We start from the raw sequence: 67,700 nt of genomic DNA, 5'->3' as shown, positions 1-67,700 counted from the left end.
TTTCTTTTTTTTTTTTTTTTAGTTTTTTAAGACAGGGTTTCTCTGTGTAGCTTTGGAGCCTGTCCTGGAACTAACTTTGTAGACCAGGCTAGCTTCTGCCTCCCGAGCGCTGGAAGTAAAGGTGTGTGCCACCACTACCCGGCTCTTTTTTTTTTCTTTGAGACAGGGTCTCATGTATTTCAGGCTGACCTAGAACTCCATATGTAGTCAAGAATGACCTTAAATTAGGCAGGCACTCCACAGCTAAGCCATACCTCCAGCACCCCAGTCCTCTTCTCCTTTTTAGACAGGGTTTCATGTAGCCTAGGATGCCCTTGAACTCCTGATCCTGTTGCCTCCTTTTCTCTAGTGCCTGGATTTTAGCAGGCATGCCACCACTCCTAGCATTAAAGGTGGTTTTTTGGATGTCTAACTTTTTGATATTATGACGTGATATTGTCAGCTAAGTGCACACTCAGGAACTATATAGTCAGGTTCCCAGAGTGGGAATGATGCTTTAAATAAGTTTATGTTTTCTGTTGGGCTGCATCCATAGTTACCATAGGGCGCTAGCAGCCTGTGGACTGTCAGCTGACCGCCTAGAACGTCATGCGCCTGGCACTTCTTACCAGGACCACTTTGAGACAGTAACACCATCATGTTTATTTTCCCAAAGTCATCAGCCCATAGTTATCCCAGGAAGTGCCGTGACGCACATGGTTTCCTGGCTGGTTGCGGCCACCATTCTGGCCTCGCCACTCTCCACGTGGTGAATTCTGTTCTTTGTGCCCTATTGACTTAGGGGCTTATTTTTTGCCTAGTGCCATTTTTGAAGATGTAGGAATCTTAAGTTCCACCGTGGAGGAAGTGGGTCTTGTCCGCGATACTCAGCAGTGCCGGCCAAGTAGAGGCCGGACATGTGAGAGTGGACCTGGACCTGCTGGAGGATTGAGCCTGTGCTGTCTGTCCAGCTGTCCGACCTGCGCAGCCGCGGCAGTGCTCATGATCTTCACGAACTTCTCTAAAGAACGCCCATGCTTCCGAAGACAGTGTATGCTCAGTTTTACTCCCTGGGGCTGCTGTGAAATAGGGTGAAAGGCTGGCACCCTGCTGGGCATCCTCTGACCTAGGGCTCAGAATGACAGGACGCTGGGGCCCTGTTTCCTAGCCTGGAACAGAAACAGAAGGAGCCGCCTTGTTCTCAGGGATGAGGAGAGTGTCCTCAGTCACCTGGAGTCCGTGGCCCCGGTTCTGGGGATACTGAGTAGCCTTAGGCCCCTTGGGTGTGTGAATACGGAAGCAGATCTGTCAGACATGTGCAGTAGCCACTGCGGGTTCAAGCTGTATCTGCTGACAGAACCTCCCACAAGGACCCACGGCCTGGTGCTTTGCTGAAACCTGGCAGGCTAACAAAAGTGTGGATTTGGGAAGATAGCCATGAAGGACAGCTTATGAAGTGGACAGGTGTCCCCACCCTGAGGTCCATAGGTGACTCAGAGAACCTCACATGGTACAAGAAAAGTCTGTCACCCGGATGGACTCCTGGCAGTCCTGTGTGGCCCTGGTGAGTACACAGGAGCCATTACCTCTAGGGTTTGAAGGGAAGGTATGGCCGTGTCCCCTGGTCCTCTTTGTGACTCCACTTGTCTCCAGGGTACCAGAGATTTGGGGAGCAAAATTGGAAGCTCGTCTTCTGAACTCCCCTTAAAAAACTTTGCACTGAGAAAAGTTCAGCCAAGTTATTCCACTGGTACTTGGGATGCTGGGACGTAAGCCAGGAGCACTGGGAGAGAGATCATAGCGCACAGGTAACTGAGGAACCTCACTCTGCCTGAAGCTCCCTCGAGGCTGGCACAGGCTCAACAGTGTCACAATGCAGGCTTCTGTCCTCGCTTCATGTTCTGGGAGCTTTGATTCCAGGAACAGTCTGGGTGAGAGACTCCATTTCTCTCAGCTGAGTCAGTCTTTTTTTTTTTTTTTTTTTTGAGACAGGGCTTCTCTGTGAAACAGTTCTTCTGGCTGTCTTGAAACTCGCTTCTGAGACCAAACTGGCCTCAAACCCACAGAGATCCCCCTGCCTCTGACTTCAGCCCTCTTTTGATGTCCTCATTAGAGACAAACACTCCAGCTTTCTGTTTTGTTTCGGGTGGGACAGCATTTCTTTGTGTGTTCCTGCAGAAATCCACCTGCCTCTGCCTCCCAAATGCTGGAATAAAGGCCTGTGCAGCTTCTTCATTTGAACTGATATAAAATGAATGCAGGGGACTAGAGAGATGGCTCAGTGTTTAAGAGTACTTCTGTTCTTGCAGAAGACCTGGGTTCAATTTCTAGCACCCACGTGATGGCTCACAACAATCCTAACTCCAGTACCAGGGATCTGACACCCTTTTCTGTCCTCTGTGAAAATCAGACATATATGCAGGCAAAACACTCATACACATAAAATAAGAATGATAAATAAATCTTTTTAAAAAGTGAATGTCAGCCGGGTGGTGGTGGCGCACGCCTTTAATCCCAGCACTCGGGAGGTAGAGGCAGGCGGATCTCTGGGATTTCGAGGCCAGCCTGGTCTACAAGAGCTAGTTCCGGGACAGGCACCAAAGCTACAGAGAAACCCTGTCTCAAAAAAAAAAAAAAAAAAGTGAATGTCAAATCAGGCGGTGGTGGCTCGTGCTTTTAATCCCAGTACTTGGGAGGTAGAGGCAGGCAGATCTCTGTGAGTTCGAGGCCAGCCTGATCTCTGTGAGTTCGAGGCCAGCCTGATCTGCAGAACAAGTTCCAGGATAGGCTCAAAAAGCTTCAGAGAAACCCTATCTCAAAACAAACAAATAAACAAAAAAATCCTGAATCCTTACTTCTCATCTTGGCCTCAGAGGGAGCACTAGCAGGGAACTGAAGAAACAGAAGCCGGAGGCCACTCTGACAGTGGTGACTTGTGAAGAGGGTGATTAACTTCTCACCCGTGTCAGCTGAAGAGGGGACTGTTTTGGGCTTTCTTTTCGACTAGGTAACAGTCATAGACTGGGCCGGGCGATGATGGCGCACACCTTTAATCCCAGCACTCAGGAAGGTCCATGTGAATTTGAGGCTAGCCTGCTCTACATATTGAGTTCCAGGATAGCCAGAGCCTCGTAATTCTAACAACAAACACCTGGACACATGAACTTACTCCTGTCTTATTATGCGCATGTCTTTTGTTATCTGAACGATGCCTCACCCTTGACAGCTCACAGCCCCTCACGGTGAAGTCCAGGGCCCATCCACAGGTGATGTGGTGGTCTGGACCACAGTGGGTCCCTGTGGTCCTTCCTGCTAACATGGGTGTCTTTCCTTTCAGGACTGGAAAGACCATCAGCACGTCTGTGGCCAGTCAGCATCTGTCACTGTCCAGGCTGATGAAGTCCATGTTGAAGAAAGTGTAATAGAAAAAGTTGCTGTTTGAGCCAGGCCACTCCCTGCTCTGCTCTGAGGCCATCACAGGCTAAGGCCCTCTGATGACTATGGGGGCTGCTGAGAAGTGGGGCCACGGGAAACTTGCCGGACAAGTTATTAACAAACAGACTGTGCCCTTGGAAATGAACTCCTGCCAGAGACCAAGGAATGCTGGTGACTTTCAGAAGGGGGCACTCCGCCACAGCCCAGGGCCCTTGACCTATCACGGTGCTCTTTCATCCCTGGATCATGAGTGTCCCATTCCCCTTGGGGGTCCCTATGCCACGTGTACATATCTGTCGTATCTGTTAATAAGGTTGTAAATAAAGCTCCCATCCCCCGCCTGGATGGCACTGTTACAAAGCTCACTTTGTATTCAGATGGCCAGAGGATTTCTGCTGTGTCCTGCTGTGGGGATGTGGACCTGCCACTGTCCTCTCGTTGGTCTACCTTTGTGGCCAAGGAGTTTTCAACCTTTCTTTCTCTAGTGGAAGTAGTGTCAGGAGAACCCGAGACTGCTTAGCAGGGTTTGGCTCCGTAGCCTCTCAGCTCTGCTTGTGTCCAGGCAATGCCATGAGCAGCTGAAGGACACTCATGAATCTCCAGGAGTATCCTGTTGGGTGCACACGGAAATGTTTGTTTGGCCTGTGGCCAGGGCTTCTGCATGTGAAGTCCTGGTTGTCCTTGTTTTTCTTCACTCTCCCTTCTCATCACCCAGGTCCATCCCAGAGGCAGGACCTCTGGGGAAAGACTCATACTTAGGTACTGGACTTGGCTGATCAGAGACCTGATATTCCTGCTGACAAGGAACACTGCCAGAGGAGCATATTCCGGATGTTTCTAAATTCTCAGAAATGCCCTTTAGGGTTAAGACTCTGACTTATAAGGGTCAGGGTCCTGAGGCTCCCCTGCTCCCCTGCACTGTATAGGGAACGTGCAGACTCAGCCAGGACCTCAGGGAGCACCTTCAAGTTTAGGGTGAACTTATAGACTTACCAATTCTTTTTTCTTTCTTTTGTTTTGTTTTTTTGGGGTTTTGTTTGTTTGTTTGTTTTTTGAGACAGGGTTTCCCTGTGTACCCCTGGCTGTCCTGGAACTTGCCCCGTAGACCAGGCTGGCCTTGAACTCCCAGAGATCCGCCCGTCTCTCAGACTTATCAATTCTTACACCTGCTTCTAAAATAGTTCCTGCCAGATACACACCAGCTTTACACCTTGGTATGTATAAAAAGATCATCCCGCTACCCTGCCCTGGGCCACAAATAGTTCCTCCTATCAGAAGGTCCTGCACCTTGCAGATCCCTGAGGTCCCTCAATGTGATAGTTGAGGGAGGGGCACGTATGTAAGTCAGGAGATTCTAGTTATGTGGGGCCCCTGGCCTTCTCCCTAAGGCTGATCAGTGAGCCAGGCACCTAGAGGCTCCAGGCCTGAGGCCCTTCCCACTGAATAAGGTCTTCATGACCATCCTGTTTATTTCTGCTGGAATCAAGCCTTTGAGTAGGGACCTTGCCATTCTTCCCAGAAGTGCTTTCTGGTGACTGAGTAGCTCTCAGCTCCAACCAGTCACCCAGGCCATGCAGAGCAGGCCGAAGCTACACAGCATAGCTCAGTTTGCACACTGACAGCAGGAAAAAGACAAGTGCTTGGCAAAGTCATCTGCGTCCAGGAGCTCCTCAGACTGCTAACCACAGGACAGCCTGCAGGAGGCATTCAGGGTGTCTACCCCCAAGAAGTGGCACTGTGTGAAAGCCCCCAGAACACCAAGATGGGTGACCGTCCAAGAGCAGTGGCTGTCACATGCAACTTGGAATAGATTCAATTTTTTCTTTCCTTTTCCTCTAAGGAAGAAACCCAAAGGGTCTCAGGGCATGGCACTTAGGGCTCAGTTCCCCAAGCTGTGTCAAGCCTCCCGTGACTTCTGCTCCACTCACATGAGTTTCGGCCGTACGTTTGGATCTGCAGATTTTTTCCGTGGGAGTCAGCAAAGGCCAGGCACACTTGGTATCCCAGAGTCTCCAGGGGTAAAATTTTTTTCTTTTTGGTTTGTTTGTTTGTTTGTTTTGTCAAGACAGGGTTCCCCTGCAGCTCTGGAGCCTGTCCAGAGGTAAAATTTAAGGGCGTCCCAATTCCACTAACATTAGACAATATGGGGGCAGATATGAACCCATGACTCCATAAACACCTAGCAGCATGCTAGCCCGGGGATGTCAGCAGAGGCTCCGGCGGGAGTTTTGGAGTGTTTGAAGCTCAGTGAGGCCATAGTACCCTCAGTGCTGGGGAATTGCCCCTTATCCAACAGGGACTATTAGCAAGGGAGGATTTGCACACTGCTGTTGGGCTCAGCTCATCATTTCTCAGTACTGAGAGCAGTGTGATGCTTTGTGCCTGTTGATGTGAACCCCAACCTAAAGCCCCCCTCTGCTGTCCTGACTTACATCTCTCCCATGACAGGATGGGGGAGGGGAAAATGTTAGGGTGTGCTGTCCCTGCCAGGAGTCATCTCTTCTTGCTGCACTGGACCTTGGCCAAAGAGCCCGAGCACAGGAGCTACTTGGGTCCCTCGGTCCTGCCTTGAACCCTGCTGCTGGATATCCATGGGGTACACGGCCTGGGTGGACCTGAGTGTAGGGCTCCCTTTCAGAGGAGTACAAAGTACTGACGGCTGGGAATGTGACTCACTGGAACGCCAGTGGAACTTTGCAAATTCAGGATATCTTCTGGAGAGAGGCTGGCAGGAAGCTATAATATATACTGTACTTGAGAAAGCTTCCAAAATGGTACCCATGCCCCCTTTTAATGACAGCAGAGCCCTCCCTACTGAGCTGGCCTGGACAGGAACCCCAGGAAGTTCCTCTAGCTCCTCTCCCAGATAGACACTTGGTCACTTTACCTGTTGAGAGGAAACAAAGCCAGCTGAAGTAGCTCTCCAATTCTTCCTGGGGCAGAAGAGACTTCAGAAGAGGGAGCTGAGCCAGTAGTATCCAGGCCCCATCATACAGGCCAAAATACCTCCTCTTTTGCTTGCTCCTCCCCAACCCCCAGCCTTCATAAATGATTAGGAAATAATTCGTTTAATCAGACGCGCCAGCGCACTCCGCCCACAGGCTTGGATCTCCCTGACCTCAGGACAGCAGTGGCCTTTTCAGCAGCGGAGACGGAGAGACTTGCGGAAGACGCTGCGGAACTCGGCGTTGAATATGGTGTAGATGATGGGGTTGAGGGCACTGTTGACATAGCCTAGCCAGGTGACGGCACTGACCAGGCTAGGGGGCACGAAACAAGCTGGACACAGCGCCCGCGTGATGTGCACCACGAAGAAAGGCGTCCAACACATCAGGAAGGCCCCTGGGGGTGGGCAGCGTGAGCCTGAACTCCTGCACTCGAGTTCACCCCACACACACACACCTTTCACCCTTCCAATCTAGACTCCACCCACCTCCCACCTCGTGGAGCCCGGAACTCTCCACCTGGGACTCCTCTCTACAGATCAGCTCTTGCCCCAGGGCAGGAACCCACCGACGACCACCGGCAAGACTCTCATTGCCTTGCGCTCCCTTCCCGTGATCTTGGCGCCCCTCCTGCAGGAAGGCAGTGCTGGCCGTTGCTGGAGCATTGCATCCGGGAGCGGACACTCAGGGCCACAGGGTCTCTGAGAGAGATCTGGCTCAGGCTGGTTGGAGCCGCTGGGGCTTTGCAGGAGGCTGGGTGAAGGGGGCAGACATTGTGGAAAAAGGGGGCCCTGAGCATTGTCCGACACGGGCGGGCCGGGGCCGCTGGGTCTGCGCGGCGCGCGGCTGTGCAGCTTGGCATGCCGGGCTGCCTCCCAGCGCCGCAGGCCGCGAAAAGTAGCCCAGTAAAGCAGCAGCATGAGTGGACAGGGCAGGAAGAAGGAGCAAACGGACGAGTAGACCACGTAGTCGCGGTCCTCCAGACGGCACACAGCTGGATCGCGGCCGGGCACGTCGTTGAGGCCGCACAGCACCGGCGCAGCCACCGCGGCAGATAGCAGCCATGTGGCAGCGATGAGCAGCTGCTGGCGCTGACCCTGACGGTTGTAGCTTAGCGGCACCGTCACGGCCACGAACCTAGAGGGACACAGGCGTGGTGAGGGTGCAGAGTTGGGCGGATGACTGGGAGGTGGGGGTGGGAGAGGAGTTGTCTGGGGTACCCACCTGTCCACGCTGATGGCGCACAGGTTGAAGATGGAAGCGGTGCATAGCATGACGTCCATGGCCATGAGGGTGTCACAGAGGCGGGGACTCAGCAGCCACACGCCACCCTGAACCTAGCCATGCAGAGGTTGCAGGAAAGAAACACAAAACTTGACATTTCAGACGCTAACTTCCTGACCTCCATTCATGTTGAAGAGAGGCAATGGCTGTGTATTAGACAGGATGGGGGTGTGCACGCCCAATGCAAGTCTGGGGCAATTGGGGACACTTGTGTTATAGGAGACAGAGGGGGCAGACAGATCTACCATTGACTCGGGTCTCCTTTCTTTGGGGAAGACCCAAGGGAGACTGATACCATCTGCTGGAGGGAAGCCCATAGGGACATAGGCCTGACCCTCTGCCCACTGAACACAAACCCTACCACCTCCATGACTCACCTAGAGTTATCCTGCCTGCTTCAACTGTCACTGCTGTGGGACTTTGGATGGGTCCCTTCACTTGCTGGACAGGGTACACGCGACTGTCCTAAGGACAAATGTGGTCTAGGGCTCTCAGCGAGTCTGCAGGGAGTGTTCTCCAAGGGCAAAGGAGCATACAGCCAGCTCAACCCACTCACCCCAAATCCCTTCATACTGATCTGGGACGATTAGGAGCTTAAGAACCATCACAGTGACGTCTGTCCCTGGGGAGGACCTGAGGTCCAGCACGGCTGCTGGCCTCTGCCCTAGCTCCAGAACCCGGTGTCTTCCTTAGAAATCCTATGTAGCCCAACCCCCCAGAGTAAGGCCACTATGTCCCTCCCCATTCCTGTCTGAAGCAGCTCTTCTCTGGCCAAACCTAGGGCAGAGAGAAGTTTCCACCATAGAAGACACACCTAAGAGCCAGACCTGGTCTGGGGTGACTCTGTCCCATAAGTCTCCAGAAGGTTCTGACTCTTAGACACCCCCAGGTTCACTATCCTGCCCAGGCCTCTCTACACTTTTGAATCTCCAAGCTGCTAGCAGTTGAGTCGTGGCAGGCTTTGCTCTCTCTCTCTCTCTCTCTCTCTCTCTCTCTCTCTCTCTCTCTCTCTCTCTCTCTCGTGTGTGTGTGTGTGTGTGTGTGTGTGTGTGTGTGTGTGTATGTGTGTGTGTTCATAGTCCCAACCAAAAGGCAGTGGTCATAGGCAGTAAGGCGTGTCTGCACACTTGCCTGTCGGTCTAGCTGGCTTTTGGCAGGGATTAGGGGTGCAGTATTTCTGGAGTGGGAGCCAGGACTTAAATGGGAAAGACAGTATCTGCGATCCTTGCTTCCAGGGACACAAACCTTCTCTGGGTCAGCAGATCACACACAGAGAATAGGAAAGGATCCGGAAGATGGTAGGGTGACCCGACAGACGCAAAACTGACGCTGGATTCTCAAGAGCAGGAGACGGTAGGCAGTCAGGAGTGAGGAGGCCTGGAGCCCCTTCAGGTACCCTGGCTCAGCCGAACTGCGCCAGGGTCGGGCAAAGGGAGGGGAGGAAGGCGGAAGGGACGGAGGAGAGTGGAGCTGGGGCATGGAGGCTCACCTCGGAGTAGACAAAGAGTGGTAGCACTAGTATTGCAAGGAGTAGGTCGGCGGCCGCCAGGCTAACGATGAAGTAGTTGGTGGGTGTCTGCAGGGTGCGCTCGGAGGCCACGCTCACGCACACGAGCGAGTTCCCCGCCAACACCAAGCCGATGAGCAGCACGCCCCCAACCAGCGCCGCCACACCCGCGCCCCCAAGCCCGGCGCCCGGCCCCAGGGGCTCTGACCCACGCCCGGCCAACAGCCCACCGTCGTCGTCCGTGTTGTTGTTCCCCATGGCTCGACAGCTGAACGCGCTCCTGCAAGTCGCTGAGCCCCGGGATTTGCAGGCAGAGGCTGCCCCGAGCCCCGCCCCCAACACGTCAACCCCGCCCCGTCTAGGCTTGGATTTCTGCACTCTAGGAAACCGGCCGAGGGAGGAATGCTTTATTTCAACAGAAGAGAATTGAGTGAAGTGACTAACATAAACAGGCCCAGCAGCGGCTGGTGTTTTGCTTGATCCGGACTAGTTTGTGCTTCGAAGAACCTACGCGAAGGGCAGGTTGTTGGGACCAGACTCGAGAGAGCCAGCCATTCCGGCCAGGAGACACTGAGGACCTTTCAGGCCACCAAATTACCTGCCAGGAGCTCCTCTCCAAGAAGCCTTGGAGGATGTGGCTGAACTCCTGCATGGGGACAGTGTCTTTACCAAGTAGGAAGACACCTGTTCTGGTTTCTACAACAGGCTGTGTAGAAACAGCCTCACGTCTTTCTCTCATGGTTCTGGGACTGCCTCTTACCCTTAGGCTAAGCAATACTGAACAATCTGGCACAAAGAGTTCACTCTCCATCCTACATGGGCAGACATGAGCAATGCTTCCGACCCAGGCCGTGGCTGACCCTACATTTCTCACCATCTCTCTTCCTAAGTCTATGGTGTTGCCATCTCCATCCGTCACTCTAAACTGGACCACAGTGAAAATGACAGCCCAGCCTTAATTTTTTCTTTTCCTTCTTTCTTTCTTTTTCTTCCTTCCTTCCTTTCTTTCTTTCTTCTTCTTCATTATTATTATTATTATTTTGGTTTGTAAAGACAGGGTTTCTCTGCAGCTTTGGAGCCTGTCTTGGAACTTACTCTGTACACCAGGCTGGCCTTGTAAAAGATCTGCCAGTCTCTGCTTCCCAAGTGCTGGAATTAAAGGCATGAGCCACCGCTGCCTGGCCCGTGTGTGTGTGTGTGTGTGTGTGTGTGTCTTTTTGAGTCAGGATTTCTCTGTGTAGCCCTGGCTGTTCTAGAACTCTCTTTGTAGACCAGGCTATCACCAAACTCAGAGATTCCCAGTCTCTGCTTCTGCCTCCTGAGTCCTGGAATTAAGTGGCCCACCACACCTCGCTCAACCTTAACCCTTAACTATCCTCAGGGGCAGCTGAGTGGTTGTCCCGTTCCTCACCTTTTAGGACCCTCATGACCCTTAGCTTCCTTGTCTTTGAGACTGTGTGGACCACTGGCTACCTGTGACATCTCAAAAAATAAAACAGAACAATATGAAGTCTTTCTAAAACATGCAAAAAACTCTCAAAGTTCAATAGCAATAACACCACAGAAAGAAAACTCTTTTTTAAAAAATCTCCTTTTTCCTCGTTTATATAGTGGAGAGTATCCCCGCCTGTCACGCGGGAGACCGGGGTTCGATTCCCCGACGGGGAGCCCCCCCCAAAAAAAAAGAAGAAAAAAAATCTCCTTTTGAAAATAAAGGCAGAAATTCTCTGCAAAGGCTGGAGGTGGCTCAGTAGTTAAGAGCACTGACTGCTCTTCCAAAGGACCTGGGTTCAATGCCCAGAACCCACATGGTAGCTCACAATTGTCTGTAACTCCAGTTCCAGGGGATCTAACATACTCTTCTGAGCTCTGAAGGCACCTGAACACACATGGTGCACATACACACATATACATTAAATAAAAATAAAAAAGTCATTTAAAAAATTCTCAGCAAGCCGGGCGGTGGTGGCGCACGCCTTTAATCCCAGCACTCGGGAGGCAGAGGCAGGCGGATCTCTGTGAGTTCGAGACCAGCCTGGTCTACAAGAGCTAGTTCCAGGACAGGCTCCAAAACCACAGAGAAACCCTGTCTCGAAAAACCAAAAAAAAAAAAAAATTCTCAGCAAAACCCCACTACAGTTTTTAAGAATTATGCACCATGACCCAGGAAGATTTTTCCCAGGACTGTAAGAATTCTAGAAATGATGCCGGGTGGTGGTGGCGTACGCCTTTAATCCCAGCACTCGGGAGGCGGAGGCAGGCGGATCTCTGTGAGTTTGAGGCCAGCCTGGTCTACAAGAGCTAGTTCCAGGACAGGCTCCAAAGCTACAGAGAAACCCTGTCTCGAAAAATCAAAAAAAAAAAAAAAAGAATTCTAGAAATGAAACCCAACCAATATAACACACCATATTAATAGAACAAAGAAAAACCCACACGACTCAAGTCCCATTTTATTAATTAAACATGGACATGATTTGACTCTTGATCATCTCAACTGAATCAGGAAAAGCAGTTTGCACTCTTACCACACTAAACCAGGTGTGGTGGCACACACCTTTGAGTCCAGCATTCAGGAGGCTACAGCAGGAGGATTACTAGCTTGAGGGCAGCCAGGGCTGCACAGGAAGACCTGTCTCAAAGTCCTAAGGCTGGGAGGATGACTGACTGGTAGAGTTCTTGTCTAGTATCCAGTCCCCTGACCCTGGGTTCCATCCCCAACGTGGGAGATGGAGGGGACAATGTGAAACATTTTCTTACTCATTAGGACAAGATAAACAACGGAAATAAGTGGGGAGGTGGGGAATGGGGGTGGGGGCTGGGAAGAGGCCTGGGATGAAAGGGACTGGGGAGTCAGCTAAGTAGTTAGAGTGAAGCCACACAAATGTGAGGACCAGAACTTTTAACTTCAGAGTCCCAGAATCTGCCTAAATACATGGTGAGTGGCTGTAATTCCAGCCGTGGGGAGCAGAGGCAGAGCAAGCTCGCTAGCGAGGATAGTCATATTGGCAAGCTCTGTCTCAATGAATGGGGCGGAAGTGTGATCAAGGTTAATTCCTGACACCAGTCTTGGGCCTCCGTATGTACAGGCACCCTCACTCACACATGTGTTCAGACACATGGAAAACATGCATGCATACTTGCACACCATACGCACATGCGCATACAGATGGTGTGTAATGCGACAACCCCGTAGAGTTGTAATTTATCCAGACTGGGACAGGCCATGTCAGCAACCTGGTGAGTCCCAGCCACCGTTATCTCACGTCAGAAGACCAAGGACGTTGTAAGTCTAATTGGAGAGACCTTGTAGAGTGATCGATGGGAAGCCGTGTCAGTCACCTTCACATTGGCAGGCCTGGATCAAACAATTTAGTGATTTGTTCTGTGGTGAAATGTTTCCAGAAAAACCAAACCTCAAACAGGACACTGTTGGCCATACGGCCCCAAACAGGGGACCAAGTCCCATTTCACTGCATGCACAGGGGGCACATGACTCGATCTGTCTGCCTCTGGAGCACCTGGGAGAACAAAGGACAGTCATCACCTTTGTCCTGGTGTCCAAGATAAGCAGGTAGAGGAAGACGAAGGCCTTGCAGCTGCCTGTCTACCCTGTTTTGTCCCTAGCATGGTGGGTGAGCATGACAGCAGTGTCAGCCAGGCGGTGGTGGCGCACGCCTTTAATCCCAGCACTTGGGAAGGTAGAGGCAGGCGGATCTCTGAGCTTGAAGACAGCCTGGTCTACAGAGCTAGTTCCAGGACAGTCAATGCTACACAGGAAAATCTTATCTCAAAAAAAAGGAAAAAAGAATGAAAAAAGAATAACACCCGTGTAGCAAAAATTCTAATTGTTCTTAATAATAAAAAACGGAAGCCAGATATAGGGGTTAATGCTGAAAGACCAGAGGAGCAGAGCAGCCAATTACTAGAAAGTTTTTACCTTTACCAATGCTCAGGCAGAAGGGACGATCCTGTCTCTACAAAAACTCAGACTGCATGCTCAGATTGAATCCTCAGACTGCACTGAGCTGTCTCCTTCTGCCTCATATTCCTCTCCCTGCCCAGCCATATCACTCCTGTCTCCACCTCTCTAGTGCTGGGATTAAAGACGTGTGATCCCAACTTCTGGGACCACCTTTGATCTTTGAGCTCTGTTTCTCTTTTAGACAGATTCAATATTGCGCATAGCTCAGGGTGGCCTTGAACTCACAGAGATCCGTCGTCCTCTGTCTCCCAAGTACTGGGATTAAAGGTGTGTGCCAGCACTGCGAGGCCTTTATGGGTTACTAATGCCTTAGCTCTGCACTCTAATCTTCAGGCAAGCTTTATTTGCTAGATTACAAACAAAATATCACCATATATCGGTGTCATCATGCCTGTCCCTAAAGAATGATACACCCATCACAACCCTGAACCAGAGGAAAAGAGGTTTTGGTCAGCCTTGCGTTGTAGCCTGGTGCATCTGAACACTGTGGAAACATCAGGGGAAAACATAGGTGTGGCCTTCCTGACAACGGGGCGTAGGGAAGCAGACGTTCTGTGCACTTTCTGTACAAGGGCTTGGTCCCCCTGCGCTCTGAGCTGCTTTGAAGTGGACAAGAATCAAACTGTAAGCTGCAGACAGGAAGCAAACCTGGGACTGGCCTCAGGAAGGACACTGGGTTGATGCCTGGGAACTGTGAGGCTTCGTAAGCTCACGTGAGAAATTGCCGTCTTTACCTGCAGGAGACACAGGAAGCTAACTTGGTAAGAGTGTCCACTTGAACGCTGTTTTTCGGGTGATGAGCAAGTTTCCGACACCTATGACTGCCACCTATGGACTTCAGCTTCAAGGCTGTTGCGGCCCTTGCACATCGCTAGACACTGCCAGCCAGCGTGAGGGGCTTGTGCCATGGGCACCGCACTGACCATCCCCAGTGCTACTGAACTGGGATAAGTCCAACGACACGGCCCAGAGTGTACCCTGGCTCAGTGTGGGCCGAGGCTGGCATGCTCAAGCAGGACCTGCAGGAGGCTGTGGCCCAATTCAAGACCAGGCCTAGGGCCAAGGGCTCCCTTCCTTGGCTGCACAGAGCCTTGGTAGCTCATTCATAGAAAGTCTCCCTCAAGGTTCCCACCACTGAGCCTGTCCTTTACTCTTTCCCATGAGGTTGGATATGTAGGCCAGGCTGGTCTTGGACTTGCAGAGATCTTTTCCTCTGCCTCTCAGGCTCTGGGTTTATAGGTACTGCGTCACCACACCTGGCCACCTGGTCGCCTGGCCCTTCTTGGGGGGTGCCTTGAGATAGCAGTTATTTTTCTAGGTCTTTGTTCTGCCCCGGGAGGCTAATTCTACAAGCATCTGTGTGCCTTCCTAGGCAAGGGTCTTCGGGAAGCATGGACCTCACCTCTGCTCTTCATCCTTGCAGACTTCAGACTCCAGCGCCTGCCGAGGACTGCTCTGTCATCGGCTGCTGCCAAAAGCCGCCTGGAAACAGAAACATTGGAGAAGGTAATGACTCCCTCTGGTAATTGAGTCAGTCCGTCAAGAACATAGAAGAAAATATCCAAGGCATCCCTTGCCCCTTTTGTTGTTGTTTGTTTTTGTTGAGAAAGTCTCTCTATGTAGCCCTGGCTGACCTGGAGCTCTCTATATAGACCAGACTGGCCTTGATCTCACAGAGAGTCACACACCTGTCTCCTGAATGCTGGGATTAAAATCAAGCACCACTACGCCAGGCCACTGTAGGTTTCTTTCTGGTTTTGTTTGTTTATTTGTTTGCTTGCTTGGTTTTGAAACATGGTCCCACTAGGTAGACTGCCTTCCCCAGGTTGCTGTAAACACCACGACAGAAAACAGCTCGGGGAGGAAATGGTTTATTCAGTTTACAGGTTATAGCTTATTGAGAGAAGCCTGCAGGAACCTGCAGGCAGGAACTTTATAAAATCCAAGTCATTGTAATCCGTTGCTAGCGACTGCCACGCAACTAGAGCACATGAGGTTCGCTTGGCTCCTGGCCTTGAAAGGACATTGACAAAGCAATCTCTCAGGAACCGGCTTTTCCGTTTGTTTGTTTGTTTGTTTGTTTGGCTGGCTGGCTGGTTGGTTAGTTGGCTTTTTGAGAAGGAGTTCCTTCTTGTAGCCCTGGCTGACTCTCTATATAGAGCAGGCTGGCCTCAGACTCACAGAGATCCTTCTGCCTCTGCCTCCCAAGTGCTGGGATTAGAAGCATATGCCACCATGCCTAGCTCTCAGGGTCTTTCTTAAGCCCTTTCTAAACACAGCCTCAGCCAGCTATGTGACCCTCCTCTGACCTCAGTGTGCGGTGGCCCCTGTCACCCGCCTCTGACCTCAGTGTGCGGTGGTCCCTGTCACAGGGTAGTAGCCGTTAGTAACCATTATCCTACACTCTCCCCTGGCCTAACTAACTCCCTGATGAGGCCGTGCGCACATTAGACTGTCTGGCTGGCAGAGGACTACCTCCTGCCCGCCCCCGTTCCTGTAGGTCACTGCTCACTAACCACCTGTCTCCTCCCTTCTGCTTATTTACTCAGGGATTTGATTCTAGCGTAATTTCTATGGTTCCATTGGTCAGGACTGACATATGCTTCTTCCCCCTGCAGTCTTCAGTATTGAACCTAGGCCTCATGCATACAGGTAAGCGCTCTACCACTGAGCTCTGTCTGTGGCTCTAGCACACAACCATGCACACACACACACACCCGCACACATGCACCACACACACGCACACATGCGTACACACGTGCACACACACACACCATTTTACGACAGCTTTATTTATAGTTGCCTGAACTTGGGAACAACACAAACGACCTTCACTGGGTGAGTGGCTAAACACACTGGTCCATTCAGACAGGGGAACATTTGCTAAGCCCTAGGAAGAATTGAGCTGCTGAGCCATGAAAAGACTCAAAGGTGGTGCAGAGGATTACTGCCAAATGACAGAAGCCGGTGTGGAACTAGCAAGGTGGCTCGGTGGGTAAAGGTCCCTGCTGCCAAGCTTGTCCCCCCAGTTTGATCCCTGGATCCCACAGGGAAGAAGGAGAAAGCCAGCTCCAACAAGCTGTGCTCTGACTTCCATGCACCCACTCACCTACCCACCCACACAAATAAGCAAACGCGATCTTTAAAATTCAGAAGCCAGCCTGGACACTCTGGAACAAGCAGTTATTACCAGTGTCAATGACAAGATCGGGGGTCTGGGGGCAGGAGGAAGAAGGCTCCACAGGGAGCTCTCGGGGCTGTGACACTGCTTGCTGTCTTTGATGCTATGGAGCTGGATCCAAGCCAGTTTATGTTGTCTAAACCGACAGGATGTTCGGCCCCCAATGTGGCTCCTGGTGAGAACTGCAGGCCTTGAAGATACTGCTGTGTTGACCATGGTTCAAGCCAGGCGGTGGTGGCAGAGGCAGGTTGAGCTCTGTGAGTTCAAGCCCAGCCCAGTCTACGGAGCTAGTTCCAGGACAGCCAAGGCTACACAGAACCTGTGACAAAGCCACCTCTCCAGTGCCAGGGTGTTTTGTTTACTTTTAAGGGTCTCATCAAGTTGCCCTTGTTGGCTTGAAGCTTGCAATCTTCCTGCCTCTGCCTCCCAAAAGCTAGGCTATAAGTATATGTCACTAGTGTTCCTCCCCCGCATCCCCCACCCTTGTGGTTTATTCCAAACAGTGTTCCTGTGTAGCTCTGGCTGTCCTGTAACTCACTTTGTCAATCAGACTGACCTCAAACTCAAAGATCTGCCGACTTCTGTTTCCTAAGTGCTGGGATCTGGCTGTGTGCCACACCGTCCCCCCTCCCTTTCTTAAAATAGCTGGGCCACCGGTGATGGGGCGCGCCTTTACTCCCAGCACTCAGGAGGCAGAGGCAGGTGGATTTCTGAGATTGAGGCCAGCCTGGTCTACAGAGTGAATTCCAGGACAACCAGGGCTACACAGAGAAACCCTGTCTCTGGAAGAAAAAAAAAGTCTGCTTCTGTTTCTCTGTCCACTCGAGTGTCTGTGGGGAGCAGCAGGACCGCACTGTCCGTAGAGGCTAGAAGGTATCAGATGCCCCCAGCTGGAGTTACAGGCAGTTGAGAGCCACCCTGTGTGCCATCCTGTGTGGGTGTGGGAACTGAACTGAGGTCCTCTGTAAGAGCAGCAGGCTCTCTTAACCACAGAGCCAATAATACCCTCTACTCCCTGCTTCTTAGTAGAAGGGGATTCTGGGTGGAGGGAGTATGTGAGGGCATTAGGGAACTGAATGCCACGCTTTCGGTTCAGTTTTTCTGTAAATGGAAAACTTCTCTAAAATGTGAAGCCCACTAATTGTTTTTAAAGCCCCCTGTGGAGGGCGAGGGGTGGGGAGCTCCTTTACCCAGTGCTACCTTAGCACGTGTGAAGCCTTAAATTCCATTCTTAGCACTGCAAAAGAACAGCCTTGTTCCACCTGCAGTACCAGGGCTCCAGAGATACAGTACCGATATGGCAGGAAGATCTGCAATTCAAAGCTATCCTAAACAATGTAACAAATTCCAGGCCAGCCTGGTGTATATAAACCTTGTCTCAAAGATTCAAAGCAAAGAACTCCAAAGCTCAAAACCTGATCCCCTCCCCCCAAAATGCAAGCAGAGCTGGATTTGGTGACTGGTGACTGCAATCTCTGCTTTTGAGAGGCTAAGGCAAGAAGATTGCTGAGGGTTTCAGGCCAACGTGGGCTAGATGATGAGTTCAAAGGCAGCCTGAGCTATATACTCTGCCTCCAAAACAAAACAAACCATTCCCATAACAAACAAACAAACAAACAAGCAATAAAATAAAGAAAGAACGAAAAGAAAAAAAAAGAAAAGAGAAAAGCTTGGCCGTGGTGTGGTGACTTACACCTTTGAGCAGAGGCAGCTGGATCTCTGTGAGTTTGAGGCCAGCCTGGTCTACAGAGTGAGTTCCAGGACAGGCACCAAAGCTACACAGAGAAACCCTGTCTCAAAAAAACGAACAAATAAACAAAACAACAACAACAACAACAAAAACCATTACATGACTTTTACTCAAGAGCTAGTTCATCACAGTTTGCTAGTTTTGTAATTTGATTCTAGGGATTGTCTTTTGGTTCGGGTTTCTGTGCTGGGTGGAACGGAGGTCCTGGTGCACGCTAGACAAGTGTCCTCCTACCACTTCTCCCGGATGCCAGGGATGGAGATGTTTTGCAAGTCAATTCCCATCCATAGCTCCCCCCTCCTTCCTCCCCTACAACCTCTAAGGCCTGCTTTTCTCTTATTCTAACCCAGTTTTACTTCCTGATTCCAATACGAATAGGATGTTTGCTCCCATCCAAAAATGCAGCCTCAGGGCCTAAGAGGATTCCCATTTTTGTTTCGGGTGCCCGTCTGCCCTTACAGGCGGTTTCTCTGCCTCGGTCCCCAGATCGGACTCTGGTCTCCTTCCCCCTCAGTCATCTACTGCCCCTTCCTAGGCTTCTCAAGACACCTACTGTCCCTTCCTGAGAAGAGTGTTCCAGGGTCTAGGGCTGGCGCCAAGATGAACTGAGGCTGGAGTGGCCTGGCAGTGTGATTCTCTCTGCCTGTCCTGAGCCGCCAAACCCTGTTCCTTGCCCGTGGTCCCAGATGGAGGTGTCTATTTCGCTACCTGGTAGCACTAACCCCTCTACTCCCCCTCCCAGTCAGCTGAGGGGCGCCAACGGGACGGGAGGTGGCCGGACGACAGCTGTGGGGGTGGCCCTGACCTTCCCGCAATCGATGGGGCGCGGCCGGCCTCGCGGAGCCGGGGCGGTGCTGGAGCCCCCCACCTGCCGCCGGGGCAGCTATAAAGCAGGGGCGCGGAGCTCAGGCTGCAGCTGCACAGCTCAGCACACACGGAGCAGGACCATGGAGCATCCACTGCCCAGGCCTCCGCTGTTGCTGTTGCTGCTGCTGCTCGCTGGTTCCACCGCGCTCCCGGCGCTCCCCAGGTGAGCGGGGAGTGTGTGTGTGTGTGTGTGTGTGTGTGTGTGTGTGTGTGTGTTGGGGGGGGGTCACTTAACCACGGCCACGCCCACATGCCCGCACCGGCGAACTCTGACCCTCCTCGCCCCTCCCTTCCCCAGGATCTCAAGACATTCAGACGGGACGTTCACTAGCGAGCTCAGCCGCCTGCAGGACAGCGCCAGGCTGCAGCGCCTGCTGCAGGGTCTGGTGGGGAAGCGCAGGTGAGCAGGTGTAGTTAGAACTCTCCAGACTTTTCCTGGTATGGAGCAGGCCTGGTATATCAGCAACCTGCCACATTCCAGTACTACCACTAATTCTAATTTGGGGTCGGGGGTCGGGGCAGTGAGCAGGATGCAGAAAATATCCCAGAGAACAGCCTGACCGGGTCCAAGCCCTCAGAGGACCAGCTCTGCTTGCTGTGGTCGAACACTCAGGCCCTACAGGACTGGTGAGAGGTCCACCCTCAGCTGGACTCCTAAAGCATCCTTCCTATTCCCTAGCCATGTGGGTGTGAGCACTCTAATGGTCAGTCCCAGTACCCTAACCACCTATCCCCCTCCACAGGCTCCTCCCTAGGCTTTCCCTGGATGGGTCCCAGTCTCCGTGGCTGCCTCCTGGACCAAAGCCAGCTGTCGAAGTCTCAGAGTGGACTGAAGCAACCAGGCGGCCCCGATGAGGGAGGAAGGGGAGTCTCCAGGAGCCTGGCTGGAGCTAGGGTTTGGTTGTCACTGGCATCAATAAAGAAGGAATTTAGACCCTGGTCTGTAGCTCACAGTGTGTGATGTCTGATAAAATCAAGGCAGTCCCTGCTCAGTAAGACTGAGTGTGGACAGGTCCAGCCACCTCATTCAATGACTAGGACCACACCCAGTTCCCCTTTGTACCTGGGAGGTCAGCTCGGACATTTCTTCCTTATCTCTGGTATCAACTGGATTCCTCTTTTCCCAGTTGAACTCCCCAGTGTTCCACCCTGTCCTGTGGTCCACTTAGGAAAATTTCCAGGGATCAGAGATCCCAGCCCTTGTCCAGCCTTGTGGTCAAGGTGCATGGAGCGGTGAGGAGGCACAGGCAGGACAGATAGGGGTCCCTCATGAGTGAAAGGGCCTATGTACATCTTGGTTCTGGTTCTACATGTCTACGTGGTCTTGGCACAGCCCTGAAGCCTGGATAGTGATGTCATCTCCCAGCAGACAGCTGTGGGACCACAGCTGTCATGAGACAAATCGCTCAGTTGTGACAGTGGCCTGGAGCTGCAGGAAGGTTTCCATGCATCCAGAGCAGCAAAGGCCCAGATGGTGAGGGCTCTGTGAGCCCTTTCAACACAGCACCCCCTACCACCCTCCTGGCTCCACCTAGAGGCCTCTCCCCATTTCTGAGGGCTTGTAGGGAAGACAGGAGGAAGCAAGAAAGACTGGAGCAAGTCTTATGGAGGCCAGGATTTCTGTCTTCCACAGATACTGGTTCCCCACCTAGTCCCGCTCCCAGCTATGGCTGGAAGGTTTCATTTGCATCCTATTACCAAGGCCCTGCCAAGCCCTGCCAGGCCCTGCCAGGCCCAGCCCTGGGGAAACTGCTGTGCTTCCCACACAGGCAGGAGCATGCTGGGACACTCCTGCTCTGAGAGTGGAACAGGAGAGGGAGGTGACATAATGTGGCTTCGGGAATTTTGCTAAGGACATTGAAGAGAAAGAGACAAGATGAGGGCTATCCTGTTGCGGGTTACAGTAGACCCAAGGCCAATGGCTCAGCCCATGTCCCTGTCCTTGTCCCCAGCCGGCCCCCCCAGGCTCCCCAGGCCTACCTTACTCCTTTTTGCCTCCCCCAGCCCTGCCCCAGCTCCCCCCAGCCTTGTCCCAGCTCCCCAGACCTATTGTTCCACCCCCAGAGGGCTGCTTCAGCCCCCAGTCCTGTCTCAGCCCCCCAAATCTATGAATGATTTCAGCTCCCAGACCTGCTTCAGCTCCTCAGCCCTGACTCAGCCTCCTTAGACCGATGGCCCCAGCCTTGTCTTAACTTTACCAGGCCTATTCCCCACTCCCAGTGCTTCTCACGCTTTTTACACCTGGTGTAATGTCTGTGGGTTGAATCCCCGCCTAACTTCCTAGAAGTCCAGGCTGAAACATGACCTCATGTCCCCTCTAAGCGCCGGCCAGCGGGAGCCCCCTTGGTAGAGGCCATCGGTAAAGGGTCATAAAATGAGGCGGTACCTGGCAGGGGCGAAGGTCGCCCAGGCAGGAACTGTACCAGCCCTAGAACAAGAAGGCAGCTGGACCCTTCTTCCAGCTGACAGCTGCCACCATGGGGGCTCCGGCCCTCCTGTGGCCTCCGCTGCTGCTGCCATTGCTCTTAGTGTTGTTTGGCCAACCTCCGGGGACCTCGGCCCAGGACCCAGGTATGTGCTGGACAAGGGCAGGAAGGGTAGACAGCAGAGTGGGTGGATTGTACCAACTTCTCCTTTGTAACTTTCCAGTCTGCTCTGTGGACCAGTCTGTTGTTCAAATCAAGGAGAACAGTAGTATTTCCGAGCCGCTGTTGAACATTTCGGTCTCAGATGGCCTGCATGTGATCCTGGGGTCCGGGTCCACTCCTTCTACATTTAAAATTGTGGGCAACCAGCTGTTTCTCACCGTGACTCCAGATTATGAGGTACAGTCTGTAGGGTGGAATGTGCCCCCATGGGGACACACATGAGCATCCATTCCCCTAGCCTGAAAAAGACACCCTAGGAGGAGGGGTTAATGGTTCTGTCCCCCAGGTAGTGAGTGAGGTTGGTTGGTACTGGGGGGTAGGACCCTTGGGGGACACAGTTGCCAGAAGCTCCCTACACGCAGGATTTGCCACCGATGACAGGGGCCCTGGAGAAGTACCGGCCTTCCTAGTCGCACTCCCCTAGCCTAGGGCACTGTACTTCCTATGGGCCCGGTGACTCATAGGGTACTGGCTTCATTATCCTCAGGAAAACTCTATGCTGGAGGCAGTCCTGGAGTGCAAGAGAGGAAATGAAGTGGTAAGACAACCCCATTATCTGACCACCCCTGACCTGTCAGAATACCCCAAGACCATTCCTCCATGACCTCACCTCAGGGAGTCTGAGTATAAGCGTTCTATTGGCCACTCCCACACTTCGCTTAGCCCAGACTCTGCCCTGAGCTCTAGACTCAAATGCTGCTAACTTAGAGCCATGTATGCGTCAGCACCCTGAGACCCCAAGTCTGCCCCTCACCCCTCACCTGGGAGACACCCTCACCGGCCAGCCCCTTACCCCACTTTTGTTGTCACCCCCACACACACCCCCAGGGACTCTGTTGGCTGGGCCTCCTTTAAAGTCAGCCCTGCTCTTCCTACCTGAGTCCCCCAGGGGCTTTGGTTGATAGAGCGCCTCTCTGACCTGTCTAGTGGATCCCCTTGCTACTTTCTTGTCCCTGGTCCCCCTCCATCCCTTCTCCGTGCAATGAGTCCCCAGAGAGTCATAACCAGACCCTGCCTAGCCTCACACAGAAACTTCCACATTTTCTTACTGGGACTCAAAGTTAATTTCCCATCTGGGCGGGCAAGGCTAGGCTGTGCAGACACTGGCCTAGTGTAGACACTCCTTAAGCCTGCTCACACCAGCATTGACACATCATCTCAGGAGACGTCTCGCCCTCCTAGTCCACACCGTCCACCTGCCCCACCCCAGGCATCTTCGCCCTCGGCCCTCAGCCTACACCACATTTTCAGCCTTTTGCTAAAGGATGCTTACAGATATGACAGGCTCCAGACACTTCCTGCCCCACCAAAAACAACTCTCACACCCTGCACTCTGACCCTGTACCGTGACATGTTACCACACATATCTCAGCCCATGTCTCTAATAGATAATAATTTTTTTACAAGTTCATTTTTAAGTATAGTTTAGTGGTAGAGCACCTGCCTAGTGTATGGTTGAGACCCTGGGCTCCACTCTCAACACACAAATACACTTCACACTCACACACACACACACACACACACACACACACACACACGGAATGATCATGGCCTTGACATCTGTCACTGGAGAAGAACACCTTTTCCTCCTCTCTGTCTTCAACCTCTCTCTCCTCCTGGGTCCCAGGAAGGTCTCTTTCTGGGGGGGAGGGGGAAGACACAGCCAGTGAGTTTAACCTGAAGGCTCCTTTCTCTGCTATTCTTTTGAAGACTTGTTTTTGGGCGATGAGACTGCTGCTTTCTTCCTTTGACATTTTGCTGGTTGTGTCCCCAGGATTGCCCTTATGTCTCTTCAGCACACTCCCCGTACACTGGCTGCCACACTCTGAAATGTTGTTTAGTTTTGTTTTTCTAGTCTGAGTTCCTCCTGGAACAGGAGCCCATAGGCCACTACATTGTGGATGCCACCAATGTCAGTTGAGTGAAAGAGCGAAAGACTGAACGAATGAACTGATAAAGAAGAAAGGACCGAATGCTGGCACCCGAGCATCCCTCCTCGGCAGGGGTTGACTTTAGTGACTTTCTTGCAGGTGACATCGTTGTTTGTGGTTGTGAGTATCCTGGATATTAATGACAATCCCCCAAAGTTTCCCTTTATAACCAAGGAATACAATGTATCGGAGGTGAGTCCAGTGGCTTCACAGCAGGTGCCTTCTGAGTGTGGAGAAGGAAGAGGAACAGAGGGGTGTCTGAGGGCTGCCTTCAGGGAGATAGATATATACAGAAACCACAGCATGGCTGGATCAACTTCTTCTCTATCCCCAGGACACCAGAGTGGGTACAGTTGTCATCCCTGGGACAGAACTGGCGGCCGATGATGTTGACAAAGCTGACACGCTCTATTACACTCTGCAGGAAGTGACCCCTGTCAGTGCTTCCCCTGTCCCCACATATTACTGACCCCTTCCTTCTGATGCCTCCAGGCCTCAGAGGCTCAGGTTGTGACCTCTTCTGCCTTCTCAGAATGCCAGCAGCTTCTTCTCTCTGGCGGGGTTAACCAACCCTGCTCTGACTCTGAGCCGGACCCTGGATTTCTATAAGAATCAGAAAATGACCTTCATGCTGTTGGCACAGGTAAACAGATCACAGCTACCTGAGTCCTGGATGTTTTAGGCCCTGTCCAAGTCCTTGTGGGCCTGACCTGTCATGGCTGGCTGTGATTACAGGATACTTGGAATGCAGACAGCACAGAGCCCAGCCACACGGCCACTGCCACCCTGATCGTAAACGTGCTTCCGGCTGACCTACGGACCCCCTGGTTCCTGCCTTGCTCCTTCTCAGATGGCTACTTCTGCATCCAGGCCCAGTACCGTGGAGTGGTCCCCACGGGGACACTACTGGTAATAGGGAGTAAGAAAGCCCAGGGTCTAACTTGAATCCAGAGCCAAGTCAGGGTAGGGACCCAGCGGTGGTCCTGTGCTCCCCAAGAGGTTTAGGCAATTTTGTAATTTTTTTTGGAAACTAATATGGATGAATAATCATTCATTAACTATCCCAGCCTCAGGTCGGGGACATACAGACAAAAATCAGTGACGAGCACAGACCCTGTGATGTCAGCTGGGGTGTGAAAACTTCAGGGGCTGGGCTGATGCTAATAAGGGACTGCTATGTCCTTGCCCAGCAGACAGTCTCCTCTGGGGCCAGAGGGCCAGCTGGGCAGGTGGGGGCCAGCTAAGGCTACCGTAACCTCCATGGTGCAGAGGACACACGGAGGCTGCAAGTCTTCCTTCTTAAGTTCTTGCTGCCCCTGAATCCTGCTGTGGTTGCAGGTCTGTCTCAAGCAGGAACTGTCCCCTGCCCCCATGCTCCAATTCATGTTCCAGGCTTTGAGGGACAACAAAAGAGTAAGAACTGGGGTCCCTCAACCTCAGGCTATCCCTATCCCCACAGTCATCCCCCCTCATCTTGAGTCCTGGTCCCATCTATGCTGTGGACGGAGATCAGGGGATTAACCAGCCCATCATCTACAGCATTAGGGCGGGTGAGTAAGGGCTAGCCCTATAGCACCTGGGCCCTACAACAGAGGGACCAGACACCGAACCCCACCCCGAATTCTCCCAGGAAACACGGATGACACATTCATCATCGACGAGAAGTCTGGCAACCTCACGATGAGCAAAAGTATCCCCAGCCCCATGACCTTCACCCTGCTGGTCAGAGTGAGTACAACAGATGGGTCTCCTGTGTTCCCTTGAGCCCCAGCTGCAGCCCAGCTCCAACAAGTCCCATTGCTTACTCCTGTTTCCCCTGACTCCCCAGGCTGATCAGGATGATAGGGCCCGCTACTCAATTACCCAGGCCATTGTGGAGGCTCGTGATGTCTCTGGGAACCCACTCCAGTTCTCTCAGAGCCTGTACCATGGTACAGTGGTGCTTGGCTCTGAGGCTGGCACAGCAGTGAAGGACAGGACCTCCCCTTCTGAGACCCTGAGGATCCAAGCTCAGTACTCAGACTTCCCGGTATGCAGTCCCTTCCTGATCGCCTACGAACTCTCTAAGTGTGCCCAGACTCTGGCAGCTTGGGATGGACAGTAGGACACCCAGGCCCAGGCCTCATTGCATTCTCACCCAGGACCTCAACTCGGACATCACGTATCAAATCATCAACTCCTCAGATTTCAGGATGGACAAGGATGTCATGCTGACCACTAAGGCTATGAAAGAAACAGCCGTCTTCTATGTACAGGTGGAGTGGGGAATACGGGGACCAAAGGTGTGGGGTAAAGAGGGACCTGAGAGGAACAAGCCCCTTTCCTGCCCCAGGTAGAAGCTACGAGTACTGTAACTAACGATACAGCCACCACTGTCGTTGAGATCCAAGTGTCAGAGCAAGAGGCCCCCTCCACAGGTGAGCCTGAGGGCCCCCAAGCAAGGTGGCTCCTCCTTTGGAACAGGCATATTTGGGGACAGAGGCAAACCCAAGTTCTGTCCATGCCACCCCTAGAGTCCCCCAAGCCCCCAGAAGCTGGAGGAACAACTGGGTCTTCAAGTAGCACCACTTTGGAAGCCCCCACGACCTCTGGGACCTCTCAAGGACCGGCCACAACCAGCTCTGGGGGAAGTGCTGGCCCAGTCCCACCCTCAGGCACAACTCCAAGCCCACCTGCCTCTACCTCATCCACACCTGGGGGGATCCCTACTCTTGGGACCAGCACCTCCCCCAAGACAGTCACTCCTGGTGGGGGCTCCACACAGACCCCCAAGCCAGGAACCCCTCAGCCAGTGATCCCCATTACAGGTACAAGTACCACTTCTCAGCCAGTCACTCCTGGTGGGGGCTCCACACAGACCCCCAAGCCAGGAACCCCTCAGCCAGTGATCCCCATTACAGGTACAAGTACCACTTCTCAGCCAGTCACACCCAGTGGGGGCTCCACACAGACCCCCAAGCCAGGAACCTCTCAGCCAACAGCCCCTACTTCAAGAACAAGTACCTCCCTCATTCCAAGCACATCCAGAGGGGGCTCCACACAGACCCCCAAGCCAGGAGCCTCTCAGCCGACAGCCACCACGCCCAGCAGGAGCCCATCATCCTCAGGTAGTCCACACATGTTTGCTCTGGAGTCATCATCACTGCCCTCCTAACTCAGACAGGGGTTCAAGGGCTGTGCTACCACAGGATCCACCCAGGCTAGCCTGGCCTGGCCACACTGACCACCTCCAAGGAGTCTGTCTAGTTCCAGACAGATGGTCCCAGTAGGGCACATGGGGTGAGCTGAAGAAGGTATGGGGATACAGAGGCAGATTTTGGAGCCAGTGTGTCGCATAAATTCCAGGACAATCTGTATTTAGGGTCTTAAGGTGGGGGCACTATTAGGAAGGTGCAAGATAAAAGTGACGGTTTTATGGCTGTCAGGGTATGCTAATGTATGCCTTTAATTCCAGCGCTACACAGGTAGTGAAAGGCTGTAGGTTCAAGGCCAGCCTGGTCTATATAGTGAGTTCCAGTCCGGCCACAGTTATACACAGAGAACCTGTCTTTAAAAGAACTATGAGCCAGTGGTAGTGGTGCACACCTTTAATCCCAGCACTTGGGAGGCAGAGACTGGCAGATCTCTGAGTTCGAGGCCAGCCTGATCTACAGAGGGAGTCCAAGGATAGCCAGAGCTATATAGAGAAATCCTGTCTCAATAATAATAATAATAATTATGGATAATTATAACTGGATATAGTGATGCATGCCTGTGATCCCAGCTAATGGAAAGACTGAGGCAGGTGGATTACTTGAGCTTAGGAATTCAGAGCTAGCCCGGGCAACACAGTAAGGCAATACTGCTAAAAACCAAAACAAAACAATAATCACACACACACACACACACACACACACACACACACACACACACACACAAAGTCAGGTTTGGGGAGATGACTCATTCATAACATATTTACCTTCCAAGCATGAGGACATGAATTCAGTTCCAGAACACACACAAAACAGCTGAGTGCCTAGTGGTGGTGACCCACGCCTTTAATCCCAGCACTCGGGAGGCAGAGGCAGGTGGATCTCAGTGAGTTTGAGACCAGCCTGGTCTACAGAGTGAGTTCCAGGACAGGCGCCAAAGCTACAGAGAAACTCTGTCCAGGAAAACAAAAAAAAAAAAAAAAAAAAGATGGGGCCTGGCAAGATGGTCAGCAGCCTGACAAGTTGAGCGGGCCCCTGGGGCCTGACTGACAGACAAGCTGAGTGGACCCCTGGGTCCTACACAGCTGGTGGCACGATACTGACTTCTGCAAGTTGTCCTCTGACCACAGCATGCACCATGATGTGCAGCACCAACACACACACACTGCATAAATTTAAAACATGCACACACACACACACACATGCACACACCACACACACGTGCGCGCACACACGCGCACACACACATGAGGTTTCCACTGAAAGGTTTTCATACTGGTCATTGAGCTGTACGCACACAGCCCTTCAGTGTTCAGGATCACAAGGGACCAGACATGGTTAGTGTCCCACAGGAATGGTCCCCAGAGGCAGTTTTACAAGGCAGACTTCTTGAGTGTTCTTGAAAAACTGTCAAGTGTCATACATTCAAAACTGGAGCCGAAGCCACACAAGGCAAAGTTCACATTCAACTGTGCACAGGGTGGCCTTGAAGGCCATCCTGGTGTGTCAGAAGCTGGCAGTCATGCCCCCAGGAGCCTTCCTGCCTGGTGGGGTTAGTAGCACCCATTCTCAGAACCTCAGCTCTAGAGGGTGGGCCAAGCCATGCCTGTTTTGTTTTTGTGGTACTTCATTCTGGCCCGGGTTAGAAAGGGATGCTTGGGAGTGTCCCCAAAGTAAGTGGCCTTGGTTTCTTTGGCAGGAGAAGGTGCGACGGGTGACCACAAATTTTCCACGGTGGACATGGCAGTGCTGGGCGGGGTGCTAGGTGCACTCTTGTTGCTAGCCCTCATCGGCCTGGTCATCCTCATCCATAAGCACTACCGTCACCGGTTCAACTGCTGCTGTAAAGGCAAAGCTAAGGTAAGGGCCTCGGTGCGGTGTTGGGCTAGGCAGAGCAGAAAGGGGACTAACCCAGGATTGAAGAGTCACAGAAAAGGGACATGGAGGGATGAATGGGAACCGCTGGGAAAGGAGCAGAGGTAGGCTGGGTTGGATGTGTTGATACCAGGTGGGGGGGGTGGGCAGGAGAAGGGTGGGAGCCAAGTAGTGGGAGGAGGGTTAGGAAGGCACTGGTGGGAGTAACGCCTCTGCTCTTCTGCTCTTGCTGCACCGCGCCCGCCCATAGGTGCCTCCTCCTCAGAATACCTATGACAACCTGACCTTCCTCCCGGACCACAAGACCAGCTGGTCGTCCACCTCCAACCCGCAGCCACAGCCAGACCCTGAGCCCTCCCAGCCGCCCTCTGGGTCCCATAGCCCCATGTCTTCCAGCCCCACGCCCCCCAGCTCTGCACCTCCTAGCCCAGAGCTCAGAGCTTCCGGCTCTCCTAAAACCGTCCAGGCTGGGGATAGTCCTTCAGCCGTAAAGTCTATTCTGACTAAGGAGCGGCGGCCGGAGGGGGAGGGTGGCTACAAGGCCGTGTGGTTCGGCAAGGACATCAGAGAGGATGCTGACGTGGTGGTCCTCAACGAGCCCACAGCAGACATGGACAGCGCCAGCGCCACGGAAAGTGAGGGCAGCGATGATGACGAGCCTGACCAGAAAAAGGGCCTTCACCTTGGCGCTGATATCGACCACACTTATATCTAGTGCAGCACCCCCAACCTCCACTCCAAGACATTCCCTTTTCCTCAGCAAATTAAAGCAGCACTTTCGAATTCCGGAGTCGTAAGGCGGGTGTGCGGGAGCGAGTGCCAGGGAAGGTCGTTCAACAAAGCCCAAGCGTTCATGTCTCCTCTTCTGGAGCCGGGTTATCCCTCCTAATCGCCCCCACCCCAACTCCGTTCTAAGTGCGGCAAGGAGGGAGGGAGTGCTGGGGTAAAACACCTGCTGTGAGCACCCAGCTGCCGGCTTCCGGATGTTCCCTCCCCCGCCCCCAAACTCCTCTCCCACGGTAACCAGCGGGGAAGAGGGAAGTCCTCGCTGGAGACTTCAGCGTTTAGCCCGATGTGGACAGCTTCGTTTGAGCGAGTGAAAGAACCAGAACGGGGCTCCCGCCACATTGTACATACATTTGGCAGAGGGTGGCCTCTGGGACCTTTCTGAGGGTCACAGCCTGGTTCAAAAGTCTGGCTGCGAATGGTGGCATCCATGTTTAATCCCAGCAGAGACAGGCGGATCTCTGTGAGTCTGAGGCCAACACCGTCTACAGAGTGAGTTCCAGGACAGCCAAGGCTATGTAGAGAAACCCCTTTTCAAAACAAAACAACAAACCCAAACAAATAAAAAGACTGCTCTGGCAATGAACACCGCACTCTGCCCCATACAGAAACCCTGGGATACAGGGGCCTACAGATCATGTCAGTAGGCTATGGAGGTTACACACAGCTCTCTGGTCTGCCTGGGGGAGGGTACATTACAATCTGGGCTTCTTCCTGCAAAGCAGCCATGAAAGGTCGTCCCCAATTCCTTTTATTTATTTATTCCAGTAGTTGAATGCTTTTTAGAAAGTGGGCAGCTTTACCCGTTTATACAATGCATTTTTTTGGTTTTATTTCAACTGCTGCCTTCCTTCCTTCCTTTCTAATTTATTTTATTTTACGTGCATTGGTGTTTTGCCTACATGTATGTCTGTGTGAAGGTGTCAGATCTTGGAGTTACAGTCAGTTGTTACCTGCCATGTGGGTTCTGGGATTTGAACATGGAAGGGAGCTGTTCCCTGGGCCTTGGAGGGGGTGATAGAGACGGCTCATTCTGGATACACACCCTACCGTCCCTCATTCTCCGTTCTCGGGCCACTTACAGGATTCTGCTCATTGCAGCTGGAAGCTTTTCTTTCCTTCTTTCTTCCTTTCTTTCTTAAAAAAGACTTATTTATCTATCATGTATACAATGTTCTGCCTGAATATATGTGTGCCTGCAGACCAGAACACGGCACCAGATCTCATGAGCCACCATGTGGGTGCTGGGAATTGAACCCAGGACCTCTGGAAGAGCAGCCAGTGATCTTAACCGAGGAGCCATCTCTTCAGCCCCAGCTGGAAGCTTCTCTAATGAAGGCTGGATGCAACACAGTGGTTAAATTGTACATTTGAGACAGGGTCTTAGTCTTGAAGCCTCAACCTCTCCTGAGATGGTATTACAAGTAGTGGCTTTGGGATATTCTTCGTGTGTGTGTGTGTGTGTGTGTGTGTGTGTGTGTGTGTGTGTGTTGATACAGGGTTTCACTGTGTAGCCTTGGCTGTACTGGAACTCCTGTGCAGATCAGGCTGGCCTCAGACTCAGAGATTAGCCTGCCTCTGCCTCCTGAGTACTGTGATTAAAGGCGTGCGCCACCACTGCCTGTTGGAGTTTTCTTATCTGTACCATTCTCAACGTGTAGTCTCTCTTTAGAGTACACTTCCTGATACTTTCCTGCCAGTTAAACAGAGCAAAACGAAACAAAACAAAAAGCTGCTGACTTTGTTTGGGATTGTTGTAGGTACCCCTGCCTTCTCCCGCCATATTTTCCGGAGGAGGTGTGGAGGGAAACACTTTTCCCACACTCCCACTTGGGGAGCTGTTCCTCTGAGACTTTCCGGCGCTGTCCAAAACAGGGTCAGCCTCTCACTGAATCTACAAAGGGCCTGTGAGAGTGGAGTGGAGTGCCACAGCATGGGACACCCAATGGCTCGGGAGCCCTTAGGCCACACCCTGCTGCGCTCCGCCCCGCCCCTGACCCGGGTCCCATATAAAAGAACTGGCCGCCTCCTTCTCACCGAGATAAAACCGTCCCGGCGGCTCCGGCACCAGGTATGTAGAAGGAACCCTTATCCCACGCGGGGAGGGAGCGAGCTAGTGCCACGGGAGGAAATTCTTGTCCCCTCCACGGAGTAGCGAGCGGTCGGGGGAATGGTAGTACAGAGAGGCTTGGGAACACATGAGGGCAGAGGGACGGCAGGATCTGCGACCGGAAGATCTGTAGGTGAGGTTGGCGTCTGTGTGAGGGTAGGATGGAGGTCAAGGACTGCGCCCGTAGCCACTGAGACAAGAGGGAAACCCGCAGCTGCCCACACGCTGTTTCGGCTATTTAGGTTTCATTTTCCCGGATGCAGTTTCGCTTTACTGGCCCGGGCCCGCCCCCTTTTACCGCCGTGTCTTTGCAGGGTCCGGCCTGCGACAGCCCATGCAGGCTTGGACGCTGGATCAACACCTGTGACTTCACGTGTGCGCTCCCGCTACATCTGTTGTCATATCCATAGCCACCTTGGCCGAGGAATCCACACTCAGTTTCGGAACCTAGGTGGCTACAAGTTCTCAAACCGCATTTGTGACCCTTAACACCCTACACCTGGGTCACACTTGGCGATACTTAAATTCCCGCTTGTGACCAACGCATATAAGCACACTTGTGACACTTGGCCACACTATCCGTGGCTACAACCTCAAACCTTAGTGATACCCAAGGGACTCTTACCTCATCTGTTATACCTGACTGCTGCAGTGACTGCAGCCCATCCCAGAGTAGGACCTACTTTGATTCTCCCAGACTGCCTTTGTAGGAGCAATGGCCACAGAGAGGTGAGAACATGGCCACCCTGGTTGTGTTGGGTCGTCCTGTTTGCCTTGCTCTTGGCCCTGATCCTAGCGTTGCTGCCCTGCTTGCAGGGGGTCCCAGCGCATACTGTTTGGAGAGTGGCTACTGGGTGAGGTCAGTAGCGGCCAGTATGAGGGCCTTCGGTGGCTGGATGAGGCTCACACAGTCTTCCGTGTGCCCTGGAAGCACTTCGGGCGCAGGGATCTGGATGAAGCTGACGCCCGGATCTTCAAGGTGGTGCTAGTCCTGCCCTCGGTATAATCTCTCAGAATTCGCAGGGAGTCTCTCCTCAACCCACGTTCTCTGTCCTCTCCTTCAGGCCTGGGCTGTGGCCAGAGGGAGGTGGCCACCTAGTGGAGGTAACCTACCACGCCCAGAGGCTGAGGCTGCTGAGCGAGCAGGCTGGAAAACCAACTTCCGTTGTGCACTTAATAGCACACGTCGCTTTATCATGCGTAAAGACAATTCGGGGGACCCTGCTGACCCACACAAAGTGTATGAACTTAGCCCGGAGCTTGGTTCTACTGGTGAGGACTGCCACAAATAGGGACGGACTAGGGAGGAAGGGACTTGGACTACTTTGTCTTGGTGGCTTCATGGTTGGATTTGTAGTTTTTAAAGCTGGTTGGAAAAAGGCTGATTGTAGGCCTAGTTGTTTTCCTTCCAAGGTGTGGGTGGATGGGTGGGTGGGCACATTTCCTCCTAAGTCAGAGCCTTGGGCTGAGTGAGATGTCTGGTGGTCTGAGGACAAAGGGTATGGGGAAGAGAACTTTTTAAAACTACTCAAGCATCCTAACTAGTCAATCTTAGCTCCAAATCCCCCCCTTTCTTCAGAAGGCCCAGCCATGGAAAATGGGGAAGAAGTGGTCCTCCGCAATGCCTTACCTGTGCAGGTACAGTCCAGTCCGCTCCTTCTAGGTGTGGGGGATGGGCAGCTGCCTACCACTAAGCATTCTCTTGCAGGCTATGTCCCTAGGACCCTTCCTGGCAAGAGAAAATGCTGAGCTTCAGACTCCAAGCCCTCTGTTTTCTGCTGATGCTGGGGACCTCTTGCTTCAGGTTCTACAGCACAGCCTCCTGGAGGACCACCCACTAGAACCTGAGCCTGGGGCAGACTCAGGCCCATCACAGGATCCTGGTGAGAGGCAGGAAGAACTGTTACTGAGCTGGGGCTGGACTAGAGAACTCCATCTGCCTGAGGCTATATGAGGGAGAGGAGGAAAGCTAAGGTTGCTCGAAGGACAGGGGTGGGAAGCTAGGGCACCATGAGGGGCAAGATGGACAGGCAGCTTCACCTTATCCTCAGGCCGGGAGCCAGAACATGCTTCTGAGAAGCTTCATGCAGCGTGGCCGGTGGAAGCTGTCCCCAGCCCCAGGCTTCAACACCCAACTCTGATGACTGGTGAGGACCTGGGGACCTGTTGGTGTGGGCTAGAGCTGTGGTGCTTGCACAGGTCTCCCCCCGTACACACCTGTTCTCCCAGGCGGAACACTGCACCACTCAGCCCTCACATCTACCTCAGGGGGAGGGGAAAGGGTCCCGGGGTGTAGGGCAATGTGCCCCACCCACCACTCATAGCTTGGTCTGCACACAGAGCGCAATCTAGGGTCCCTGGATGTGACCATCATGTACAAGGGTCGCACAGTGCTCCAGGCAATGGTGGGATACCCCAGCTGCGTGTTCCTGTACAGCCCCATGAGCTCAGCAATAAGGAACTCAGAGCCCCAGCAGGTGATTTTTCCCAGCCCTGCTGAGCTCCCGGATCGGAAGCAGTTGCATTACACAGAGACACTTCTGCAGCATGTGTCACCAGGCCTTCAGCTGGAGCTGCAGGGGCCGTCACTGTATGCCCTGCGCATGGGCAAATGCAAGGTGTACTGGGAGGTGGGCAGCCCCATGGGCTCCACCAACCCCTCCACCCCAGCCCAGCTGTTGGAACGCAACTGCCACACCCCAATCTTCAACTTCAGCACTTTCTTCCGAGGTCAGTGAGGTCTGGGGTGCTGTCCTTGTGGGTCTCTGGAGTCTTTCTTAACGTGCTCACCAGAGCTACCTCCTAGCAGAGTTGGAAGAGTTCCGGGCCCGGAGGCGGCAAGGATCACCACACTACACCATCTATCTAGGTTTTGGGCAAGACTTGTCAGCAGGGAGGCCCAAGGAGAAGAGCCTGATTCTGGTGAAGGTAGAGACTGGGTTGGCAAGTACAGGTGGGTGTGGGCTGCTGGGTGGGAGCCCTAACAGATGTCCCTCCCACAGCTGGAGCCATGGCTATGCAAAGCACACCTGGAAGGTGTGCAGCGTGAGGGTGTGTCCTCCCTGGACAGCAGCAGTCTTGGCCTGTGCCTGTCTAGCACCAACAGCCTCTATGATGATATCGAACACTTCCTCATGGACCTGGAACAGTGAGCCTAGCCCAGAACTGCAAATCCCAATAAAAAGAGTCTAAAACCAGTGCCGCCCCGAGTCAGACTGATTCCCTGGATGTACGCTATCTTTACTGGACCTGGTGGGGTTCCACGAAGGAAAGGTGACACCTCACATCCCTGCACCCTAAGCCTCCTTTGCAGCACTCATCTTTATAACGAGCCCCTTATTGGATCCAAATGTTCTAAGACAAGCATGGGGAGCATGCTAACACTGCCAGGTGTACTGGGAATGGTGGGAACATGTCCCTGAAACCCACAGCCCCATGTCCTGTCTCCTGGCAGAAGCAAAAAAGCAACTAGAATAAGAAAACTGCTATAGCAGAGAGGTTCATGAGTGAGTGTTAGCAGGTGGTTCCCACTGGCCAGCAGGGTTTCTGAAACCAAAAGCTTCACCTTCCAAACACTGAGTACACAGAAAAGTTTCTAAAGATAAGCCATTTTTGATAAATTAGAACACAATGGAAACAGTGTATCTATAATATACATATAAAAAAAGTCCAGTTTTCAATTGTAAGCAAGACAGGTGCAGACAGGTGTCATGGGAAGCTCAGAGGCAGGAGTGCTGGTAGCCATTTCTTTCCTACTGGGGTCACCTCCCCACAGTGGCCAGTCTCAGGTCTCAGCACCCTGAGTGGGTGGCTCTTCCCCCGCCCCAGTCTTCTTGTGCCTGCGCATGTGCCTGTATTTGTCCACATAGGCCTTCACCAGGTTGGCCACCTTCACAGGGTTGATTTCGCCACTCTTGCTGTGGCAGATCTGAAGAAATAACACAATCATCCAAATGCTCTCAGCCTATCAGAGACTAACCCAGCCAAGGGTCCTTGCCCTGGCCCTCTCCACCAGGGCCGTTGGTCTTGTTAAGGGCACATGCATCCCCCGCCCCCTATGCACACACCTGTAACTAAACAGAGCTGATGCTGTTTCTCTACATGTGTCAAAGGTCAGTAGGAAGCTGAGACTTGTTCCTACAGAAAAATCTGCCCAGCACTTAGGGACTTAGTTCCTCCAAAGAAACTGGTTGGATTGGGGAATTTTAAATTCATCATCTGTTATTTTAGTTTTGGCAAACACTGTGTGAGGAAGCACTTACTAGGAAACAGGGCTGATCTAAGGCTTCAGCCACTTGGCCCAGCTGGCTGACTCCACACTTAGACCCAGGAGTCCATGCAAACAACAAACGGCAACTTTCTGTCACAGGCAGATCTAGCTATCCCATGTCAACTTCAAGGCTGTCCAAGAGGCAGGTGTCTGTCTACTTGCAGAGCCTACCTTCTGCACAGCTTTGCGCAGGATATCCTTGTATTCCTCCTTGGTCACTTCTCTCTTCTGGTAGAAGGGCTTAATAGCCAGCTTCACCTCCTCCACAGCCCGCTCCTGCATGTGCAGCTTCTTCATGTACTAGGAGTGAGGACATGTGTGACCCTGCGGCAAGATGGCCAAAACCGGCCTCGGGGCCCTTGGTGGGAAGTCAACACTTGTGGGAAGTCCCTTTCCCCAAGAACACTAAAGGTAATGGGCTTGCTGCTCTCCTACCACCCTGGCCAAGCCCCCAAGGCCTGGATATTATAGCTAAAATCAGACCCGATGGAGACATGCTGCGGAAGGACAGGCAGCACTCACCTCCTCCTTTTTGGTCTTCTCAGCAGCTGACTTGGGAGTAGCAGTCTTTTCTTCTAAGTTGTTGTTGGTGGTTGGAATAACTAGCTGTGAGGTTGTGGCTGGCATAGTGGGCACTGGGGCCATGCTCTGTGCTGCACCGCAGCCTGCTAGGGGGAGGGTCCCCTGCAGGATCATCTGGACTGAGGGCTGGCTGACCAGTGAGGGCAGGATGCTTGAGGGCTGAGCCAGGGGTGGTGGCATGTTGGGGCTGTAAACCTGGGCAAGAATACCCCCTGCTGAGTGTAGAGTCCCAGCAGCTGGCAGCCCTTCTGCCCTGGAAGCACCAGGGGGCTGTATAGAAAGGAAACAGTGCCATGAGTTCTTAGCTCTAACCAGGGCAGCCCAAAATACCCAGCACAAGGACCATGCTCCTCTAGCCCAGCACCCACCTGAGAGGGATCTGCATCAGGTAACCCAGACTCCTGGAGCACGTGGATGGGAGGGGGCAGGTCGGAGAATGGTGCCTGCTGAACGCCTAGGAGGGCCCTGTCCTCTGCATCCCAGTCTCCTTCCTGGGGCCTCTGTGGCCTCTCAAGTGGCATCCCTGAGGACCCAACAGACAAGGAAGGTGGGTGCCTTGTGGTCAACTCTGGCCAAAACACTTTCAGAGAATCAGCAGTGGGAACCAAGGCCAAACTGCAGATCTATCTCTAAGAGGCTGGACACACTTGGGGGCCCCAAAGAGTCAGAAGAGGCTCTTGGGGTGGCTGTCTCCCTGCCTGCTCCACACCCCTGACCCACAAGGACAACCACCACTAGGAGCTCAGCCACTGGCAGGGCCAACTCACTTGGAACTCTGTCCAGGGCTGGGGTGCTGTCCTCTGCTTCCTGCAGGTTCCAGGTGACTCTCTTCACCAGGTTTCTGGACCGCAGCAGGGGCACCTGGGCCACAGGATCCTTGGGCCTGACTGCTTCACATCCTCTCCCACTTAGCAAAGGACTGTCCTTTCCCAGGGGCACCACACCTGAGGTGCTAAGAGCTGTAGTAATGGTCTCTACAGTGTCCTGCCTGAGCAGGCACTGGTCTGAAGGGATCAATACCTGGGGTGCAGGCTTTGAGATATCTTCACTGTGAACCAGTAACACCTCCCTCTGGCTGGTAGGTAAAGTAGTGTCCTGTGGAAGGCTAACTGGGGGCACTGTGGGATTTGCTGGGAAGTCTCGCTCAGGGGAGGAGTCTGTACTCTCAGGGGAAGGAGGTGAGCTCATATCATCAAGTTGAATGAAGATGGCTTCATTTGAAAAATCCTCAAACACGTGGCCTGCCTCCACAGAATCACCATAGTCTAGGTCCTCAGGTACACACTCAACCGGCTCTGCCAGGACAGGAGGGACTTCTGGAGGGTTCGGGTCAGCCACAACCACCTCTGGCAGGACACTTATTTCAGAGACTGGAGGCTTGGCAGGGTGGTTTCCATCTTGCCTTGGTTCCTCCTGTGGAGTGGGGACTGGGGAAACCTCCCTCACAGCCCCCTTCTTCTCTGGGGAATGGGGCCGCTTCTCATGGGAACGTGGCCTCCGTGGCCTATGCTCCAGGCTGGGTGACCGAGACCTCCGCCTCCTTCTCTCCCGAGACCGAGTCACACTCTCCTTCTTATCCATCCGCTCTCGGCTCCGCTCCCGATGCCTGTGTTTCCGGTCCCTCTCCAGGCTGCTGTGGGGTGAACAGTCCCTGCCTCGAGACCGAGACCCTGAATGACGCCTCTTCCGTCTCCGACTCTCATGGCGCTCACAGGAAGAACTGCCAGGACTCCCTGAGCGAGACCTGGACTTCCTCCAGCACCTGCCATGACCCCAGGGACCATGCCTCCGCTCCCTGTCCCTTTCCCTCCTCCTCCTCTTTGCTCTGTCCTGGCTGCTGGCACGGTCACTGGAAGACCTCCGGCTCTTAGCCTTGGCTCTGTGCCTCTTGGTGTGTTCCTCAGCCACTGGAGATGCTGAGCGTGAGGTCCTGTCCCTGGAACCAGAACGAGTGCTGGAACGTGTCCTCTGGTGCTCTCTGGAAACCTTCTTCTTTTTAGTTTTCTTCCTGCTGCGGGAGCTGGATGTGGAGCGGGAACGGGATGGGGCCCTGAGCTCCACAATCCTGTGCGTGGTCATCTGTGGAACACCTGGTTCCACGACAGTCACACATGTCACTGTCCGTTCCTCAGAGCCAAAGAAGGGTGTACAAGACACTCCGTCCTCATCGTCCCAAGGGGCTGGTGGGGATGGCCGCTGAGAATGGGCTGTGGAGCCCTGGATCTCTGTATGCTCCGTCTCCCTGAGTCCTTCTTGCTCCATATCAGAGGTTCCCTCAGCAAGTTCCTTGCCCAGGAACTCCAGCATGCCAGACACAGGCTCACCAGTGGGCTGGGGCTCAGGTTCTGTGTCAGTCTCAAAGATGTTTTCTACCCTGTAGGAGGTAACACAGCGCACAGTCTGGGAGGCTGGGGCCTTTGGGCTGTTGATGGAGATAGTTCTGGTGATCTCAGAGGGCAAGAGGCCTTGGCCAAGGCTCTCAGGGCTGCTGCTAGGAGGGCTGGAGTCTGAGCCAGTGGGGTCAAAGGGGTCATAGATTTCACTCTTGAGTTGTTTTGGCTTCTTGATAGAGAAGAGAGGTGAAGGGTTCTCCTTCCTTTGCACCTTGCTATCTACTGGCCGGAATGTGTTACAGAAGCCAGGACTGGACATCTGGCTACAATGTGCTGTGTTCCCAGGGATGTTGATCCTGAAGCTTTCAAAGGTAGACCCAATGCCCTTTCCTCTTGAGGGCCCTAGCGTGGCTACGCTGACATGGGAGCTGGGGGCGGAAGGACGAGAACTACCTGTGTGTGAGCCAGTCTCCTGGGGACCCCTGCTGCTGGGCTCATTCTCAGCTCGGCCTCGCCCTGGCTGCCCAGGGCCTTCCCTGCCAGTCAGGCGGCTAATGCAAGTGCTAGGGAGCTCCACAGTCTGCCCACTGGTGGGGGCCTGGTCCTGTGTGCTGTCACTGCGGTCTCTGTGGATCTTTGGTATCCTGGGTAGCTTTGAGAAATCAGGTCTCCTGGGATCTGTTTTCTGGGGATGCCCAAGAGCTATATTTCTAGATGGAAAGTTAGAACGGACAGTCATCTTAGATGAGGCAGAACTAAGAGGCAATGCCTGTGTGTTGGAACCATTAAGCCTGGGACTGTTATTCTGTTTCAATGTAGGCCTGCTCTCTTTTGAAAGGTTCCCAGCCTGACTTGAACGTGGGGTCACTGATGAGTCCAACTTTACAGGTGTCTCCACTGTGCGGCCAGGGATACAGTGTAGGGCTGCTCTGTCTCCACAGCTCAGCCCTGAGCTCTGTCGCCTGGCTCCCATGAGTCCACTGGATGCCCTCCCTGAGGGTAGTGCCCCAGGCTGTAGGTTGTCTCTGGGCCTGGACTCTTCTCTGGATTGAGTCACAGAATTTCGCTGAAGAGAAACAGGAGCTAAAAAACAAAAGTCAGATAGCAACCCTTCCCACCTCCTGTACGCAGTTCAATGCTTTGTCATGCCTGACCAGAAGTGACACTGAAATTGCTGTTTACAGAGTGACACTTCTTGCTACACCACAACGGGAGTGTCATGGGCTCAGCTGTACCACTGCCCAACCTGTGGGATCATAAATGCCCTCACTGCCATGTAGTTTTTCTCTTTTCAGACACAACTATAGTTTAGATGTGTCCCATCTAGTGTGACCCAGACAAGAAGCAGCAGATGGAGGCTCTGCCCATTCTTGACCATACTGCTTCATGGGTACTGTACTCAGACATGGAAGGACCCTGACAGAAACTCACACTGGTTATGCTGTTAGCAGTGTCTCACCCAACTCAGGGCAAAGCGCCTGAGAGAGAGCCTGTCCAACTCATCCATTTCTAGGAAACCCATAAGGAAGGCCAGCAGTTCATGGGTGCTCACCTGCCCTCTTGGCACTGAGAGAGCCATCTCGGTGGATGACAACATCAGCACTGCTCATCATCAGAAGGCTCTGGTCAGACAAGATGCTCCCCAACAGGTCAGGAACAGGGGCCTCCTCCACGCTGGGCTCTGGGGCCACGGCCGGGAGCTGCCTCCTGCAAACACAGACCAGAGAGTGGTCTGCAAGATTGGTTCCTCTGTACTCTTCTGGCCTGAACCCCCACCCATCAGCCCCAACTTGAGGTGACCAGGAATATGGGGACGTCATCTACAATGTATGTCTGCCCATTCGGCCACTAAGTAAGAGCTGGGAAGAGATTATTTCTACCTGTTGTGACTGTGGACCACGACTCTGCCCTGCCCAAGGTCCCTTTTTCTCTCAGAGACTGAGGTCATTGTAGCCAGGATCTGAGCTGCTTGCTTAGAGACAACTAGTTTTGACGCAGCACTCAGAGACAACCTTAAGCACATCACAGCAAGGAGTTGCTTAGCCACACAGAAAGGATAAGCAACTCAGTGTCCTTATCTATCCCAGATGCTCTTGCTGTCCCATACCTAGAAAGTCCCATGGCAACAGGTCTGGCCACAGGCTGGTGCGACTGCAGGGCCGAGCGGGACAGCACTCTCCTCTTGGCACTCAGAGGGGAAGGAGGATCTGCAGATGGTTCTTCATTGCTGGAGGGGACACTAACAAAGCAGACCACTCCGTAAGTTCACAAGCAGTCTAACCAAATCTGAGGGTGAGCTGGGGCACCGGGACAGTCACCACTGTAGTCACCTGTCAAAAGGGTCCAGCTCATATGGATCTCCAAACAGAGACAGAGAAGCTGCTCCAATATCTGCTCTCATCAGCCCCAGAGAGGGATCCACTGGCTTGTACACTGATGGCATGCTGGTGCCATGGACAGGCCTGCGGAGGCCTAGAGTTCGTGCAATGCGAGAACGAGCTGTGATCTCATTCTAAACCAGAGTGACAGAAAAAATTTCAGTGAATGACTGGCATCGTGCATGTGAACAGCGTTAACAGCCATGTAAGGAAAGGTTGTGGACTTTTAACATTATCACAATTGTAAATTATTCCTAAGACAATCAAGGGGCCACATGCCACTTCCTCTAGATTCTGAGTATGGGTGGGACAGAACACACTCAGCTAGGATCTCTCCCCAAGGAGTGAATCTCTCCATACCTCCGCCACGGGCCATGACCCCAGATGTTCTCTTAGGGGGAAAAGGAATCACAGTAATTGCAAATGAAGAAAGTGAGCTTAGAATGGAATCTAGCATTCTCTAAAAATCAGAAAGGAGAAACTGACATTGCCATGCCCTCAGGACACAAACTGAGTGCTAGTGACCAGCATTATCTACATAAATTGCTCATACTTAGTCACAGCGACAAGAATCTGTTCTGACTCTCCAGAAGGATGTTCAAACTACTGGCTATACACATCTTCATATACAAGCATACACTATAGAACATTTATCAGGCTACGGGTAACAAGCATAAATTCATAAAAAAACACAGGAGACACATGGCAAGGTGTATGTTTGTCTGTGTGAGCTTCTTGTGTCTTTAAGTACCAAATTTGTCTTATGGCGGCAGGGCTGAGTGACAACACAGGACCCGAGATGGATCTACTGGAGACTGGCTTCTCATACATAGGAGACTCTCCAGGACAAAGACAGTGACTATGTAAGGTTAACAACTGTATATACCTCCCCAGGCTATCTACACCTGCTCCTAGCACAGGACTGAAAGCCTTTTTATCTGACCAGCCATTGACCACAAGAAAGTGATTTGGCCCTGAGCTCTGCTAGTCCTCCTCTATGTTTCAGGGGGAACCATACTAACTCTTAACATACCCACCCACCTCTGAGCACAGAACAACCTCAGAGCAGCCATTTGGTGCTTCTTGCTGCAGAGCCATATAGGGCAGCAAGACTGGCTAAGCTGGACACTACTGAAGCCTCACCTTCAGCTTCCTCCCTTTTGTCTTCCTCACACGGTGCTGCCGTTTCTTGGCTCTTGTACCTCCACTCTTACTTTTTACAGATGACCGGGACCGGGTTTTCTTTCTTCCCAGCACTTTCTTCCGTCTCCCTAAAAAGACAACATTCAGTGTCTATGATTCAGGATCCACAGGGCCCTTCCTGACCAGGGTGACCAGGTCCTCCCTCTGAGTTCTGTTGGAACAGAGCCCAAGAAGCTAGGGAGAGGGTAGGCACCTCAGGACTGTGTGCTGGCTTAAGCTTTAAACACAACACACAGTTTATTTTTTTATTTATGTGTGCTTGCATGTGTGTGACCTTGAAGGACTAAAGTGGGCATCAGAACCCCTGGAATTAGAGTTATAGGTAGCTGCTGTGGGTTGCTCAATGTGGGTCCTGGGAACTGAACTCAGGTCCACAGCTGAGCCAACTCTTCAGCCAATTTAACTTTCTTATTTTTTGAGACAATCTCCAGTCTTATGTAACCCAGGCTGGCACAGAACTCAGTATGTAGTTACAGATGACAAACTATTTTTTTGAATAATTTATTTAACTTTATTTTATGTGAAGGTGTCAGAACCCCTGGAATTGGGAGTTACAGACAGTTGTGAGCCATTATGTAAGTGTTGGGATTTGAACCCTGAGTCCTCTGAAGAGCAGGCAGTGCTCTTAACTGCTGAGCCACCTCTCCAGCCCGACCCTGAACTCTTAATCTTCCTACTGCTGTTCCACATGTACTATATGCCTGGCTTGCTACTTTTTAACTTAAATTTATTTTCTTTTTTAAAAGACTTTTTTCTTTCTTGCAGGATTTTTAATTAATTTATTGTTCTAAGTGCATTGTTGTTTTATCTGTATGTATGTCTGTGTGAGGGTGCTAGGGTCCCTGGAAGTGGGGTTATGGATAGTTGTGAGAGCTGGGAATTGCATCCAAGTTCTCTGGAGGAACAGTCAGTGATCTTGACTGCAAAGCTATCTTTCCAGCTCCTATTTACTTTTGTCTTATTGCTCGTCTCAGTCTGCAGCTGGTTTAGAACTCATGGCAATTCTTCTATCTAGCATGTGGGCACATGCATTGCTTAAAAATCTTTTTAAGATTTTTATTTTATGTGTGTATCTACTTGGTCTACGTGTGCACATACGGGTGCAACACCCAGGCATTCAGAAGAGGGTGTTGAACCACTGGAACTGGAGTAACAGGCAGTGAGCAGCCCTGTGGGTTCTGGGACCCAATCCCAGGTCTCCTGTAAGAGCAACAAGTGCCCTTTCTTAACCTTACTCATCCATCTCCCAGCACCCATTTTAGTTAAGGTTTTTATTGCTGTGAAGAGACATTATAACCATAGCAACTTTTACAAAGGAAAATATTTGAAGTGGCAGTTTACTGTTTCAGAGGCTTTGTCCAATATCATCATGGCGGGGAGCATGGCGGTATGTAGGCAGACATCATGTTGGCTACAGCTTGATTAGAAAGCAACAGGAAGTGGACTGTTTTACTGGGAGTAGCTTGAGCATAGGAGACCTCAAAGCTCATCCCCCACAGTGACACACTTCCTCCAACAAGGCCACACCTACTCCAACAAGGCCACACCTCCTAATAATGTCACTCCTTTTGGGAGCCATTTTTCTTCAAACCACAACCCCACCCCTTTAATTGCACGTGTATGTGTTATAGAAATCAGAGGACAACTTGCAAGAATTGGTTCTTTCTTTCCACCACATGGGATCTGGAAATTGAAATCAAGCTTGTTAGCTAGCATCTCTATCTGCTAAGATATCTCACCCACCATTTTTTGAGGCATGTTCTTACTGTGTAGTGGAAAATAACCTTGAACACTTGAACCTCCTGCCTTCACCTGCAGAACACTGGAATTAGACATGTGCCAATTTGTGTGTACCCTGGGCTACAACTACTGGCTTTTCTTTGATTATCATCATTACCATTATCATTTTTGTTTGTGTTTGTTTTCTTTTTTTGAGACAGCGTTTCTCTGAGTAACAGCCTTGGCTGTCCTGGAACTTGATCTGTAGACCAGGCTGGCCTTAAACCCAGAGATCTACCTCCAGAGTGATGGGATTAAAGGTGTGTGCCCCTGGCTAGGCTTGTTTAACCAGAAAAATAAACCTGTGACATTTTAAAGTAATGTGTTCCTGGAGGGGAAGGAGGAGGATCCAAAAAGCAAGCAAGGCTGGGCTTTCACTACTGAGTAGATCAGACTTGAAGAACCATCATATAAACTACATAAATCCAAAAAAAAGGGAACAAAAACAAAAAAAAACCCAAAAAGCCCACATGATAACCAAGTGCTGAAGACAACAACGAGTATAACATGACCATTCAAGGTCCAAACAGAGGCAGCTCTCCCCAGAGACTGGAAGACAAGTGCTCTGAACACTTCTGGAGACACACACTCTAAAAACAGAAGTCAACTGCAAAAAGGATTTAAACCCACCCTCGAAGGTGCTGCTATGACTCTTCATTCTCTGACTCTGATAAGCTAGGAATGAACTCACCAGGATGCAGCAGGGTATGAAGGGAACACCAGGCAATTAGAAGCCCCTTCATTGTTGAGGTGATCATTAAGGAAAGGCTGCTTGGTGCTGCTGCCCCTGCAAGCTACACTGCTACATATAAGAGCAGAACCAGGGCAGTTAGTTATCTTCTGCAGAAAGCCCCAGTAGCAGAAAATACAGCACCCTCTCTCCCCTGGTTGCTCTTTATGTGGCTCCCATAACCCACGGTCAACGGTAAATAAAACGATAAATAAAAATACCAAGTGGGAACTTCAAGAAGAAAGAAATCCATAAATTTTAAGCTGTACTATTTGGAATAATGTGATGAAATCTCAGGCAATCCTAACCTACACTGTCCAGGTCAGGAATCAATCTTTTCCTGAAGTGTATATGTGGTATGGATGAACCCCTATTTCTCACTTTGTGTTATTAAGTTATTTAGTTCATGTGACCCTTATGAAGTAGCCTAGACACTTGGGCCATACACTGTCTCTCTTCTTATAGGACTGCACTATCTCCCAGCATCACAGTGGAAGGGACACCAGCACTACAGGAAGACACTTGGAAGGAGAATGGGCTCACCTAACTTATATTACAGGGCACTGCTATGACTGTTAAATACATAACCCTGACTAGCATGAAACTATATAGATCAGGTTGGTCTCAAACTCAAGAGATATGCCTGGCTCTGCCTCCCACATACTGGGATTAAAGGCACAGACCCAGAATGCTCTTGCAACACAAAAATATAAAACCTCCTACCCAGGCCTGACAGGTGTCTAAGCTCAAGCACACAGTCTGCAGACAGGAGACAGTGAAGAGCAAAGAGAAGGAGCTAACAAACACAGCCCAACACAAATCTGACTTGGTCTTAATTCAAATAAGCACTTTCATTTTTAGTTAGAGACAGAATTTCATTTGTAGGGTAGGCTAGACTCAAATTCACAATGTAGCTGAGGATGACCTTGAGCTCCTGCCTCTTAGCCCTCCCACCCCCAAGTGCCCTAAATAAACTATCCTAGCACTCAAGAAGCTAAGGCAGGAAGACTATGCTGTGAGTTTCAAGGCCAGCTTGAGCTATAAAGACAGAATCTGTTTTACAAAAAGAAAGGGAGGGGGATATGGAAACAAGTTCACAGAAATAAAACTACAACCAAGGCTGAAGAGGTGGTTCATTGTTAAAAGCACTGGTTGTTTTTGCAGAGGACCCATGTTAAGTTCCCAGTACCTACATAGGACTCACAACTGTAACTCCAGTTCAGGGCTCACAACTGTAACTCCAGTTCCAAGAGACTTAACACCTTTTTCTGGCCTTTGTAGGCAATAGCCATGCATGTGGTGCACAGAGATAAAACACTCAAACACATAGAAAGTAAAAAACCTTAAGGAGGGGTGCCTGACTGTCCTCATTGGGACTGAAGAGGAAACAAACTCCTACCTTTAATCAAATGTTGGTCACAATCTACATAATTTGATGAAACAAATGAGTTAGCAATCAGGGCCGAGAAGCAGGATGTGATATGACAAGCAGGAGACACAGATGTGCAACACAGAAGTGAAAGCCTGACCATCAACCTCAGCTGCAGGTGGGAGACCTTAAGAAGAGCCATGTCACTGACCTAGACAATGACCAGCTGCTTGCTCAGAACACAGAGACGACTCCGGATTCTAAGCTCTGCTCTTGATGAAAGGAGGGCTTCCTGAAGAAGATTCTAAAGACAGACAGGCACACACGCAAACACACACACACGCAAACACACACACATGCAAACACACACACACGCAAACACACGCAAACACACACACACACACACACACACACACACACACACACACACATACACACACACACACACACACACACACACCCTCTGGTGAGCAAAACTGAAACCAAACTTGAATGCTGCTGAGAATGCATTCATAATATGCAGAGTAACTAGGTCTTTCAAATATACATAAGAGATACTATTTTGAGTTGGAAAGTTTGGTATTTTTTTTTCTAAAGTTAAACATAGGATCAAGCAGGTGATCTAATCTCTTCACTCTTCCATACTACCAGGAAAAAAATGAAAACATCTGTTCGCAAAATTACCTGCATGCATGAAGTTTCCAGCAACTTTATTCTTTTTAAATGTATATATTGTTCTTTGAGAACTTCATATGTCTATAATAATTTTGATAAAATTCACACCTCCTCCTCCTCCCAGATCCAATCCATATCTCCCAACCCCTCTCAACTTCATGAGAAACTTTTTTTTAAAAATAAACCACCAAGTCCAACTGGAGTTGCATGGGTGTGGGGTCATCCACTAGAGCAGTTATCTCTCAGAGGCCACCTGTGCATCCTGATCTTACCTTACTGACCTGACCCTCTGTCCGACTCTCTTCTGCCAGAAGCCACCTGATAATTCCTAAGCTAAGGGTATGGGATTGTGAATCGCTTACTTTTCTGCAGTTTTATTGTTTTTTTAATTTACTTTATTTATTTATTTATTTTTTGAGACAGTGTCTCACTATGTAACGATAGCTAGCCTGAAATTCACTACGTAGATCAGGCAGTCCTCAAATTCCTAGAGACCCACTTGCCTCTTATCTCCTACGTGCTAGGACCAAAGGCATGGTACCCAGATATTGGTTTCTCCTTAGGTCGCCTAAATTAGATATAACCAAAATAAGACCAGCAACAAGTTAGAAGGAAACAAACTGAGCCAGGTATGGTGGGGCACACTTTTAATTCCAGCACTAGGGAGGCAGAGGCAGTCAGATCTGTGTGAGTCTGAGGTCAGCCTGGTTTAAAATGCAAGCTCCAGGGCTGGAGAGGTGGCTCAGAGGATAAGAGCACTGACTGCTCTTCCAGAGGTCCTGAGTTCAATTCCTACCCAGCAACCACATGGTGGCTCACAACCATCTGTAATGAATGAGATGCAGGCAGAATATTGTATATATAAATAAATAAATCTTTAAAAAAAATATTTGCAAGCTCCAAGACAGGTAGGGTTGTTACACAGAGAAAGCCTGTCTTGAAAAACAAAACAAAAAAGTAAACAAACTAGCACATTTAACAGACTCTCTGGTAATGAAAAGACACACACACTGCATATGTTCTAAAGGCTCTGTGCAAGCAAACAAAACAAGCCCAGAGACTTCGGCTGAATCCTGTGTGAACGCAGACTGATGGCCAATGATGAGAATGACACCATAAGCGCTGGGTGGAGTGGGAGGGCATGTTCTTTTCCAAGTGTCCTATACTCTGGCAAGGACATCATTTGTCAAACCTGTAACCATGCACTTAAGAGTGGGAGTGGGTGCATTCACTTTCCTGTGCACAGATGTCAAGGAAGTAAATTTAATTAAAATTTATTTATGTGTGTGTGTGTACCATACACATAGCCTATCAAGAACAACTTGTACGTTCCAGTTCTCTTTCCATGAGGTAGATTCCAGGAACCTGCTTGTGTCGTTGGGCTTGGCAGCAAGCACCTTTACCTACTGAGCCATTTTGCCAACCCAATAAAGTATAATTTTAGGAGGCTACAAGATTAATTATGGCCCACCTAGTGAGGCAGAAATCCCTAAGTACACACTGAGTTGCACCTACTAGGAGCATCAAACAATATACAGAAACAGAGGGTCAGGTCAGTACGGTAAGATCAGGATGCAGAGGTTGGTGTCGGGGTTTTAGGTCTCCTCTGTAATGTGTCACAATGTTTGCTTACAGTTTATACTAGTTCCAGATACATGTAGGTTTAGGAAAATGCAAAAGCCATGTCAACACTAAATATAACTTCAATCAGGGATTAACATTCGCACATCTGTCCCCATCAGTCCAGATGTGCTTCTTCTTCCCTAGTGTTCTCTAGCTAAGTCTAGATGGTCTTGTCAGCATGGAACCCACATATGTGACAGGTGTGCTGTACTTTTGGTTGAGAAAGTTACAGAAATGACCACACAACTGGACCCCAGAACAGAGCTGATGGTGGGAGGCAAGCCCATCATGCCAGCTTACCTGCCTTCCTTTTCCGTTTTGCAGGCACACGAGGTGTCAAGGGACGCTGGTATACAGCAGTGCTCAGACCAGTGGCGACAGCCTCGATAGTTTCATCCAGCAGAGAAGACATGAGGTACCTTGGCACATGCTGCATACAAGGGACAGTGCCACTCAGTGGATGACCACCCTTTCCATGGATGGGACACTGAGCCGGGCCATGTGAGTCGACAGGGTCAGTGCAGACTCCCTCTCAGTCCCTGAATGTGGCTCAAATTGAGCAGAGAGGCAGAACAGATTGGCACTGAAACCACCTCCCTCCACTCCTGCCAAGAATGGACAGCATGGTCACAATGACAGTAGTTCTTAGAAGAGTTTCTAGGAGGGAAAAAGTCAGGGCAAGAATGGACTAGGGCATTCAGCCACTATCAAGGAACAAATGGAGATCTAAGCAGGAAGAAGAAAGGAGGCAGGTATGATCTAAGGAGAGCCCCAAGTGAGGCAGGTTTATGGTGATGAGCGCCTAGCAGGGAACAGGCAAAGCGCCAGCAGATAGAAAAAAAAGAGTTGAGTGAGAAATAGCAGCCCCCAACACTGCCCTGCATCTAGAGCACAAAGCAAAAGAGGAACAGCAAGCATGAGCTGAGACTTAAGTGCAAAAGTAGAGATTACAGAGTCAGGGCATGGGACAGGAGATAGTTCCCAGTCCTGCAACCCATTTAGAACTTGGACCATGATGTCACTATACTGACCACGGGAATATGACTTCATAAAGAGAACTTTTTTTTTTTTTTCGAGACAGGGTTTCCCTAGCTGTCCTGGAACTAGCTCTTGTAGACCAGGCTGGCCTCGAACTCACAGGGATTCACCTGCCTTTGCCTCCCGAGTGCTGGGATTAAAGGCGTGCGCTTTAATCTGGCCCATAGAAATAACTTCTAAGCTTCCTCAGTACACAGAAATGAGGCCACAGACATCTAACATTGAGTGCCAGGAGCCAGACATGAGGAAGAGCCAGTGACTGGCCTTTTTCACACTACAATAAATTTCCCCAAATCATCATCGCATCCATCAAAGCCTCTAATAAGGCAGTTCCTGGTCCTGCTGGCACATAGGTGAAGTACAGTGTCTTCAATACACTCACCTGCTTTCTTGGCAGACTGAGTGCATGCATGCTAGGCCTGGAATATGAGAATGCTATGGGCTCTTTGCCAGCGGAACCTCTTCAGTCCAGTTCCCAAGTCCAGAGACCACCCTGCATTGCCCCAGCCTAGTGCCAGCCACCTACCTGGACCCTTCTGGCAGAGGAGATCCGGTTCCGGTTCACAGTTGCCCTCACTCTCTCACTCTGCCGTGTCCTAGCGATGGCCCGGGTCCTGATTACTCGAGGCCGAAGCCTGCTGGTAGTAGGCACTACGTCAGCCAGTAGCAGGGAGACCTCCTCATCACTCACAGGAGCTGCATCTTGGAAGAGAGTCACAGGCTTCTGGGTCATGTGTAGGCTTTCCCTCACAGACCTTTAGAACTGAAAGCCCCCAGTTAACAATCTGTTAATCCCAGCACTTAGGAGGCAGAAGCAGGAGGATCTTTGAGAGTTCAAGGCCAGCCTGGTCTACAGAATAAAGTTCCAGGGCAGTCACAGCTATACAGAGAGACTCTGTCTTAAAACTAAACTAAACCAAATAACAACAAAACAAACAAATAATACTTTAAAATACAAAGAAAAAAATTAAACAAAACAAAAACAAAACAAACCCCCACAAAATCAGTAAAAAATAAAATAAAAAGACAATCTGCCATGGCCTCCAAAGCTCCTACCTACGGGTCCACAGAAAGCCCTCTCCCTGATGGAGGTTCTCTTTATAACAAGTCCAGATTTTCTCCACGGTCCTTCTCTAAAACTGACAGTAAGAGAGACCCAAATAAAGGATAGCACATTACCATGAGTAGGAGCAACACCAGGGGCCGCACACTCTGGGCAGAACCATTCATCCACAGGTACCTCCTGGAGAGGAGGGTCCAAACACTCCATGTGGTACCTATGGGAACAAGAGGTACAGTGCTGGGGTTGGAGAGGTGGCTCAGAGGTTAAGAGCACTGGCTGCTCTTTCAGAGGTCCTGAGTTCAATTCCCAGCAACCACATGGTGGCTCACAAACATCTATAATGTGATCTGGTGCCCTCTTCTGGCCTGCAGGCATACATGCAGGCAGAACATTGTACACATAATAAATAAATAAATCTTTGGGGGGGGGGAACCCTCAAGGACAAGGCATGGAGGGCTTCCAAGAGCTAAGCTACAGGCTTTTCAAGACGGCACCCTAAGAAGCCCTCCTACCTCTACCTCATCCTATGCTTTTCTCTGTCCCTGTCCTTTGATTTTTTTTCAGACAGGATCATACTATGTATGCCCTGGCTGTTCTAGAACTCAGAGTGTGTGATTAAAGGTGTGAGCCACCACGCCTGGCTTCAGGTCTTTTTCTTAAATTGTTTCCATCAAGTTTCTATAAATAAATTTTGGGGAGTGCTGTGCTAGCACCTTCTATCTTTCTTTCCTTTTAAAAAAATGTTTTCTTTTTTTTAAGATTTATATTATGTACAAAATGCCTGGGAGTTATGGGTGGTTATAAACTACACAGGTGGTTATAAACTACACAGGTGGTTATAAACCTGGGAACCAAACGCAGGTCCTCTGCAAGAGGAATAAGCACTCTTAAGGCCTAAACCAACTCTTAGTCATAACCTTTTACTTTTCTACATAGAATACACAAGTGGCCCTGAAGTAAGCACGGATACACAAGCCAATCAAAGCTGTTTTCTGAAATTCCAACCATGAATTCAATTTGACGTAACTACCCTGTCATGACCACAGGACTGAACCAGAGAAAACCCAACTCCACAAGGAATAGTCACGCATGTGACACTCACTGGGGTATCACACATAAGAGAGGTGGCCTACTTCTCCAGAATACATCATATAAAAAACACAAAGCCTGAAAAGTCATAAGGAAACCCAGTAAGTTCTATCCTAAGATCTTCCCCCACTTTCTCCTGTCTCCCTGTGAACATGGACCTTTAAAGTGAGCCATAATTCTTTAAACTCAAAAATAATCTTTATGGGGCTGGAGAGATGGCTCAGCAGTTAAGAGCATTGCCTGCTCTTCCAAAGGTCCTGAGTTCGATTCCCACCAACCACATGGTGGCTTACAACCATCTGTAATGAGATCTGGTGCCCTCTTCTGGCCTGCAGGCATACACATAGAAAGGATATTGTATACATAATAAATAAATATTTAAAAAAAAAAAGACTACCAGATGTTTAGGTAGATATTTAGATCTCTGAGTTCGAGTTCAACCTGGTCTTCAGAATGACTTTCAGGACAGGCAGGGCTACACAAAGAAACCCTGCCTCAAAAAACAACAACAAAAAAATCTTTATTTTGCAAAGTATCAAAGAATATACACATGCTCATAAACCAAAGCATCTGTAGAAAGCCTTGTGATTCCATGTCAAAATGAATGAGAAATTTTAGACTTGTGAACTGAAACTCAACTATTAAGATACAGAGAACTCAGAGGCAGGCGGATCTCTGTGAGTTCAAGAACAACCTGGTGTACAAGAGCTAGTTCCAGGACAGGCTCCAAAGCTACAGAGAAACCCTGTCTTGAAAAACAAAACAAACAAACAAAAAAAAAAGTCAATAGTACTTAGGTGCTTCAAAGTATGAGAATTACTAATGTGTGTTAATTTTAGATCTAACACGACTTTAATGCTGTACTGTTGTATATGTTAAGTGAAATATATAAATCAATGAGATTTACAAGGATAACTCTTGTTAAAAAAAAGATTCTTAATGAAGATAAAAAAAATCCCCAGAAACTCCTGATCAAAGTTACCGTGACTAGAAACAAACAGATTTACAGAATGAACAGACTCAGGCATAGTACTTCACATTTACTGTTCCTGCAGCAGAGAAGAGAACTGTTGCACAATCTGGCCTGCAGTTTATGGCCAGTTTAAATTCCTATCTCAAAAAAAAAGTTAATAGAGCTAGGTGTGGAAGTGCACACTTGTAATCTCAGCACTAGAGCTGGTGTGGGCCAAGCGGTGGTGGCGCATGCCTTTAATCCCAGCACTCAGGAGGCAGAGGCAGGTGGATCTCCTGTGAGGCCAGCCCAGTCTACAAGAGCTAGTTCTAGGACAGGCTCCAAAGCTACAGAGAAACCCAGTCTCAAAAAACCAGGGGGGAAAAAAAAAGTCAGTGTGGAAGGTTCTAGCTTAGTATAGTAGTTGGAACCTGATCTGGGCAACAAGAAGAGTATTCTCATAAATAAAATAAGCCAGTCAAGAGGCTTTTAATTCCAGGACTCAAAGGCAGAGGCAGGCAAACCCGGTTTACATAGCCAATTCCAGGTCAGCCACAGCTATATAGTCAGACCTTGTCTCAAACTAAATAAATAAATACAAAAACTAAGAGGGAAGAGGCTGTGGATGCTTGCAGGACTCTCGAAGAGTTACACTCAGTAAGGCAGAGACATTCAGGAACATGCATTCAAACAATTCCAGAAGGAGGGACATCAAGTGCATGGAGCACCAGCACTGAAGGAGGGAGACCAAGTCCACGGTGTATCAGCAATGTAGGGCAGGAAGGCCCAAGTACTGCTGTGAAGTATCCAGTGCACCATCCACATTTCCACAGGCATGGGAGGGAGCAGGAGTTCCCTGTGCCTTCATGCTTTGAGATGCTGTAACTCAGTTCCTGTGGTAAACACCACACATGCAGGCACAGCCAGTGGAGTCAGTGCAAATGGCAGCACAGAACTCCCATGAAAGCAGAGTGAAGGCAAGCTCAGAAAACAGCCCCCAGCTTCCAGCCTGGATGGTAGAAAGCCTCTTGCACAAACCTTGGCACTGCTATTTCCTGCCCTAGGGAACATTCAGATTGACCAGCCTCATCATTGGGGAAGAGTATTCTTTCTATTAACTCTTGGTCACGATTTTATAGCAGAAAACCCTTTTTAACCAACAGCCAAAGATCCAGCAAGATCTGAGGAGGCCAGTTCCATCTTAACTCAAAGAGATCAAATAGCGAGCAAAGAACACCAGCAGGGCCCCAGAAGACAGGGTCAGAAGCACATAGTAGAGGAGGGTCCAAACACTCCATGTGGTACCTATGGGAACAAGAGGTACAGTGCTGGGGCTGGAGAGGTGGCTCAGTAGATATTCTTGACTCTCTTACTGTGCTGTGAATGACAGAGCAACTTCAAGTATACAGAAAAGGAGGATGGAGAGAGAACTCAGCAGTTAAAACCATATATTGCTCTTGCAGGGTACAAGACTCTAACTTTAGGCAACTTACACCCATCTATAATTCCAGCTCCAGGGTGATCCAATACCTGTGGCTTCCACAGATACCTGCACTCACATGCACACATCCACATGCAGACCACACACACACTGAAAATAATAATAATAGTAAAAAAAAGATGCAAGATGAGGCAGTCCCCAAAGCAACCCTTTAGCCTGCCTGCCCTCTCTCCTAAGGCACGCCCACTCTCCTGTCTTTCTTTTCTTTGGTTTTGATATCCTGTATGGCCTTTGAGCAGCCTCAAGGAGGTATAGACACAAGAGTCATGAGAGGTATCAGGGTCACCACTGAAGAGCCAGTGACCTACTAGAACTCTACACCACAGTGGAACCCTAAGTACTTTCCACCCTGCTCTTCTGACCAATTTAACAGCCTGCAAGGCAGGTAGAAGGAACCATCGCCCTTACCCAGCATCACAGCCATCACAGAGCAGAAGTCGGTCCTCACGGTCACTCCTGCCACACACCTCACAAAAGGTGGGGTCTTCCTCATCAGCCTCTTCATCCTCACAGGCTCTAGTGTTCTCCACTGGAATCTGAAGACAGAACTGCTGGTCACTGAATGTTGTACCCTCAGAATCTGAGTGGTCAATTCAAAGGACAACATGTTCCTAATCTAGAGTAAAACCACTGGTCCAAGATCTACTTGGGCTCTAGGCTGGCTAGTTTTATGGCAACTTAAGATAGCATCATTTTAGAAAAGAAAATCTCAACTGAGAAAATACCCCTACCAGATAGGCCTATGAGCAAAGACGGGATGGCATCTTCTTGCCAACCCACTGTAGTAGGTAGTGTGCCACCCCTGGGTTAGTGGTCCTGGGTTCTATAAGAAAACAGTCTGAGCAAGCCATGAAAAACAAGTCAGTAGGCAGCACTCCTCCATGGCCTCTGCATCAGTTTCTGCTTCCAGGTTTCCACCTGTTTGAGTTCCTGTCCTGACCTCCTTCAATAATGAACAGTGATGTGGAAGTATAAGCCAAAGAAAGCTTTTCTTCCCCAACTTGTGTTTTGGTCACATTTTGTTGCAGCAACAGAAACCCTAACTAAGACATATGGTGACTTGTTTTCTCTCCAATGCAGGGCAGGTAAAAGAGCTCCACGAAGGACCAGACACACATCTTTGACTCCAGCACTTGGGAGAGAGGCAAGAGAATCTGAGTTTGAAGTCAGTTTGGTCTACATAATGAATTCCAGGACAGCCAGGGTTACAGAGATCCACGTAAAGGATGAAAGGAAGAAGAGAGGGAAGAAGAAAGAAGAGAGAAAAAAAGGGGAGGGACAGAAAGGAAAGAGAAAGAGAGACAAGAAAAAGAAAGGGAAGGAAAGAAGAAAGAAAGAAGAAAAGGATAGAGAAGGGGGGATAGAAGAAAACAATAAATAATAAATATGCCAAGGCCTTCTGTGAGAGAAGAGGAAACACCTCTCTATCAGTACAGTACTTTCTACATTTTAGCTCCCATGGTTCTTTGACCTATCCTAGTACAATACCACGACTTTAACTCATAAGGAGACAGGCCAACAGAAGCTCTGTAATAAGAGGGGGTGAGAAATAGAAGCCCAGAAACTTTAACATCTTCACCATGACGCCTGTGCACCAGAAAATATGGACAGCCCTACTAGCCTTGAGCAAAGCTCAGGGCCAAAATGTGTGCTTCAATTACTCCTTTAAAGCTTAATCAAACTGACAGCCTCCCCACTGAGAAAAGCAAATCACCACTTAAGGATCATGTTCCTTCCTACGAGGACACAAGCAGGAGTAGGCAGTAACAACACTTACCTTCTTTAAAATTTTACCATTAAACTGGGCTCGAATACAAATACATTTAAATATTGTTCGATCAACCGGACAGGAGTTGGCATTCTGTAAGAAATAAAGATCACATCAGAACATTGCAGAATCACCTTCACTTATCATTACTATCTCCAAATAAAGAATTTAGGGGCTGGAGAGATGGCTCAGAGGTTAAGAGCACTGACTGCTCTTCCAGAGGTCCTGAGTTCAATTCCCAGCAACCCACATGGTGGCTCACAGCCATCTGTAATGAGATCCGGCGCCCTCTTCTGGCCTGTAGGCATACATGGAGGCTGCACACTGTGTACATAATAAATAAATAAATCTTTAAAAAAAAAAGAATTTAACAATCAGCAATTTCAAGCTAAATGTTAGAGTACCTACCCATTATCCAGCATATGGGAGGCAGGAGGATTGTGAATTTGAGACCAGCCTGATCTACAGAGAGTATGTCTCAGAAAAATTTAAAAATTCCTCTTATTGGTTCCATGGAGTATGAGAGAACTTCTGGGGCTTGCTGGCTGCTGATCTAGCTCTAACTTCAGTAATACATCCTTTCTCAAAAGGAATAAGATAAGCTGGGCGGTGGTGGCAGCGCACACCTTTATTCCCAGCACTAGGGAGGCAGAGGCAGGCGGATCTCTATGAGTTCAAGGCCAGCCTGACAGAGCAGAATACATGGCATCCTTTAGCAACTACATGTAAGTACAGGCACACACCACATACCTATGCATACATATAGCTCTTTGCCAGTGGGAGAAGAGTCAGGCAATGTTCCTGAAAGTTCATGGGGGAGATAGGCAACCGACACAATTTTGTCTCTTCATTACTGACTGTCAGAACTGAGTAATCACATGTAGTATTTTAGTATCTAAAGAGGTTGTTTCACACTATGTGAGGTGGCCTCAGGATTTGTATCCTGATCCTCAGAAAATTCAGAGTCCTCCTCTCAGGAGCCCCGTCATCCATAGACATACCCCAAGAGTAAGCCTTCCCAGACAGCGCTGAGGGCCCAGGACTCAGTCCTATGTTCAGCTTTACTATAGAGAATCAGGCCTAGTCATTACAGGTAGGAGTAGCCCAGGCCTACTTATTATAGGTAGTAGTAGCACAGTGTAAAGCTAGCTCACCCTGGACCACTCAATGATGCAGTCCAAGCAGAAATAGTGGGCACATGTCTCTGGGGTGCCCACAGCCTGGTCTCTGAATGCATTGAGGCAAATGGGGCAGCTCTCTGCATCATCATCAGAATTGGGTGCACTGCTAGCTTCGAGCTTCCTTTGAGTCTCCACTGCTGCCGCTGCCATTTCTACACCATCTTCTGAATCTTCAGAACCTTGGGTGAAGAGAAATATTAAACTTTTAGTAAGTATAGGTACGAGTGCATACTTAAGGACTGGCCTTGAGCAGACCCAAGATGTGCTCAGGAAACCAGCCTCTCGTCAGAATCCCAGCTCCTCTCAGGACATGCCTCCCATCTACCTGCAAGGCCACACTCTACAAAGTGCCCACTCTGAATAGTTAAGCTAACCATGTCTCCTCACCCAAAGCCTCTTTGACCAAAGCTGCTCTGAGCTAAGGGAACAGGGATACTGGCTAAGTAATTACACTAAGTTCTAACACCTGAGCCTCATAATAAAGACAGAGCATCCAAGAAGTTAGGTGTCAGGACTTAGCACAGGATTCAGAGAAGATGGAGCTAGCAACTAAGCCACCAGGGGATGGGGATTTAACTCAGCATTAGAGCACTTGCTTAGCAAGTGCAAGGTCCTGGGTTTAGTCCTCAGTTCTTAGCTTTGGGGAACTTGGGGTGAACACACCACATGACAAACTACTGACTAAACCTTTAAGAATGCCACCTTGGAACAATAACCCTTGCATGGCTGCACAAGTCTTTCAACACAAGGACAACAAATATCTGCAATCAGATGAGACCTCCTTTTTGGGCCTCTCCTCCTTCCTTGTAGAATACTGCCAGAAGATCCTAACTGGGTCAATGGCTATAAAAGATGTGGTCAATTTTACAGCAGTATGAGGCAGAGGCCTAGCCAGTGGAACATTGAAGATGCATTCAATACAAAGCTAGCAACATCCCTCTATGAACTACTAAACACATAAATCACAGGGACCAGAGAAGCAGATTCTCACTAGGCCTCAGAATTTGGTTCCTTTTGTTTGTTGTGTTTTGTTTTTGAGACAGGGTTTCTCTGTGTTTCTTTGACTGTCTTGGCTGTAGACCAGGCTGGCCTCAAACTCACTGAGATCTGCCCACCTCTGCCATCCAAGTGCTGCGATTAAGGGCGTGAGCTTCAGTTCTTTGTGAGTAGGTGGGTGGGTTAGCAAAGGTACTAGGCTGCCCTTCTCCATGCCCTGCTGCCAATCCACAAAAAAGAACTATCTTTGGCTGGTTGAAATCCCACCAGGTGAGCTGGGCAGTGGTGGCGCACGCCTTTAATCCCAGCACACGGGAGGCAGAGGCAGGCGGATCTCTGTGAGTTCGAGACCAGCCTGGTCTACAAGAGCTAGTTCCAGGACAGGCTCCAAAGCTACAGAGAAACCCTGTCTCGAAAAACCAAAAAAAAAAAACCAAAAAAAAAAAAGAAAGAAATCCCACCAGGTGAGCTCTTTTAAAAGGATTTTAGGAAGGAAGGAAGGAGGGAGGGAGGGAGGGAGGGAGGGAAGGAGGGAGGGAGGGAGGGAGGGAGGGAGGGAGGGAGGGAGGGAGGGAAGGAAGGAAGGAAGGAAGGAAGGAAGGAAGGAAGGAAGAAAGGAAGGAGAAACTGTTTACTTATTGGGCAAGATGAGGGTAAGTTATAGGAATTGCTTCTCTCCTACCATGTGAATTTCAGGGATTGAACTCAAGCTATCAGGCTTGGTGGCAAGCACTCTAATCCACCAGCTCCTATTGTTCTTTTTTTTTTTTTTTTTTGAGAAAGTGAGAAAGGGTCTCATGTATCCCAAACCGACTATCTAGATGAAGATGACTCCAAACTTGTGATCCTTCTGTCTCTACCTGGTAGGACACAGGTAAGCATTTTCATGCACTCCCAAGGGAGGGGCTAACACCAGTAGCTAAGAATGATCTGTCAACAATCAGCTAGTAAACAGGGCTTCATGCAGGCAGAGATGGGGCTTGGAAGAGGATTGAAGTTCAGAAAGAATGCATAGCCTGTCTGACACCGTGAAACTACTTAGTGATACCTGAATAAGAGAAGCCAGTTGAAGCCAGGTGGTGGTGGAGCACACCTTTAATCATAGTACTTGGAAAGCAGAGCAGAAGGACCTCTGAGTTCAAGACTAGCCTGGCATACAAAACAAGTTCCAGAACAGCCAGGGCTACACAGAGAAACCCTGTCTTGAAAAACCAGGAGAGAGAGAGAGGAGAGGATAGAGAGAGAAAAGAAAAGAGAGAGAGGAGAGGAGAGAGAGAGGAAAGAGAAGAGAGAAAAGAGAAAGACCCAGTTGATCCATGGAAACATACAAACAATAAACATTCTGTTCCTAGCTAAGTTAGTGTCCATTTGTTATGCCACAGAGGAAAATCGATGAAAGACATATCCGTAACATTTTGAAATATTAAGTACAAAGCAGAATGACATATATAACTTCAGCTTTCCTGTGTAATTAAAAGCTCATGGCAGCAGAATCCAAACAGGTAATTTGATTCTTCTTATGCAATTTGAATGTAAGGAGCTGGCCATCTTGTTTTGACCAATTTCCATAGTCTACAAAGCAATGTTTTGTGCACTGAGAACTATAGACCTTACTGACTTGAAGGTAAAGAAAAAAAGGGTACAAACTGCCAAGGACCTGAGCAGCTTCCCTCACAGAACTCTCATTTGGGTTGTCAAGTAACGCCCTGAAAATATGTTGTTGAGGGGGCTGGAGAGATGGCTCAGCGGTTAAGAGCATTGCCTGCTCTTCCAAAGGTCCTGAGTTCAATTCCCAGCAACCACGTGGTGGCTCACAACCATCTGAAATGAGGTCTGGTGCCCTCTTCTGGCCTTCAGGCATACACGCAGAAAGAATATTGTATAAAAAATAAATAAATAAATCTTTAAAAAAAAAACATGTTGTTGAAAGAGAATGGATCATATATTTGAATACTTGTTCTCCAGTTGGTGGAACTGTTAGGGAAGGATTAGGAGGTGTGTCCTCAGTGGAAGAAATGCGTTACTGGGAGCAGGCTTTGAAATTTCTTTTTTTTTTTTCTGTTTTCTATTTATTTATTTATTTATTTATTTATTTATTTATTTATTTATTTATTTATTTATTTATTTATTTATTTATTTATTTATTATGTGTCTGTGTGTATGCCTGCAGGCCTGAAGAGGGCACCAGACCTCATTACAGATGGTTGTCAGCCACCATGTGGTTGCTGGGAATTGAACTCAGGACCTTTGGAAGAGCAGGCAATGCTCTTAACCTCTGAGCCATCTCTCCAGCCCCAGGCTTTGTAATTTCAAAAGACGTCCATCATTACCCAGTGTCTTTCTCTGCTTCATGGTTATATTTCAAAAGGTGAGCTCTCAGCTACTGCTCCAGTCCCATGCCTACCTGCCTACTACCCTGTTCCCCACTTTGGGCTCTAACCCTCTGAACTGTAAGCCCCAACTTCTATTAATATTAATGAAGTCTTCTATTAATTGCCTTGAGAAAAATAATTAAAACAATATCCGTGGGAAGTGCTAAAGCGTGTTAGTATCAACAGTGCAGTAGGCAGCTAGCCTGGACAGAGTCTCCAAGAATGCCAGGGCCCAAACAGTGTCCATTCTGAAAAGAGACAGGATTGGTGAGCAGAGGAACTGTGGAAGGCTCTGTTCACTCAAAATAATCCACACATGCTGCAATAACTGACACCGTTGGGAGAGCTAGAAAACATGAGTACTGAGTATGAGGAATCAGTCATCCACATTTCTCAGAACAAGATATTAAGAGATTAATACTATGCAAATTGGGAAAGACGCCAACAGAAGCAAAGCAGGTCCACCTTAGCAGCAGGACACAGTGTGGGAACCAGAGACGGGCACTAGGAACACATAGGCCTTTTCCTACCCTTCACAATGCTCAGCTGAGGCTTCAGGCTCTACATCATCTGTTCCTCACCAATCAATACTCTGCTCCCACCTCCACAATGGTGGGACATTTTTCTCAACTGAGATTCTCTCTATTCTTTTTTGGTTTTTTGAGACAGGGTTTCTCTGTAGCTTTGGAGCCTGTCCTGGCACTAGCTCTAATAGACCGGGTTGACCTTGAACTCACAGAGATCCGCCTGCCTCCCAAGTGCTGGGATTAAAGGCGTGTGCCACTACCAACCAGCCCAAAGATTCTATTCTAAGACAGCCCTTCTGTTCTCTGCTCACCAATCCTATCTCTTTCCAGAATGGACTCTGGCATTTGCGCCCTGGCGTTCTTGGAGATGCTATCTTTAGAAGCACCTGGTTTCCAGGCTAACTGCCTACTACACAGTTGGTACTAGCACTTGTTGGCACCTCCCTTGGATACTGTTTTAGCTACTTTTCTGTTTCTGTGAGAAAGGCATATGGTTAGCTCCTGCCCATTATGCTGTGGCTTAGATATGTCTTTCTCTAAAACCTTTTTACGTCCAACTGTTGAAGTTCCTCACATCCCCAGTATCACACTCTGGGCATCTATCCCTGATTGCTGCTCTACAGCTGGTCTCTACCACTAGATGATGAGCTCTGGAATACCAGGAATCCTGGCTCAGTGAGTCCCGCCTCCAATCTCGTCTATAATCAGTTTCTGGTGCAGCCTGCTCTGACAGTCCAGCTGAGAATAGGACAAGCCTACCTCAGTGCTGGAAACAGGTACATCTGTGACTTTAACCAAGGACAGACATACTCTCTAGTCTACACTCAGAATTAGAACAGCACACACACACCCCTCTGGCCAGGCATAGTAGTAACATGCCTCTAATTCTAGTTGTTTAGGAGGCTAATGCAGAAAAATTGCCAAGAATTTGAGGCCAGCTTTGGCTATAGAGTGAGGCAGTCAGTATAATTACAAAGTTACCAATCAGTTCTACTCCTTTATGATGAGTACTGTCCCACTTATAATGGTTACCTTTCTGGAACATTCTAACATTGACAGCTTTAGGCATCTAATCAAAGGCTGATATCCAGGTGATAGTAGGTACTTTGGGATTGTGACCTCCTGGCTTCAGGACCACGTCAGAAGGAAACCTGAAGAGACCAGAATTCTGATCCAATTGAGCCCTTTGCTTGTGTGCTGGTTAGTTTTATGTCAACTTGACACAAGCCAGATTCATTTGGGAAGAGAGAACCTCAGTTGAGAAAATGTCTGACCAGACTGTCCTATGGACAAGACTGTGGGGCATTTTCTTTATTGATGATGTGGAAGGGCTCAGTTCACTGTGGGGAGTGTCACCTCTGGGCTGGTTGTCCTGCCTGCTATAAGAAAGCAGACTGAACCAACTCTAGCGAACAAGCCAGTAAACAGCATTCCTCCATATCCTTTTATAAATAAGTTACTGACTTGAGTTTCTGGCCTGACATCCTTAGATGATAGATTACAAACCATAAGATGAAATTAAACCGTTTCCTCCCCAGGTTGCTTTAGGACATGGTATTTTATTTCAGCAATAGAAACCCTAACTAAGACACTTTGAAAAAGGTGGCCATAGGTGGGTGGGGCCAAACCAACCACATAGAGTCCTCATAGGCTACCCTTAGCCAGGGTGGCCATGAAGGCTTTTCAGAGGTGTGCCATTCAAGCACTGTTCTTTGCAGAAGTTTAAAGTTACAAACTTTCACCAGTGTACATAAGCCTGGGATTTCTTAATAATGCTACACAATGAGCTTGTTGAATGAGCAGAGAACAAGCCACAAGATGGGGACTAACACGCTATGTCCTAAAGGAGGTCCCAGGCTGTATGCCCTTTATGGCATGTTAAGCTGTCCCAGACATGGATAATGCTAGTAACTGGCCCTTGTGAGATAAGCAGGGGCTACCAAGACCTCCTGCTCATCATCTTAGAATTCCAGTCTATCCAGATCATCCCACAGTTTATGCCGCTCAATGTTCTGAAGAGATACCCACAGGATCCTATTACTAAACTAAACTTCAAGACTAAAAACCACAGATGAGCAGTGGTGGCACACACCTTTAATCCCAGCACTCAGGAGGCAGAGGCAGGTGAGAATCTTTTGAGTTCAAGCCCAGCCTGGTCTACAGAGCGAGTTCCAGGACAGCTAAGGCTACACAGAGAAACCCTGTCTTGAAAAATTAAAAGGGGGGGAAAAAACCTAAAAGCACTAAAAACTGTAGCAGGAGTCAGTTGTTCCAGTGGTGACAACCACTGTTGACGGCTGTGGATGGTCTAACGTAAGCTGTCTCCTCACTAGGAAATTCATGGGGACTGGCTCAAATGCCAACCATCTTACCAGATCTATCTTCTGGGTCTTCCTCCTCAGACAGACCCTCTGTGTCCTCCCCATCTGTGTCATCTTCATGCTCACTACCTGTATCATCTTCAGAGTCTCCACTGTGGCCATTGCTGCTTTCTTCTAGATCACAAAGTGAAAAGCACAGGCCTGTGAGGGCATCATCACAAACCAAGCATCAAAGGGCCAGAACTGCTCTAGGAATGGACAGGTAACTATAAGGAACTGTCAGGCTACCAGAGCGGGGGTGGAGATGTTAGAGAGGCATATGATGGGCAAATGAGCCCTCTTACTCTGCACTTATGCTGTCTGTATTAAAAATAAGACACAGTGGCTTGGAATACAGTTCAGCTGGTAGAGTGTGCCCAGCATGATCAAGCCCCAGGTTTCTATCTCCAGCACCACACAAAACTGGGTACAGTGGTACACATCTGTTACCCTAGCACTTTGAGAGGTAGAGGCAGAAGAATCAGGAGCTCAAGATTATCCTTACATATACATCAAGTCAAAGGCCAGAATGGGATACATGAAACCAATCAAAAACAAAAACGAACAAACAAAATGTAATCCCTATAGTCTGAAGGATTGCTGTTCAAGGCCAGCCTATGCTACATAGCAAGACCCTATTTCAAAAAACATAGATTACAGCTCAGCAGTAGACTCTTTCTTACCAAGCATGCACAAGGCCTTAGGTTCCATCCCTAATACCTCCTCCCCCACAAAAAAAAAAACAAAAACAAAAAAACAAAATACCCACAATGACTTGATTGTGGTTTTACCACAATCTACAAGCCATTTGGGAGATTGAGGTGAGCTGATCACAGTAAGTCTTAAAGTTCAAGGACAGTCTGGACCACACAGACACCATTTCAAAAACAAGACAATACAAAAAAGCCAAACAAAAAGACAAAAAGAACAAATGTAACTATAACTTAATCAACGATTTATTTTTAAAAGATTTTATTTAGTTTAGTTGGGTAGTTGTGATGTATGTCTTTAATCTCAGTACTCAGGAACTAAGGAGGCAGAAGCAGGCGATCTCTCTGAGTTTGAGGCCAGCCTTATCTACAGAGCGAATTCTAGGACAGGCTCCAAAGCTAAACATGAAAACCCTGTCTTCGGGAAAAAAAAGATCTTAATTTTATTTTCATGTGCACTGGTGTTTTGTCTGCATTCATGTCTATGTGAGGGTGTCGTATCCTGTCACTGGAGTTATAGACAGTTGTGAGCTGCCATGTGGGTGCTGGGAATTAAATCCGGGTCCTCTGGAAGAGCAGTCAACTGCTCTTAAGCACCAGGCCATTCCTCCAGCCCCTCAAAAGTTTTTTTGTAAAGGTTAAAAGTGAAAGCTGACATTCAAGCTTCCAGGAGGAGCAAACAACCTGGAAAAAGTAGCAACCTGGAGAAAGTACCAAGTGCTAATCCTCTGCAGACACCCTGCCAACAGTGGGGACTTACCAGCATCACTGGTCAGTTCTGAGGGGCCAACTCGTGAGGGTCCACCTGGTCCAGGGCTGTGAGCCACATGCTCATCCAAACTGTCGTCATCCATGTCTACACATTGGAGTTTACCTCTGAAAGAGACCAGAGCCAAATAACTCCCAACTTCCTTGGCTACAGAGTCCCCTCCGAAAGGTAACTTCCCTGGTGCCTCGAGCATCGCCACACATGTGTAATTTTATCTGTGAGACGTAATACACAGGATCCTAGCCATAAAGCTATTTGCAAATATAAAAAAATAAAAACATGGGCTGGAGAGATGGCTCAGTGGTTAAGAGCATTGCCTGCTCTTCCAAAGGTCCTGAGTTCAATTCCCAGCAACCACATGGTGGCTTACAACCATCTGTAATGGGGTCTGGTGCCCTCTTCTGGCTTGCAGACATACACACAGACAGAATATTGTATACATAACAAATAAATAAATATTTAAAAAAAAATAAAAACATATAGCTGGGCAGTGGTGGTGTATGTCTTTAATCCCAGTATTCAGCAGGCAGAGGTAGGTGGATCTCTGGAGTTCAAGCCCCAGCCCGGTTTACAGAGTGAGTTCTAAGATGGGCAGAGCTAAAAACAAACCAAAAACAATAAAGATATAAAATGTTTTTATAATACAAGACACTAATATCCTCATACAAAGAAAAGTGACTCGTTTCCAGAACAAGATTAAAAAACAAGATTTTAATTCCTAAGGACTAGCAAAATTTTCACTTGAGCATTCCTGTGAAGTCCTAAAGATGAGTCAAATGGACCTCTGAGCTGAGACAGAGCAGTGCTTTTCAACTGAGAGCAGGCCATCACAAGGACTCCAGTGAGGAGTAGCCCATTTGCTTGCTGCCACCAAGTGGGCACGTCACTACTGGCCAATGTTGGCCCACTGGCCTCTGCTCAGCTGGCTACCATCAGATTATAAAACTCAAATGAAGTTCCTAGGGACTACGGCATTCCGTGGCCTAGGCTGAAAGGCAGAAGATGCTGTGGCTTTCCCTCTCCTGACTTCTCTGTGGGAACACCTATTAGTCCTCCCTTGCAAGCCACTGTTAACAACGATGTGGAATACCTGGATAAAAGACTTCGTGTCATTAGACACGACCTTCCTTGTGTACCAAGCTCTCAAACTTTGGTTTTCCCAAATAAGAACCTATCCATATACATGGTCTTTCCTCATCAATGATATTCACCTCTTTCCCCAGTCACTTACAGAGGAAGCACTTCCCACAGGGAATTCATTCAAGAATTCACCAGCCTATGCCATGGTACATGCCTTCCTCCAAGCCTAGTATCCACAGTGGGAAGGAGAAAAAAAAAAAGAACCCCAAACACAGCATAAAGACGCTGAAAGGCAGGCTTGAGATAGGGGTCTCACTTCTGGTTCCTACAGGTCCAAGCTTACTTGTCCCATCAGCCTCAAGAGAACACATGGGCTGTACGTTCAAAGGTACAGGGAAAAGTGCAACCTTTCTCTACATGGACAAAGGCCAGATCAGGGCCAGGACTGCCAAGGCCCAGTAGAGAGCTGATGTTCTCTAAACAATGAGGGCATGCTAACTTGAACGTCAATGGTCACACGTTGCTACTGGATGTGAAAGGAAAGGCAACAAGAGTTTTGATACACTATCTTACTTTTACCTGATGCTTGGTGAATTTATCAAGTTGGAACAGAGTCCTGGCCACAGACTCCTGTGAAACACCGCCTCTTAAATAAAAAGACAGATTGAGACACAGAGATACAAAGCTATGGCCCGTCTAGGACGGTGACCTCTTTCCTATGGGATGACTCAGAGCACGGCTCCGGTTCTCAGAGAAGAGGACCTATTTAACTAACTCTGTGAACCTCAGCATACAACTCTAGGCTGAGAGCCACAGCCTGCGGTTTTCACTCAACAGTCTTCCCAAAAGAGTGAAAACCGAGGGGTCGACGGAAAGAACGAACTGCTGAGCTACAAGTCAAGCCCAATCTCAAACTCAGAGCCAAAATGACCAGACACGTTACTGATTTTTTTTGTTGTTGTTGTGGAGTACTACTCTCGAAGATACGATGGGGCAACACGGGTCTCAGATACAGGACAGAGGATATAGAAGGTTTAACAGAGCAATGTTGACTCTGCCACTCTGCAGCAATGTACCACTGACAACTGACTACATCTTTCGGAACTCTGACGGTAAAACCCGAGCGAACAGCGCTGCCTACTCGAGACCGCTGCGAGGGCTCTTCGAACTAAGGAATGTGATAACCGCGACACCAACCACAATTTGGTGCTGACCCGGACGAGGGCCATCAGGACAGAGAACAAGGTAGCTAGGGGTCACACCTTTCTCATGCACCAGGCCAGGTTCTCGCACCACCAGACAAGTGGCCAGCACCACGTCCAGGGACCTCCCGACCGCAGCCGGGCGTCCCGGGGCTTTGCTCGAGGCCTCGGCCGCCCTCCCGTCCTCCGGACCGACCCACGGCCAGCGCGAAGTAGGCCTCGCCCGCCCCGAAGGCCGCAGACAAAGCGCACGGCCACCGTAGGTTTACCGCGCGTACAGACGCGACGGGGGACACCAGGCCGGACGGGCTACCTCACTTACCCGGGAACCTCGCGTCTCCCTGACGCTCCCGGACGATCCCGCTTCCGTCCGAACGCGACCGCAACTAGGCCGACTGCAGCCGCGGCCGCGCGCTCCCCGACCCGGAAGTACACCGACACTCTTCCGGAACTTTCTGCCCTGCCCGTTGGTGGAAACTACTGAGGCCAAAACAGGGAGGAACCCGCCTCCGAGAATGTCTAGACGTCGGGACGGCCCCGTACCCTCGGAACAGTGACTATCTCAGGAGTACTGTCCGAGAGAGGAGACCGGTGTCTCGCAGGACATTTGCTGTCCGAGCTATCACAGTGTTCCGGGCCACGCTGTCCCCTCCACCCCAGGGCAATTGGTACGGTCCGA

At 49.9% G+C, this 67,700-nt stretch overlaps 6 protein-coding genes across 16 annotated transcripts in view; 4 read left to right on the top strand and 2 right to left on the bottom strand.

Annotated features, from left to right (window-relative positions):
- Deaf1 (DEAF1 transcription factor) overlaps nt 1-3,779 on the top strand; it is a 30,169-nt gene extending 26,390 nt beyond the window's left edge. The window contains exon 12 of the mRNA XM_075972746.1: nt 3,317-3,779. Within this exon, the coding sequence (XP_075828861.1) occupies nt 3,317-3,421 (105 nt within the window). The 3' untranslated portion in view covers nt 3,422-3,779. The remainder of the gene's footprint in view (nt 1-3,316) is intronic.
- A 2,289-nt stretch (nt 3,780-6,068) lies between these two features.
- Nucleotides 6,069-9,408, bottom strand: Drd4 (dopamine receptor D4). Its single transcript, XM_075974920.1, has 4 exons — nt 9,133-9,408; nt 7,584-7,696; nt 6,928-7,496; nt 6,069-6,756 (listed from the first exon to the last, which is right to left on the bottom strand). The coding sequence occupies exons 1-4, from the start codon at nt 9,406-9,408 to the stop codon at nt 6,554-6,556; spliced, it is 1,161 nt and encodes a 386-aa protein (XP_075831035.1). The 3' UTR covers nt 6,069-6,553.
- Nucleotides 9,409-15,719: 6,311 nt separating this feature from the next.
- Nucleotides 15,720-19,869, top strand: Sct (secretin). Its single transcript, XM_075974919.1, has 5 exons — nt 15,720-15,784; nt 18,599-19,093; nt 19,229-19,330; nt 19,453-19,557; nt 19,674-19,869. Exons 2-5 carry the CDS (start codon nt 18,750-18,752, stop codon nt 19,783-19,785), a joined length of 663 nt encoding a protein of 220 aa, XP_075831034.1. The 5' UTR covers nt 15,720-15,784; nt 18,599-18,749; the 3' UTR covers nt 19,786-19,869.
- A 1,470-nt stretch (nt 19,870-21,339) lies between these two features.
- Nucleotides 21,340-29,965, top strand: Cdhr5 (cadherin related family member 5). Of its 6 annotated transcripts, none has more exons than XM_075972741.1 (16): nt 21,340-21,501; nt 21,580-21,755; nt 22,066-22,116; nt 23,609-23,701; nt 23,844-23,945; nt 24,042-24,152; nt 24,245-24,418; nt 24,969-25,059; nt 25,140-25,237; nt 25,338-25,538; nt 25,651-25,764; nt 25,842-25,926; nt 26,317-26,384; nt 26,571-26,616; nt 28,400-28,560; nt 28,826-29,965. In XM_075972741.1, exons 1-16 carry the CDS (start codon nt 21,408-21,410, stop codon nt 29,288-29,290), a joined length of 2,130 nt encoding a protein of 709 aa, XP_075828856.1. In that variant the 5' UTR covers nt 21,340-21,407; the 3' UTR covers nt 29,291-29,965. The 6 variants fall into 6 exon arrangements, with proteins under 6 accessions (XP_075828856.1, XP_075828853.1, XP_075828855.1 ...); XM_075972738.1 differs by having other exon boundaries at nt 26,023-26,384; XM_075972740.1 differs by lacking the exon at nt 26,317-26,384 and having other exon boundaries at nt 26,410-26,616.
- A 1,218-nt stretch (nt 29,966-31,183) lies between these two features.
- Nucleotides 31,184-34,669, top strand: Irf7 (interferon regulatory factor 7). Of its 3 annotated transcripts, XM_075972733.1 has the most exons (10): nt 31,184-31,432; nt 31,786-32,200; nt 32,288-32,450; nt 32,536-32,743; nt 33,051-33,109; nt 33,180-33,354; nt 33,523-33,618; nt 33,812-34,201; nt 34,281-34,399; nt 34,474-34,669. In XM_075972733.1, exons 2-10 carry the CDS (start codon nt 32,187-32,189, stop codon nt 34,621-34,623), a joined length of 1,374 nt encoding a protein of 457 aa, XP_075828848.1. In that variant the 5' UTR covers nt 31,184-31,432; nt 31,786-32,186; the 3' UTR covers nt 34,624-34,669. The 3 variants fall into 3 exon arrangements, with proteins under 3 accessions (XP_075828848.1, XP_075828850.1, XP_075828851.1); XM_075972735.1 differs by lacking the exon at nt 31,184-31,432 and having other exon boundaries at nt 32,059-32,200; nt 33,054-33,109; XM_075972736.1 differs by lacking the exon at nt 31,184-31,432 and having other exon boundaries at nt 32,059-32,200; nt 33,276-33,354.
- Nucleotides 34,670-35,063: 394 nt separating this feature from the next.
- Nucleotides 35,064-67,462, bottom strand: Phrf1 (PHD and ring finger domains 1). Of its 4 annotated transcripts, XM_075972732.1 has the most exons (19): nt 67,344-67,462; nt 64,731-64,846; nt 63,273-63,395; nt 56,979-57,184; nt 55,834-55,917; nt 54,465-54,592; nt 50,631-50,728; nt 49,978-50,153; nt 48,714-48,843; nt 42,178-42,305; nt 40,987-41,168; nt 40,764-40,895; nt 40,209-40,363; nt 37,091-39,739; nt 36,692-36,846; nt 36,264-36,593; nt 35,913-36,041; nt 35,539-35,608; nt 35,266-35,399 (listed from the first exon to the last, which is right to left on the bottom strand). In XM_075972732.1, exons 2-18 carry the CDS (start codon nt 64,822-64,824, stop codon nt 35,585-35,587), a joined length of 4,923 nt encoding a protein of 1,640 aa, XP_075828847.1. In that variant the 5' UTR covers nt 64,825-64,846; nt 67,344-67,462; the 3' UTR covers nt 35,266-35,399; nt 35,539-35,584. The 4 variants fall into 4 exon arrangements, with proteins under 4 accessions (XP_075828844.1, XP_075828846.1, XP_075828845.1 ...); XM_075972729.1 differs by lacking the exon at nt 35,539-35,608 and having other exon boundaries at nt 35,064-35,399; XM_075972731.1 differs by lacking the exon at nt 35,539-35,608 and having other exon boundaries at nt 35,064-35,399; nt 49,978-50,147.
- Nucleotides 67,463-67,700: the final 238 nt, after the last annotated feature.

This window comes from Microtus pennsylvanicus, chromosome 5 (assembly GCF_037038515.1).
Source record: "Microtus pennsylvanicus isolate mMicPen1 chromosome 5, mMicPen1.hap1, whole genome shotgun sequence".
NCBI lineage: Eukaryota > Metazoa > Chordata > Mammalia > Rodentia > Cricetidae > Microtus > Microtus pennsylvanicus.
The sequence above is the reverse complement of the archived record's forward strand: the minus strand, read 5'-3'. Positions and strand labels throughout refer to the sequence as shown.

Excerpts from the sequence above, each read along its gene's own strand:
- Drd4 (XM_075974920.1), bottom strand. The coding sequence starts at position 9,408 with ATGGGGAACAACAACACGGACGACGACGGTGGGCTGTTGGCCGGGCGT. Across the intron at positions 7,497-7,583 it reads TGCGCCATCAGCGTGGACAG|GTTCGTGGCCGTGACGGTGC; the intron begins GTGGGTACCCCA and ends GTGTCCCTCTAG. Across the intron at positions 6,757-6,927 it reads AGTCTTGCCGGTGGTCGTCG|GGGCCTTCCTGATGTGTTGG; the intron begins GTGGGTTCCTGC and ends GCCCACCCCCAG.
- Sct (XM_075974919.1), top strand. The coding sequence starts at position 18,750 with ATGGAGGTGTCTATTTCGCTACCTGGTAGCACTAACCCCTCTACTCCC. Across the intron at positions 19,094-19,228 it reads GCGCTCCCGGCGCTCCCCAG|GATCTCAAGACATTCAGACG; the intron begins GTGAGCGGGGAG and ends TCCCTTCCCCAG. Across the intron at positions 19,558-19,673 it reads ACTCAGGCCCTACAGGACTG|GCTCCTCCCTAGGCTTTCCC; the intron begins GTGAGAGGTCCA and ends CCCCCTCCACAG.
- Cdhr5 (XM_075972737.1), top strand. The coding sequence starts at position 21,408 with ATGGGGGCTCCGGCCCTCCTGTGGCCTCCGCTGCTGCTGCCATTGCTC. Across the intron at positions 21,502-21,579 it reads GACCTCGGCCCAGGACCCAG|TCTGCTCTGTGGACCAGTCT; the intron begins GTATGTGCTGGA and ends GTAACTTTCCAG. Across the intron at positions 25,765-25,841 it reads CAGCCGTCTTCTATGTACAG|GTAGAAGCTACGAGTACTGT; the intron begins GTGGAGTGGGGA and ends TTCCTGCCCCAG.
- Irf7 (XM_075972733.1), top strand. Across the intron at positions 33,355-33,522 it reads AGGCCCATCACAGGATCCTG|GCCGGGAGCCAGAACATGCT; the intron begins GTGAGAGGCAGG and ends CCTTATCCTCAG. Across the intron at positions 34,400-34,473 it reads AGAGCCTGATTCTGGTGAAG|CTGGAGCCATGGCTATGCAA; the intron begins GTAGAGACTGGG and ends TCCCTCCCACAG.
- Phrf1 (XM_075972729.1), bottom strand. The coding sequence starts at position 64,824 with ATGGATGACGACAGTTTGGATGAGCATGTGGCTCACAGCCCTGGACCA. Across the intron at positions 55,918-56,978 it reads GCATCATTGAGTGGTCCAGG|AATGCCAACTCCTGTCCGGT; the intron begins GTGAGCTAGCTT and ends TATTTCTTACAG. Across the intron at positions 36,847-37,090 it reads AGCCCTGGACAGAGTTCCAA|GGATGCCACTTGAGAGGCCA; the intron begins GTGAGTTGGCCC and ends TTGGGTCCTCAG.